General features: G+C 56.5%; 1 protein-coding gene across 1 annotated transcript; it reads right to left on the bottom strand.

The window, feature by feature from the left end:
- Positions 1-442: 442 nt before the first annotated feature.
- Fam222a (family with sequence similarity 222 member A) lies at positions 443-49,681 on the bottom strand. Its single transcript, XM_046464352.2, has 3 exons — positions 48,834-49,681; positions 23,366-23,491; positions 443-4,522 (listed from the first exon to the last, which is right to left on the bottom strand). Exons 2-3 carry the CDS (start codon positions 23,445-23,447, stop codon positions 3,273-3,275), a joined length of 1,332 nt encoding a protein of 443 aa, XP_046320308.1. The 5' UTR covers positions 23,448-23,491; positions 48,834-49,681; the 3' UTR covers positions 443-3,272.
- Positions 49,682-70,085: the final 20,404 nt, after the last annotated feature.

A 70,085-nucleotide genomic window follows, 5' to 3' on the forward strand; every position in this document is an offset into this window, starting at 1 on the left:
GGCCCTTCTCACTGTACTAATTCAGGGGCCACCTCTGCCTCTGATAGATCTAGAAATTGAGGCTCTGAGAGGTCCCCCAAGTTGTCCAGGGTTACGTGTGGTGGTGGTGGCGGGATGCCGAGGACAGTTTTGTTGCCTCCCCCCACCCCCCTGCCACTCTGGTGAGCTGGTGATGGTGGCGATTTAAAGAGAAAATAACCTGGCTGCTGTAGCCCCACCTTCCAGGGGGCGGGCTGGAGCGGGCCACGCCCCCTTGGAGCGGGCCACGCCCCTCAGAGACCCCCTGGCCGCTCAGAGGCCACGCAGCCCCGTGGGACCTCACGGGAGCTTGTGGGTCTCCGGCTTGGAGTTGAGGCCAAACGGCGCTAGTTCAAGGTCTTGCTTTTTGGAGGTCAAGCTCAGGAGCCTGAACTTGTCCTGGCTTCCTGGGGGACAGGTCTAAGACATGGATCTGAGTCCAGAAAACAGGGAGCCACCCTGGAAAAGTGGGTGCCTGCTGACTCGGGTCCCTCCACTGCCCTCTGCTCCTGGGGCCCCCTCTGCTCTGGGGCAGCTCTGATTGCCAGAGGACGAGGCCATCTCCTGGTGGCCGAGTCGGGACATGTTAGGAATAGTGACGTTAGGTGCGGGCACCCCTGGCTACTGAGGCTATGAGCCCAGGAGGGTTCCCTGGGGAGGAGGACGTTAGGGTTGACACAGAAGGGTGCGGCTCCGAAGGAGGGGCGGGCCAGGGAGCCCCTTCATCAGCCTGATAGCGGGGTGCCCGGGCCGCGGACCCATGGGCCTGGCTTCTGGAGCTGAACCGGCCACGGGCAGGGGTCGTCTGCAGAGCGCGGCAATCGAGAGCTCAGGCTGGGAACTGGACAGGCCTGTGTCCTCTGCCAGCTGCTTCTCCGTCCTTGGGCCTCAGCTGGACAAAGTGACGGTCCTTCCTCAGCCCTCAGGACCTGGCGTGTAAAGCGCGACCATGCAGCATGCCGTGCTGAGTGACCAGAGGACTAGGTGCTGTTCAGCTCTGAGCCTGGTGCCCCGGCTGTTTGCACAAGCCGTGAGCTGTGCTGGTGACAGCAACAGTGTCCTGTCCTGTAATCCCCAGGGACTGTAGAAATACCGGGCAGGACTAGACATGCTGGAACAGCACCCATGCCAGAGGGTTCAGATGGGGAGACTGAGGCACCCAGGGAGTCCATGTCGGGGCAGGTACAGACCCTGGCAGGGCCAGGAGGTTTTCCAAGATGTAAGCGGTGGGCTGCCCAGACCTTCGGATGCGAGGGACCTGGCCATGAGCTCGGCTGCGGTCTTGCCTCTGCCCTTCTCCAGGTGGGTTCTGGGTGAACCAGAGAACAAGCTGGCACTGGGCTGGCCCTGATGGTGGCCACAGGTCCTCTGTGTCCCCATGTGTAAATGGGTGGTTGTGAGATACAAATGAGTGGCTCATAAAGTCCCCTTGGCATCCGGGGCCGGTGCTAATGATGCACTATCATGCTCCTTCCCAGGTCCCCCCAGCTCTGCCTCTCGGCTGGGTGCTGGGCTGCCTCGCTGACCGGCTCCCAAGGGCCTGGGTCTCACCCGAAGCGGCTGCTTCCTCCCAACGCCTCGGTTTCCCCCTCCACGGAGGCTGGGCAGCTGCTGGAGAACCCAGGGTCTGGAGCCCAGTACCCTCCTGGGGACTGGCTCCCTGTGCTGCCAGACTTGGGGGCCTGGTCTTGGGGAGGTGGACGCTCCCTCCTCTGCATTGGACTTACCAGCTGGCCACAGGGCCCCGCACATAAGAGGGATGCCTGGCTTCAGACTGGGGGAGGTTCTGAGTTTTCCTGGCCCAGATGTTGGGCTGGTAAGCCTAGGGGAGAAGAGCCTGGGGAAGCTGAGGCAGGATGTGCAGACTTGCTGTGTGACCTTGGGCAGATCACTGCATGTCTCTGATCCTCAGCTTCTCACTCTCAGACACCTCCCCACTTGCAAGGTGGTTTTGAGGCTCCCCAAACTAGCTCCAGGCACGGCAGGTCAGCCCAGCTGGGGAGGACACAGCCCACTTCACCCCCAAGGGCAGGAAGAAAGAGCAGCACAACCCAGACTCCAAAGCAAGCATACGGCGCAGACACCATTCTGCGTTTTCCTCTTTTTTTCTTTCTCTTCATTTTTAAAACAATATAGTGCGGAGCGCACTTCTCACAGTAGAATATAATGGTCAATTTTAGTATAAAAAAAAAAACATTCTCAGAGATTCGTAAATGCACTTAGTGCTTGAACAGGCCTTGGAGAGATACAGTACCGGGCCCGAGCGCCAGGAGGGCCGAGACGACGTGTGGGACTTCAGGCCTTGGGGACTTACTGGGGACCCCTGCCTCCCTTCCCCCCATGATCGAGGGGGGCCAGGCCCTGGAGGCCAGTCTGCCAGAAAGGAGTCGGATGGGGTCTCCCAAGTACAATCAGTAGGCTGCCCCCTTGCTGGCTCCCAGGAAACTTCCCTCCAAAGAAGGTAAGTGGGGTCCCTCTGAGTGGGGTCTAAGCTTGCAGGCCCATTGCCAGCCCCCATGGTGCCTCTTCCTCAGGATGCAGAAAATTGTAATAAATATACAAATCTAAGATGCAGGTGGTGTCCTCGAAGGAGGTCCCCTGTGCAGTGTGCAGCTTGCACAACTGTGCCCAGCAGCCCTATAAGATGTATTGGAGGGAAGGGGGGTAGATGTCGGTCCAGGGTACAGAGAATGGTGTGTGTGTCCGGGGGGGGGGGGGGCTGCAATTCTATTAAGAAGAAATCTGGAGGGGGGGGAGAGAGACTGAGGGAGGAGGGACTGAGGTGGGGGTGACGGTAGGACTCTGGGGTCGGAGTGGTCTTCACCTGGATCAACTGGCAGGGGGACCCTTTGGACCCCATGACTTCCTAAAGGCCCCCCTTTGCTCCTTTTTCCGGGAGACTGTGGGAAGAGACTCTGGAGCACCCCATTTCCTCCTGCACCCCACCCTGGTGGTCTGAGCCCCTCTTCTAGAGACCCAGAAAGAACCATTCCTGCGTTGCGGTGGCTTCTCTCTCCCTGCCTCTGCCGGCCTAGGTGGAGGGAGGCATGGACATCCCCGGGCCCTCCCCGTGTCCTGGGGTAGCCGATGGGGTGGGGCCTCCGAGGTCATCCAGCCTCTCTCGGTGCGCGGCACCGAGGCTTCCCTGCGGGATCGGCGGGCGCAGGGCCGGCCCCTGACCCCGCCCCTGACCCCGCCTGCAGCCTGCGTCCCCGCCCCGTCGGGCCGTCAGTCCGCGCCTGCGCCGGGCGGCCTTATCTGTAGACGGGCAGGCGGATGTGGGCGTGCTGGTGGTCGAGCAGCCGGGGCACGGCCACCGTCTCGTAGCCCTTGCCCAGCATCTGCTCCTTGATGCAGGGCGGCCGGATGTCGTTGATGAGGTACTCCAGGGACTGCAGGCTGCTGCTCAGCACCGACGTGTTGCACACGCTCTTGCTGGGCAGGCCCGAGAGGCCGTCGGCCGCGGGCCCCGCCAGCTCGCGCGCCGTCCCGGGCCCCAGCTCAGTCACCGCCACCGCCGCGGCGGCCGCCGGGTTGTAGCAGTCGCTGGTGGGGGTCACCAGCACGCTGTTCCAGGGGGCAGCAAAGTACTGGCCCACGGCGAAGCCGGCGGGCAGCCCCTCGTAGGCCCGCCCGCCGCACGCCTCGGGGGACTTGCTGGCCGCCGCGCTGCTGCTGCTGTAGGCGCGCAGGGGCTGCGGCGGCGGGGGCGGCTTCTGGGGCCACAGCAGGTAATCCAGGCCGCCGTCGGCGTAGCCTGCGGGCTTGGTGGCCCCCGCCAGGGTCAGGGCCGGCGTGGCTCCCTGGCCCAGCTCGGCGCCCTTGCGGCAGTCGGGCAGCCCCGCGGTGGCCGAGTAGGCCATGCTGGGGAAGCTGGGCACCGGGCCGTGCTTGGCCGGGCTGGGGTGGGGGACGGCCACACCCTGACAGGCGGCGGGTGCAGCGCCGGGGGCCTGGCACTGCTGGTTGAGCTGGTAGAGGATGCTGTGGATGGAGGGCAGGTTGGAGGGCGGCAGGGGCAGCCCGCGGCCGGGCAGGGGGATCACCGAGGCCGTGGTGGCCGCTGCGGGCAGGCTGGGTGGCGGGGCAGGCGCCTCGGGGGGCTTGGGGTAGGCGAGGGGCCCCAGGGTGCTGGGGGCTGGGTAGGGCGCAATGCCCACCTGCACGGTGGCAGGCGACAGCTTGGTCCGCTTGCCTTCTGCGCTCTTGAGCACGCCCTTGGCCGGCCCGGCGGGTGCGGCCCCGCTGGAGGAGGACACGGCGGCCTTGACGATGGCCAGCAGGCCCTGGTAGCCGCTGCTGTGCGGCGGGTAGGGGCTGTAGCGCTGGCCGCTGGTGTCGTAGCCGTTGACCGTGCGGCTGAGGTGCTTGTGCTGCGGCACCCGGATGTTGGTGGGGAAGATCTTGATGGACAGCGGGCTGTTGGCCACCTTCTCAGCGTAGGCGTCCAGCTCGGCCGGGCTCGGGTAGCGGGAGGAATGCATGGAGCTGGCCACCGTCTCACCTGTGGGGACAAAGGCACAGGTGAGGCCCGGAGACTGCACCCTCCTGCTGCCCACGACAGCTACGGGCCGCCCAGCCCCCTTGCCCTGTCTGTTCACTCCTTCCAAAATTAAAGCTGTGATGTACGGAAAGTGCAGGCCTCATGGGGTTGGTGGACTGTCACAAATGGAGCACACCCAGGTGACAGGTGGCACTGCGTCCCCTAAAGTCCCCAGCCACACCCGAGTTTTCCTGAGCTCTAACAGGACAGGCTGCTCATTTCTGGTTTCCATCCATGATGAGATGGAGCCCCACACCGCACCTGGTGTCGCTGGTGTCCTAGTGCCTGTGTCACTTAACGCTGTTGGTGAGATTCATCAGGGCCGCGTCACTCCTTCACTGCTATTAGCAGTGGGTGGGCACAACTGGCTCTGCCCCAGGGGAGTGGGTCATGATGGGTGGAGCTCCCCACCCCTCTAAAGCCCCTCCGGGTCCCCAGACATCTCTGAGTGCAGCTCACAGCCTCTCTGGGGCCAAGGTAGTAGGGACAGGGGCTGCACGAGATGGAAAGACCCTGGGCTCTGGGGCTGGATGGGACTGTGTGGCCCTGGGCAAGCTGGCTGCCCAGCTGAGCCTCAGTTTCCCTGCCTGTGGAATGGGTCTGCAGGGTGACCTGGAGGAATGAGGTCACCACTCTGGACCTTGGTTTCCTCATCTGTAAGATAGCGCAATGCTATTATTAAGGCTACCTGTGAGGGGGCAGTTTTAGTGGAACCTGGTGCTGTTAATACGCCCTCCGCAGAGCAAGGGGCTCGTGCTGCCCTTCCAGGTGGCACAGGTGGGGCTGTTGCTGCAGACCCTGCCACTGCCAGCCTCCTCACTGATCCTCCCGGAGCCTCCCCTGCTTGCCAGCTCCCAGTTGATCTGAGTGAAATGCCTGCCCTGGAGGCGCGTAGGCTAAGGGAATGGACCCAGCCAGGGGGGCAGGCAGCTCTCCAGAGGGAATGGATCCCAGTGAAGGGCTGAATCCACGGTGGCAGGGGTGAGGAGGGAGGGGAGTGACATGGCAGGGCAGAGGTCCATTGGTGAGGGAGAACGTCCCGGGTGGGTACCGTAAGTAACCTAGGATGAGCACAAAGGCCAGAGAAGGCTTGCATGGGAGGAGGGACGGAGAGGTGCCAGGGAGGGGCTCTCACAGGGGGCAGCGGGTCTCTCTGCAGGGGTACACTGGTGACATCTGGAGACGTGTCTGGTTGTCACAGCAGGGGGTGGAGGTGCTGCTGGCGTCTGGTGGGTAGACACACATCCCACAATGCACAGCATAGACCCCCACACACCAGGACCCCTCCAGCTCCAAATGTCAGCGGGAGCAGGATGGAGAAGCCCTGCCTGGGGGCAGCGGGCAGCCACGGGCGGAGTCCGGCAGCAGGAAGGGAGGAGGTGGCATCACACACCGTGTGGGGGCTGGGGCCATGTCCCTGTGTCCTAACCTGGGCAGGGCAGGTGAGCCCACGGTGGGTCCCCATCCCGACCCCGCCTGGGGCAGCCCCCCCCCAAGTGGCCTCAAATAAACTCAGTGTGGAGAATGGAAATGTCACTTTGGCCAACGGGGGAATCTTTCTCCGAGATTGGATTTAAACTACATTATACAAGCAATTTCATGGACACTTAGCGCCGCTCGGAGAGTCCCTCAAAAAAGGGACCCGTTCTTCATTTGCCAGCCATAAATCAGCAGTTGCTATAATGAGCACAAAAATGTCACTTTTATGCAATTTTACAGATGAACAAAACTGGTGAAATTAGCTGTGGTAACCCGACTAGAGTCAGCAAAACCAGCTGCCGGGGAAAAAATTATATCTGTATGTATTTTCGTTCCTCTTAAAGTCTCTTCCCAAGCAAGTTTCTGCCGTTGTGGTGTGAAAACTCATTTGTCCTCACCATTATACTTCCATTTGGAGTTTATCTTGAGTATCCAATGAGCCACCAACTGTGAAAATGATTAAATCTACAAAATCTATCTAATGGATGGAATAAATTAGGTGTTTAAAACCTTAAGAAGGGGGAAGAAAGCGACGAGTGTTCCCGGCCTCCACTAATTCAAGGAAGGGGCCTCCTGCCCCCACCTGGCCAGCTGGGCTCCTGGAGGGTGGTGCGGACCCTCTGGCTCTTGTGGGAGATGACCGTGGTGCCAGTACATGGTGCCATTTGGCAGGCACATACAGATGCCAGCCTCTGTGCCCAGGGCTCTTCTTGGTGGCTCTTGTTTGGAGGACTTGGTGGCTCTTGGGGTCACAGATAGGAAACAGGTCCTGGCATTCGGGAACTGACCCCCGAGACCCACCACTGCCCAGTGATTCTGACCCCTGAATTCACACGCTCTTGTGGCACCTGGGACCCACGCCAAGCAGGGCTGGTGAACCGTGTGGCTGGAACACGTGGATGGGGGCGTGTGGCTGCCGGAGCTTGGTCACAAGAGATGTCGTGGCTGCCTCTGGCTCTGCCTGCATCACTTGCTTAGGGGGGAGCCTCTGTCACAAGCGGATGCTGGAGCAGCCTCTGGAGAAAGGGAGATGAGTGGAGGCCTCTGGTCTCCGGGTCAGAGGGCAGCGCTGGGTGACGTGCTGACCGTACCCTCCTGAGAGACGCCAAGCCACTCAAGGCAAGGGAGAGAGCAGAGGATGGCTGCTGTTTTAAGCCTCTGAGCTCTGGAGTCACCTGCCACACAGAAGAGATGACACCCAGGGTCTCCACTATACAGATGAGGCAAGGACACCAGGTTTCCCACACAGCCAGCAGAGCGGAGCTGGGACCCATGTCCTCTGTCCACTTTCTGGGTCACAGTCACCCTGCCCAACCCAGGCAGGGCCCACGGAGAGCTGGGGGACTCCTGAGCCTCACTCTTCTTCAATAGAATTAAAAGGACCAGAGTCAGCCCAGGGGCTGGCGGACGCAGGAAGGTGACCCGCTGGAAGCCCCCCAGTCAGGCAGCTGTCACTGCTGTCCAGGCCCCTGCCCTGCCCTGCCCCTCTGGCGGCCTGGAGCAGAGTCCCGCCTGGACAGACCCCAGCGGTCCCCCACACCCTCCAGACTCGGGCTCCTGTGTCGGCTTGCTGTGCACCGCTGTGTCCCCAGTGCTCCCAGGAAGAAGCAGATGCTCAAAGACACCACAGTGAAGGAATGGCGAGGCCATGACCCGGTGCACCATCCCGCCGCTCCCTGTGCCCCAGCAGCCGTCGCCCAGGCCCCGCCTGCCATCTCCTGGTCCCCCTGCATGCGGGCAGCATACTGGGCCTCGGGGACCAGCACCCATCAAAGCCGATAAAACCCCCCCGCCTGGTGGAGCTGGCATCTGGGGGTGGGGGGCAGCAATCCATCCCGCCAACAGGGACCAAGCAGGAAGGATGAGTGACGTGACTCTTGCAGAGCGGAGCCTGGCGCCTCTGACTTGGTGCGGCTGCTGGATTCCACTGAAGAGCCTAGAAGTGATGCGACTTCCACAGCCCCCTATAAAGCCCATGCGACTGGGGTGACGGCTGGAGGCAGACTAGAGGTGTGGGGACCTCGGGGCACTGTGGGGACCTGGGTGTGGACCCCATGGAGGAGCCCGGGCTGGGGAAGACCCAGGTCACAGGACCCAGCTGGTGATGGGGGAGGGGCCCCTCAGCCGGCCAGCAGCAGGGACTGGATGGGCACCAGAGTGAGCTTTCCCAGGCTCTGACGAGGTGGGGGATAGGTGGGTGGAGAGAGGAGTTGGTCTCCCTCCTTCCCTCTCCAAGGTGGAACCAGAACTTGAAGGAAACAGCCCCCGGCGTCAACAGGGGCCACCCGAGGAGCGGCAGAGCATCCCGAGGCGGAAGGGAATTTTATCTTTGCCTCTCTGTCATCACCAGTGGCCAGCTATGACCGCTATTGACTCAGGATGGGGGAGGTCCCCCTGGGTCCTGGGGGAGGGGATGCTCTTAACCTCTGCATCTGGCCCTCTTCCAAACATCCTCCTTAACCCTTGGCATCGAGCAGCCTGCTGGCCACTCCAGCTGCCCCTTCTGCCCAGGGCAGAGGAGAGGCTGTGGCAGATGGCCTTATGGCACCTGAGGGGTGGAGTGGCATGCAGGCTCCTAGTCACAGACCTGGTTCAAATCCCAGCTCAGCTACACACTTGCTGTGTGACCTCGGTCATGTGAATGCCCCTCTCTGAACCTCAGTTTTCTCTTAGTATGTAAAATGGGTCAGTGCTGCTGCTGACCTTGCAGGGGGGGGGCTTCCTGGGGAGCGTAAAGGGCTGGCCTGGCTTGGTCCCTAGGCCCATGGGCACCGTGGGTGTTGCGGGTGTTGGTTTCGCTGAAGCCGCCACCACCTTGGGCTGCCAGGCTCAGACCTCCCTCGGTGCCTCCTCCCTTTCAGGCCCCTGGAGGGCGCACTGTGACCTGGAGAGAAGGGGGACTGGGGTGTGCAGAAACCAAGGTGCCCGGCTGTGAACCAGGCCACGCCTCGTGCTGTCCCTCACCCTGACCGTCTCTGCCCACCGAGGCCCCCATTAAGGGCTTGTCAGGAAATGTAAAAGGCTGGCTGGAAGTGCTGCGAATCGTCACCGCCATTAAGTTAATGTTATGGGCCTTTTACAGGTGCGTTAAATAGACGCGGTTATTAACGAGTATATTAAGCCAATTAAAGCCAGCCCTCTGAGTGGGATTTAATGTCGCCACAGGGAGACGGGAGGGGGCCTGGCTGCATGGCTGCCTGCTGGAGGCTGGGGGGGAGGGGGTGGGTGGCGACCACCGTGGTGAGAAGCTAAGCTCCGCTGGAGACCAGTCACCAGTTCTGCCACTTGCTGTGGGTCACCTTGGGCACGGGAGCCTCCAGTCCTCATCTGCAAGAAGGGACGAAGGGGTGGCCTTGTCACAGGGGATGCCGAATCACTGTGGTGCTCGATGCCCCCTGGAGCCCCTAACAGAACTGCTCATCCAGGGCGAGGTGGGACGCCAGCCCAGCATTCCTGGCCTCACTGTCCCCTGGGGACCGAGGCACCAGCCATGGACCTGGGTCCATCCCTCCAGGGAGAGGCGTGCTCTGTCCAGCCCTCTCCACCCTTTGTTCTGGAGCTGGCCCCAAGTGACAGAGAAGCAGACTGAGGCTCAGAGGGGACAAGTCCCTAGCTCAAGGTCCCAGGGCTGGGAGTGGTGAGCCGCAGGCTCTGGAGCCACCTCCTGGATGGCTCTGTGGCCCCCCGGCTCCCACTGGCTCACAGAGTGTGACCCCGGAGCAGCGGTTCCCTGGGTGACCTCAGGTCCTTGGGTGTAGAGTGGGGCTGCCTGTCACTTTCCCACAGGAGACAATGACAGGTGTGCGTGGCACATAGTAGGTGTTCAGACCTGTTGCCTCCTCCATGAAGGCTCGCCAAGACACACGGGGTGTTATCTGGGTTAAAATGGGGGAGCGAGGATGTGTCAGGCTTCAGGACAGAAGGGGCCCCTGGGCACAGGGCCTGGCCCCAGCCCCCAGGGAGAAGCGGCCCCACATCTGCATTCCCCTTCGAGGTGACACTCCGCCCTTGGAGGTGGCAGCCTCCTGAATGCTCAATTAACGTGACACTAATTAGCTGGTGGCACCAGCAGAATCCCTAATGAGGTCGCCCGGGAGGGGGAGGGGGGCCGCCTGGCCAGGGCAGACGCAGCTGTTCTCTGGCCGCTGCTGGAGTGGCAGGGCGGCTCTTCAGCCCTTGGATGTCCCAGGGACACGGCCCGCCCCAGCCCCCTGACCTGGGTAATGGTCTGAGGGTCAGACCTGGTTAGAAACCAGCTGTTCCAGTTACCAGAAGGGGACCTCTGGGAAGTGACCACAGCCCTCTGTTCCCCTGGGGGAAGGAGAGAAGATCAAATGAGTGTGTGTGTGTGTGTGTGTGTGTGTCAGAAGGCTGGTATACAGAAGGTGCTCAGCAGAGGCCGCTGCCCAGACATGTGCCCGGACATTCAGGGATCCTGCACATACAAAGGTGGGCAGGGGTGCCCAGACACCCACTCACACCCACACACACGCCTCCTCACCCCGAGGCCCAGCCAGAGCCCTGGGGTGGCTGAGGGACCCTGTAGGGGAGCCTGGGGGTGCTCCTGTCCCCCTTGGCCTGACTTTCAGCCCTGGCCTGGGCTCAGTCTTGGAGATCCCACTCCCCCTCCCCCAGTGCTCAGGGACCGCTGCTGCCTGGTCTCTGGCCATATGACACACGGGTCTCCATCCTTGCCTGTGTTGGCCTGGCGCCTGTCTGCCCCGCCCACCTGGCCTCGGGCTGCAGCCTCCTCCGGGTCCGGTCCCCATCCTTCTCTTTCTGGGGCTCTTTCCCGGGAGACGGTCCGTGGCAGTGTTGTGGACACCTCTCTTGATGTGTGGCCTCTCTTGAGTGTTCATGTGGTTTGATGCGTCCTTTAGTTGTGGCCTCTCTCTCCTCTTGGAAGCACTCCCCACCCTGGGGATGACACTCTCCATCCTTGTCCTTCCACAAGGGGGAGGTCTGCCTTCTGGCTGTTAGAGCTGCTGTCTGACTGGGGTTTCTCCGTGTGTACGGTGCGAGGGAGGCTCCACCTTCACCTATTCCCGAAGGACAGCCAGTTGTCTCAGCACTGGGGTGGATTCCCCGTGACCTGCGGGGCCCACTTACTCCTAGATGGAGCTCACTGTGGCTGTGGGTCCTGCCCTGTCCCAGCCTTCAACCACGGCAGTAAAGCCCAACGCCCAGCCCCGTACCTTATCAAGAGTGCCACACTGGACTTTAGGTCTTTCCTTCTCAACTTCAAAGTGAGCTTTTCTTTTTTTTTTTTTTTAAATAATTTTTTTAATATTTATTTTTTAGTTATCAGCGGACACAACATCTTTGTATGTGGTGCTGAGGATCGAACCCGGGCCGCACGCATGCCAGGCAAGCGCGCTACCGCTTGAGCCACATCCCAGTCCCCAAAGTGAGCTTTTCAAGTCACACACACACACATACACACACACACACACACCTAAGATGTAGGGCAGAGGCCGGGCGCCGTGGTGCACACCTGTCATCCCAGCAGCTCAGGAGGCTGAGGCAGGAGGATTGTGAGTTCAAAGCCAGCCCCAGCAACTTAATGAGGCCCTAAGTAACTTATCAAGACCCTGTCTCTAAATAAAATCTAAAAAAGGGCTGGGGATGTGGCTCAGTGATTAAGTGCCCCTGGGTTCAATTCCTGTTACCAAAACAACAACAACATTAACAAATGTAGGGGTTAGATTGAACATTTTTCTATCTTGGATCTCTGTCCTTGAGCATGGCACACGTCTAAGTTTATTTAGGCCTTTTAAAGATAGCAGGAATAAACTTTTATTTTTCTGTACAAATGCCATTTACGTCTTCTGCCGACTTATTACAATTTTAAATGTTATACCAGGAACTTAGATGAAATGGACACATTCCTAGGCCTAAACTACCAAAACTGACTTGAGAGACAGGAAATCAGAACAGACCTAATAGCAAGAGCATGAATTAGAAATCAAAACACTACCCACCACCACGCAAAGCCCCGGCCAGGATGGGTTTGCTGGTGAATTCTATCAAGGGTTTAAAGAAGAATTATTACCAGTTCTTTATAAACTCTTCCCCCAAAGAGAAGAGGGAACACTCCTAAAGTGATCCTGGGAACCCAGCATTATTACCTTAATACCCAAACAGAAGACCCCTCTCCCCCCCCTCACAAAACTGTATATATACACAAAACCTCTCTGCATTGTGAGATAGAAAAATCCACAACGTACCAGCAAACCAGATCCAGTCACATAAAAAGAACTACACACTGTGACCAAGTGGGACTTGTCCCAGGAATGTAAGGTTGGTTCAACATCAAAAAATCAATTAAGGTAACACCAGATCCACAGAAATAAAGGGCAGCTACCCCACGGTCACTTCAGTGGAGGCAGCAAAAGCATGTCCCCCTCCACATCCTTCCAAGTCAAAGACACCGACGCCCTGGGAGAATCCCAGGGCCGACTTCATACCTAATGGTCAAAGTCTGAATGTGGCCTCCAGAATGAGGAGGGAGACGGAGACACCTGGTGTCCCACGTGTGCCGCAGGGGGCTTCCATTGCCAGGACGATTAGATGAAAAGCAAGGAAGGACCCTCCTATGAGAAGGGAAGGAGGAAGGCATCTCTATCCACAGATGCAAACACCATTCGAATACACAAGTCCCACGAGGCTGCAGGACACAAGATCACGTCACAAAGATAAACTGCATCGTCTACACACTCGCACGGAGCAATTAAAAAATGAAATTAAGGAAATGGGCTGGGGATGTAGCTCAGTCGGTAGAGTGCTTGCCTCGAATGCCCAAGGCCCCGGGTTCAATCCCCAGCACCACAAAAAAAAAAAAAAGAGAGAGAAAAGAAATCGATCCCAGGGCTGGGGCTGTGACTCAGTAGCAGAGATCTTGCCCAGCATGCACAGGGCCCTGAATTTGATCCCCAGCCCAAAAAGAAAAAAAAAAAAAAAAAGAACCAATTTCATTTACAATAGCATCAAAAATAATAAAGTACAAATAAATTTCAACAAAAGAAGGGCAAGATATCTGAAAACTTGAAACCCATATTGAAAGAAATCATTTAAATAAGTGGGAGGATGCCTTGTCGACGTGAATTGGAAGGCTTGGTGTCGGATGGCGTTCTCCCCAAATTCATCTACAGACCCAAGGCAACCCCTCTTTGAATCTCACCGGGCCTCTTAGCAGAAATTGACAAACTGATCCTAAAATTCATGGGACCCAGGACATCCAAAACAGATCTGAAGGACAAAGTCGGAGGAATCATACCTTCTAACTTTCAAACTGACTGCAGAGTCACACTCATCAAGACACAGAGACAGGAATGGAGAACATTGGAACAGAGAGCCCAGAAATAAATCGTCACCCTCACAGTGATGTATGCCAGGGTTTCCAGAAAACTCAATGGGGGGAAAATTGGTTTCTTCAAGGAAGGGTGCTGAGACAACTGTGTCCACGTGTAACAGAAGGAAGTGGGCAGCCTTCCTACACCACACACACAAATTAACCCCAAATCTATCAAAGACTAAATGGAGGAGCTAAACCTAGAAAACTCTTGGGAGAAAACACGGGGTCCACTGGGGTTCATCTTCAGGAACTTGGATTATACAAAGCCTTCTTAGATAAAACGCTAAAAACCCAAGTGACCAGTGACATTAAAGACTTTTGTCTTCAGAGGGTACCATAAAGAAAATGCACAAGATCACCCCAGAATGGGAGAGAATATTTGTGAATCAGGCGTATGATATAGGACTTGTATCTAGAAAACATGAAAACCTTCTATAACTTGATAAGAAAGAGACCTGAATTTAAAAGGGGCAACAAGTCAGGGGTGGTGGACCACACCTGTAATCTCAGCCATTCAAGAGGCTGAGACAGGAGGTTCAAAAGTTCAAGGCCAGCCTCAGCAACTTCACAAGACTTTTGTCCCTGAATAAAGAAGTAAAAAGGACTGGGGATGCAGCTCAGGGGTCAAGTGAGCGCCCCTGGGTTCAACCTCCTCAGTCATTAGGGAAATGTGAATTCAAACCACACTGAGACGCCACCTCACACCCACTAAGATGGCATAAAACAAAAAGGCAGAGGATACTGCATGTGGGTGAAGGTGTGCAGACACAGATCAAACAGGCAACAGGGCAGCCATTCTGGAGAAGACCCGGCGCCTGCTCAGAAAGTCAACTGTGACCGCGTGAGCTGGCGGTTCCACTCCTAGGTACATACACAAGAGAAATGAAGACATACATCCATAGGAAACCTGTACACAAATGTTCCCAGCATAATTCACAACAAACAACAAAAAAGTCCATCAACTGATAAATGGATAAATAAAACATGGCATAACCATATAATGGATTATTATTCATCAATAAGAAGGAAGGACATGCTGATACACACCATGATGTGGATGAACTTTGGAAATGATAAAGGAATTAGCGTAGAAGTGTCCAAAACAGACAATTTTGTAGAGACTCAAAGTAGTTCAGTGGTTGCCTGGGGCTGAGGGGGCTGGGGAGAAATGAGGAGTGACCACTTAATTAGTTCTCGGGGTTGAGAAAATGTTCCTGAATTTCAGAGTGGGGAGATTGCATGACTCGGTGGATAGAATAGAAACTCCAACTCCAGCCTGCAACCAGTTTGTGTCAATAAAGTTTTTTTGGAACACAGCCACACCCACAGTTCATTTATGGAGTCTATGCCTGTCTCCTACTGGACCCTAAAACTTTAATACATCCTACCAGAGACTAAATGCCCTGCAAGGCTGAAAGTATGTACTCTGCATGGAATGTGTGCCCACCTCTGTGGTACAGTGCGATTGTGTTCGTATGTTGGTCTCATGATCTGGCTGAAGTCTCATTCTCTTGGGTTCCCTGGGCAAATAGTTTTCTGATCCTTTTTTTTTTTTCTGGTACTGGGGACTGAACTCAGGGGCACTCAGTCACCAAGCCACATCCCCAGCCCTATTTTGTATTTTACTTAGAGACTGGGTCTCACTGAGTTGCTTAGGGCCTCGCTGTTACTGAGGCTGGCTTTGAACCGGCGATCCTCCTGCCTCAGCCTCCCAGGCTGCTGGGATGACAGGTGTGCACCACCTTGCCTGGCTGATCCTTCCATCTTTTAATTCACTTTTCCTGTCTTGCTGTGCTGGCTGGGACTCCTGCAGTGTGGACAGGCGATGACTTGGACCTCTGCTCAGGAGTACTGGTTAGTGGATGTGGCTCGACACTGTGGCAGATGAGGGAGGCTGCCTGCCCTCTCGGATGGCTTGGCTCAGAGCTTATTTTCACTTGTGAGGTCACAGGTGGGGGTTTGGCCCTCCTCCTGCAGTGGGGCGGTGTGGGGCCCTCGGGCTGCAATTGGCAGCAGCTACATCATCGAATCTGCTGCAGAGGCCAAGGTTTGTTCTGAATTTTACTGGAATTTAAATGGCCCCATGTTTTGTTAGTGAAGCAGTGGTCCTGCTGGGATGCTCAGGGGCTCTGGTTCCCTTGGGCAGTAGCTCCAGCTGGGGGCTTCGGGGGGCCTGTAGGGCAGGGGTCAGGGGAGGGTGGGCGCTGGGCATGAGCTGGCCTTGGTCTCTCACTGAGGATGAGAGATGGGTATGGGCATTGGGCTGGGCTCCCAGCCCCCAGCTCCCAGCACTGGGGCTGCTGCCCGCGGGCTGTCCTCTTCCGTGCCTGCCCTCACATCATGGCCGAGGAAACTGAGGCCCAACCACTCACCTGCCCAAGACCATGCAGGTGCCCATTCAGGCACAGCCAAAATTTGACCCCTAGACCTGTCTCGGCCTGCAAGCCAGTGCCCTGGGGGTCAACGGGAGGAAGGCAGGTGTGCGCCCCCCACCTACTGAGGAGCAACTGAGGCTGGAGGGCCACACCACTGCCTGAGTCCAGCAGAGGACAGAGGAAGCTCCCACCTACCTCCTGGGCAGCTGCCCCACCCCCAGCCCCCTTGGAGGCGGAAGAGACCAGTCCCTGGATCCCCGTCCACGGCCCCCCGTGCCTCCCTGTGGTGACTCACAGTTTGTGTATTAACACACGATGAGAAAGCCAAATATTTATCAGTGGGAAGTTCTGAAGCAGCTGAAATCAATCATTTTCTGTCCCAGGGGTGGGCAGACCCTGCCTGGGACCCCGGGCCTCTGGCCAGCTGGGAGGAGCGTAAGGCCCGAGGTAGGGGAGGGGAAGGGACTTCCCCCCTCCCTGAATTTTTCTTCTTTTTCTCCAGGTCACTTTCTTTGGTCACCTGGAATAGGCTCCTGGACACACAAATGAGGCCCCTTCAGCTCCCAGAGGTGTGACCTGCGGCCGGGTCTGGTTCACCATGCTCTGGGCATGCACGGAAGCTGGTCCTCGGGAGCTCTGTGTGGTCTGACTGCTCTGATCCCATTTTATAGGAAAAGGAGGGCGGGGTCTCAGAGTGCCCCCTTCTCCAGCTGACCTTTAGCCATTGTCACCACAGATGGGCACAGCTGGGTGGCTTGTCTGCTTCACCCTATCTGACCCTCTGATGGCCTGACCCTCTGAAGGGGGAACACAGGCCCCAGGAGGCCGACTGACTTGCCCAAGGCCTGGTAGACTTTTCTCCCTTGGGGGGAAGCGGCAGGGCTGGCTCTTCCTGCCTGCCTGGTTCTGCCCAGGGCAAAAGGTCTCCATCACCCCAGGGTCATGCCCAGAAGAAAGGGGCAGGAGCCTCCTCCGCCCAGTGTCCAGGCACTGACTGGCAGCGGAGCACTGGATTCAATTTGCGTCTCTCCCTTCCTCCCTTCCTCCCTCCCTCTTTCCTGTGCTTTTCAATTACAGGCAGAGTCTGTCTTTTCCAATCAGCGCAGAGATGAGAAAGGACCCGTGCACAGGGTGGTGACCCTTCATGCTCTCTGGTTCCAGCCTGGGAGCAGAAGGGAAGGTCCAGCCCAAGTCACAAGGCTCAGCTCCTGTCTCCAGTTCCAGAAGCAAAAGGCAAGGTGGGGAGGCCCTGACAGCTGTGTGGCAGCAACCAGAGGTGAATGCGATGACTCTTGGAGGCAGTGAGTTCCTCCTGGGAAAATTATTTTTCTTTTTGCACAGTTATTGTGCACAAAGATGTTTAGAGTACTGAGAGAAGCTGGGTGTGGTGCACATGTGTAATCCCAGCAACAAGGGAGGCTGAGGCATGAAGATCACCAGTTTGAGAGTCTGAGGCCAGCCTCAGCAATTTGGTGAGACCCTGTCTTGGAATAAAATATAGAAAAGGCTGGGGATGGAGTTCAGTGGTAGAGCACCCTGGACTCAATCTGAGAGACTAGAAATAACCTCAATGCTCATCAGCAAAGATATAGTTAAATGTCATTCTTTAAACCCTGAAGCAAAATACTGATAAACCCCTAAACCAACAAGGTGAATAAGCTCCAAACAGCAGCAGAGGTCAAGTGAGGCTGCGGGAAGAAGCAGCGGAAAGATCCTGCAGCTATAGGCTTCAAAAAAGTCAGTAGTGCACTTCCCAACAGTGAGGTGTACACCCCGAGATATAAAACCTAAACCCTTTATTGGTAGCTGCAAAAGTAGGGGTGCATTGTCTGGTGATAGACCCAAATTGGCTTAGAACAGAGGAGGGGGCTGCACAAGAAATCACACAGAGTAGCCATGTTTGTGGGAACCTATTTGTCTCTGAGGCAACTGGAGGGAAATAAAGAATGAATGAGTTTCACACATAGTCCTAAGGAGAACTCCAGGACGTGGCTCTGGCCTCTCCTCAACCCGAACCTCCTGCACGTAGCAAGGCTGGGAAAAACTCACTTCCTCCAAAGGAAAAGTAATTAATATTAGACCAGCATAGGACCTAGTCAAAACACATTTAAAAAAATGAGTTAAAAAATGAAAAGGAAATGGGGAGTTAGGCTTACTCAGAAGGGGGTCCCCAGGGAAGACAAGTGAAAGACAGCCAGTATATGCTTAACCAGAGTCTTCAACGGAATAATACAAGCCCCGGATTCACAGGCTCAAGGGGCACGGTACCATGCTCCAGAGGAAACAGACTCCAAGGTGATTAACCCGAAGAGGTATCCTAGTGAAGTAACTGGCCGTGAAAGGTACAGAAAGATCCAAATCGAGTTCAAGGAGGAAAAATCAGCTTCGACTTCTCCCTTGCAACATGTGACCACAGAAGGCAGTAGAACGAGGAAAACAAAATCCTCAAGGAAATCAAGTGACCCACAAACAACTTCTTCTTTTTACTGTTCAAGTAGAAAGACGAGAAACAGAACATTCCACATGGGCAGGAGTGGTGTTCACAGGAGGCTTCGGCTACACGGGAGGGCCCACTTGGAATGACAGGATGTAACATGGAGCCGTGGCAAGCACTGAGCTTATTTATCAAGGAGACTGAGATGGAGGCAGATGTGGGGATGTAGCCAACTGCCCACTTTCTAAGTAATGGCATCACTGACATCAAAGGGAAAGGCCGGGTCACCAGGGGGATGGTAAAGTAGATGATACCTTCATCTTTAGCAGCCAGGATCAAAAGGGATCCTTTCAAGCTGATGTCAGGTAACAGAGGTTTAAAAACACAAAGTCAAGAGGAAAATGGAGGACACTGATTTCATCATTTTGTTTGTCTCAGAGAAAGTTATTTAAAATCACGCTACCAGAGCAAAAGCACCAACCTGCCCTATGGCGAGGAGGTACATGAAACCAGATCACGAAGTGAGAGGCTTCTAAACTCAAAGTACATGATGACTGACTTAGGACCAGACATCTGTCATAGCAATAAATGTAAATGGGCTAAACTCTCCTATTAAAAGGGGGGAAAGGGCTGGGATTGTGTCTCAGCGGTAGAGCGCTCGCCCAGCACAGACGGGACCCGGGTTCGATCCTCGGCACCACATAAAAATAAAGGCATTGTGTTGTGTCCATCTACACCTAAAAAATAAAACATGTGTATAAAAAAGGGGGAAAAGGTACTTAGATTGGATCACAAAGCTGAATCCCACTCTATAGTACACAAGTCACATTTAATTCAGAAAGGCTGAGATAAAAGGATTGGCAAGGATTTCAAGAAAAATGTAATAAAACAGTAGAGGTTCCTATTTTTTTTTTTCCGCCTTTAGTACCAGGGATTGAACCCAGAGGTGCTCCACCACTGAGCTACATCCCCATCCCCCTTTTCATTTTTTATTTTGAGGCAGGGTCTCACCAAGTTGCCAATCCTGGCCCCAAACTTGCTCTCCTCCTGTCTCAGCCTACTGAGTAGCTGGGGTTAGAGGCCTACAGCACCACACCTGGCCAGGTTGCCATTTTAATGGATAATACTGAATCCAGAGCAAAAAGCATAAAATACCCTATGGATTTAAGGCCCTGATAGTTAAGCACTAAATAACACTTATCATCACTCATAAGGCCAAAGCTGCAGGTGATACAAGAACCAGACTGGAACACATTAGCAGAAGGTGTCTGATTCCTTCTTCATCCATGATGGGGGAGATTCCAAAGACCTGATAAACAGGATTACTGGGGTACATATAATTGGTAGATACCAAACTCTGAATCCCCAAAGCAGGGCCACACCTCTTTTTAAGTCCCCATTAAAAAAAAAAAAATCCATGTGATACACAAAAATTACTGTAGATTATGTCACACAGAAAACTTCCATAAAGTTCCAAACAAGCAGAAATAGATAAGATTCTTTGTTCATAATGCAAAATAAAATAAAATGCTAGAAATCAGAAACATTGAAAAGCATCTACTACCTAAACAGACGTGTGGGGCTCAAATGAGTCTTAAACCAAAATGTTGAAGTATCTAGAAAATGATGAAATTGAAAACATCACATATGAGAACCTACAGGGCACGGCCAAAGTGCTCAGAGACAGCCTTGATCTTCCTGTTTTGTTCTTTTCTGTTTATAAGTATAAAGATTTAAGTAACTTAACAAAATTTAAAAGAAAACAGAAGGAAAGTCTTAAATGAGCTAAAAGTATACATTTATGAATTAGAAACCAGAAAAAGATAATTACTAAAAAAAAAAAAAATCCTGAAGATGGATCTTTGGGGAAGGGATATGGATAATATCATTATCTAACTAACCCAATCAAGAAAAATGAGAACAAAGCACAAAATACACAATAAAGGAATTAAGATGGAGCTGGGGATGTGGCCCAGTGGTAAAGGGCTTGCCCAGTACTGAAAATAAGAAAGAACGAAAGAGAGAAGGGTAAAAATCGCCACTTGAAAGAACTGAAAAAAAAATTACTTTATTTAGTCTCATGCAAACAAATTTGAAAGCCTGAGTGGGGAATGGTGGTGCACGTCCATAATCCCAGCTACTGGGGAGGCTGAGACAGGAGGATTGCAAGCCCCAGGCCAGCCTGGGCAACTTAGTGAGACCTTGTCGCAAAATTAAAAGGGCTGGGGATGTAGTTTAGAAGTAGCATGTGCAAGGGACTGGGTTCAATCCCTAGGACTACAAAAAGACATACATGCATACCCACATACATACCTGAATAAAATGGGTAGTTTTTAAGACAAACATAATTTACCAAATTCATTCAAGAGGCAGTAGGACAACTGAAACTAACCAATTATCGCAGAAGAAATAGAAGACATCATCAAGGAGCTACCAACCCACCAGAAATAAATGCAATACTCCAGACAGTTTCATGGGGGAACCAACCAACCTTTAAAGAACAGATCATCTCATGTCTATTCAAGTTGTCCCAAAGCACAGGGAAAAGACTGCAGACAGCAGAACCCAACAAAAAATCATTTTAGAAAAATAACAATCTGTGATGAAACTGAAGCAAAAGTCTGTGTAAAATAACAAACCCAACCCAGCAAGTATTTTATAAAATAATAATAATAATAAAGGTCCCATGACCAAGTGGAGTTCAACCAGGAATGCAAGGATGGTTCAATATGAAAAACTCTAATAGTGTCCTTTGTATTAATAGTTTAAAGAAACCGCATGTTCATTTTCATAAAATGAAAAAATCATTTGGCAAAGTTCAACATATGCTTTTGATTTTAATACACCTTAACAGGACTAGATGAAGACTTACTTCATCCAATAAAATACCTGCCCAAAGTTACATTTCCTCAATGGAGACATATCTAGAACTTCAAAGTAAGAATGTCCATTACCACCATTACTTTCACTGTTCCAGGGGCAACAGCCAACTCTATGAAATAAAACAAAGAAATGAAGGGATAGAACAAAGTAGTAGGCAAATTTACCATTTGCAGTGATACCCTGAAAACCCCAGAGACGAAATTGAAAAGCCATTATAAACAATAAAAAGAATTCAGTAAAGTGGCAGAAGTTAACAGCCTTCCTAGAAACAGCCTCCACTTATGGAAGAAGAAAATGAATCAAAAAAAGCTAAACCTATGCAGAAGTGAACATAACCAGAAAATGTGCAAGATCTAAATGAGGCAAACATCAAAAGGAATTCCAAATAAAACTGAAAGGCGTAGCACATTCTTGGAGGAAAAGATGGCCTTGTAAAATGGACATTTCCTCCCAGATTCATCTGTAAGTATAATGTAATACCAGTAAAAAACAGGATTTTTGTTTTTGCTCTATAAATGGATTCCATAGTCTAGATGGGAAAATAAATACAGCAGGAGATTCGGAGGTGGGAATAACAGGGAGCAACAAGCTCCACCGTATATTATAATGTATTATAGGCCTGGGGCTCAGCGGTGGAGCACTCACCTAGCACATGTGAATCCCTGGGCCATCCTCAGCACCACATAAAATAAATAGATAATTTTAAAAACATGTATTATATGCCCACTACAACCTGGGTGAGTCTTAAAAACATCACCCTAAGTGAAAGAAGCCAGGAGCCAAAAAGACCACAGACAATCTGAGTTCAGAATTGGGAAATCTGTTGAGGAAGAGGGGGCAGGTGGGGGACAAGGGGAACTGTCCATGGGCATGGAGTTTCTTCTTGTCATGAAAATGTTCTAAAATGTTCTAAAATAGTGGTGATGGTGCACCATTCGATGCATACTAAAAACCACGGAGTTGTGACACCTCAGTATTGTGTTCATCTACAACTGAAAAAGACAATTTAAAAAAAAAGAAGCAGGGTGCAAGATGATGTGTAAAACATTCACGCACACACATGCTGGGACACAGCACATCTGGGAGGTCACGCAGGAAGTTGATGGCACTGGCCACCTCTGGCAGAGGGAAGCTCTGTCTGCACACCCTTCCTTCCTTGTGAATACTGGACAAGAAGGCCACCTCGTCTAGAGATGAGCAAGTACAAGAAAAATGTAAAGCGTCATGTGGCAACCGATTCTAGCTCCAGGAGAAGCGATAGGGCGTGGTGGGGACTGTGGCAGGCTAGAGATGAATGGCGCCTTGGAAGAGGCAGCAGCTGAGCTCTAACCAGCAGCTGCACAGGCCTGTTACCAGATCCTCTGATGTTTTTCAGGAAACACTAGAAATCCAGCTCTTTATGCAAATCTCCCTGTTTTGAATTGTTTCCAGGTACTTCAAAAATTAAAAAAAAAAAAAAAAAAAAAACCAAAACCCTGTGGAGGCTAAAAATTGTCAGAGAGTTTAGTAACCTGGTGCTCAATGGTCAAGGAGGACAGACCCCCAAAGGTCACTACGTCCAGCTCCTTAATTTGCTACATTGACAAAGCAAGACCCAGGGAAAGGACATGCTCAAGACCACACAGCCAATGAGAGAGGCCCGGGGCCGGGCTCCTGTCCAGGATGATTCTGGCTGCATTGCTGTGCTACCTTCAGTTAATGCAGGAAAATGAGAGCGAGCCACACAGACGTGCTGGGCGGTGGGTCCCAGAGCGAGGTTGGGCCTCGGTGCAGGTGCAGGGAAGAGAGTCTTCAGGGAAGGAGATTAGGCCGTGCCCCGTGGGAGTCGGCCAGACAGGGAGTGGGTGTCACCGTGGGGAGGGAGACCCCCCACAGGGGACAGCAGAGCATGGGCAAAGGCTGAGAGGCCTCAGAGAACACACAGGCTTTAAGATGGGGTTGGGTAATGGGCACAGTGGCTCATTCCTGTCATCCCAGCAGCTCGGGAGGCTGAGGCAGGAAGATCACCGGTTCAAAGCCAGCCTCAGCAACAGCGGGGCACTAAGCAACTCAGGGAGACCCTGTCTCTAAATAAAATGCAAAGTAGGGCTGGGGACGTGGCTCAGGGGTTGATCGCCCCTGAATTCAATCCCCAAAAAGATGGAGTTGGCTGGCATCAGGGGTGCAAATGACGTTCCTAGGCCAGGACCTGCTTCATGGAAGCCTGAAGAACAGAAAGCAAGCCCGTGGACTCAGAGCAGGCGAGGAAGAGGGCGCGGAGGCTGGGCGAGGACACTCACACTTGCGCAGCTCCAGGCTCCTGCTTGGGCAGGCCAGGTGTTGGCCGGGAGGGTTCTGGGTCCTCTGCAGACAGGCCAGCATGGCTGTGCCGGGGTCCTCGCCGGGTGCGCTCTGCAGCAGGGTCCCTGTGGGGAGGGAGACGAGGTGCTTGTCATTGGAGGACCACCCCACGCCCACCTCCACCACCCTCCCAGCATCCTGCAAGACGGTGGAGACCGTAAGACCGTGCAGACATCCCTTCCCCAGAGGCAAGTGAGACCAGGCCGCGCACCTGGAAGCTCTCCTGCGGCCTCACAGGCTGACACAAAGCACCCTGCCTCCTGAGTGGTGGTCTCCCTCCAGGACGAGGCAGATGTGTCTCTGCAGGTCCCCTCCTCTAGCCGGCTGCCCTGACAGCCCCAGAGATGGGGCAGATCCTTGCCCTGTGTGTCCCAAGGCAGGCTGTCCTGTCCTGGCTGGTGGTAGAACTCAGCTGCACGTGACCCTGAGTATCCGCTGACCCAGGGGAGGGACGCTCCCTCCATCTGCTCATCTTTGGAATCTACACAGGGCTGCCCAGGAAACCCCAGGGGCCTCTCACCGTCCCACTTGGTCCAAGTGTTGGTCTGGTCCCTACCTGGGGGATTCTCCCATGGCCACCGGAGTGGAGATCCCGGGATGTTAGAGGCTGGGGGGTACCTGGTGGCTCCACAGGCCCCCAAGGCTGCTCTGAGCCCAATCTCTGTCACCCTCTGCCAGAGGGCCTCACCCCAATGGGAAGGGAAGGGTCACCCTCGGCAGCCCTGCTCTGCCAGGCAGTCTTTACCCAGAAGGTGGCAGCCAGATGTGGCTGGACACTGGACACTGGAGGCGAGGCACATTCCCAGGAGTCCCTGAGGAGTGGGGTGTGGACAGGCCTGCCTGGTAGGCCACCAGGAGAGGTGGACGTTTTCCTGCCAGGCCCCGTCCTCCCTCCCTCCCTCCCTCCCTGCTGTGGAGAAGGCGGGTCCAGGTGTGAGCTCAACCTAGGACACCCCTAAGGGCCACCCAGACAGGCCATGCCTTCCCGGGCTAGGTCCCCAGCAGCTGGGCCAGGTCACCTCCACCCTCATGTTGGTTTGAAAAGAGAAGGAAAGGAGGGGAGGGGGCGCCACAGGAGAGAGGGGAGTTATTTAATACTAAACAGGTGTCTGAGCCCAAATCCCGCCGCTTTCTTCTAATAATGAAGTATTCATGAGGAGAAGCCTTTTCTCGCCACTTTCTTAAGATACTAATTTCACAACAAGCTCCTTGTTAGGGCGCAATTATTCCAATCTTGTATTTCCCCGAGACGGTGGCAGCCTCCGTCTGTCCCCGGCCTCTTGGTACGTGAAAGACAATCAGTAACCACCTTTCATTATGTTCTATTTTACTTTCAGCCAAGGTACCCTGAAAGAAATGATTTCCTCTGAAAGGGACTTTTATTCAGTTTCAAAACCAATTTTCTCCTATTACTGTCTCAAAAAAAAAGAGAGAGAAAGAGACAGAGTGGGGGGTGGCGTGGGGGAGGGGAGGGGAGCCTCCCCCCTCCCCGATCGCCATCGAGGCCCTCAGAGCCGCAGTATCCACTTCCCGGCTTTGATTTCTGGTAATTTTAAAATATGCCATTACAATCAGGCAGCAATGACACGGTTTCAAAAGGGAGTGAAGTGGGCTGATGGCGGGAGGAAAGTCCTTGACAGTGGCACGCGGCACCGCTCCCTCTGGGATCTGGGACGTGAGCAGGTGGCGGGAGCAGGCCTGGCTTGGGCCACTGCTCCTGTGTCCCTGGACACAGGCCTGGAGGACACAGCCAGGCACATGGGCACGCTCCGCCCCACCCAGAGCTGGGCTTCTGCACCCGCTTGGGGCCCTGCACAGCTCCCGGGGCCGCAATACCCTCCCGGGCACCTGCAGGCAGGAGGTCCACAGGGACGCTGGGCAGCCACCTCCCGCTCCAAGAGGTGACCACCTCTTGCCCTCCTGTTCAGGGGCTGGGGGCAGCGGGGAGAGCCTGAGAAAGCCAGCCTGCGCCCGCCCTTCTAACAAATGGGAAATGCAGACCAGAGAGGGACAATGCCCAGCCCAGGGCACCCAGAGCGGCCCGGGGGAGCCTGCCCTTCACCACGGGCTCTGCTGCCGCCCACGGTGGGCAGTGCTGGGCGGGGGAGGAAGGCGCTGGCCGTGGATCTGGGCTGGAAACTGAGTGTCCTCCATCCCAGCCCTTCAGCAACCCCAGGAGGGCTACTGCCCCTCTGTGGCTTGTTGAAGTCACTCCAGGGTCCCTCTGGTCCCCCAGGTCATTTTCTTTCTACCTGCAGCTGTTCACCAGGTGCCAGAAACTCAGTCCCTCTCCAGACCTGGCCCCAGTGCTGCAGGGACCACACCGCATGCTCAGGCTGCCTCCCCCGGGGGGCCCTTAGGGTCCCAGGGCCACACCCCAGGGGCTCTGGTTGTCTGGGGGCTGCCGCAGTGGACGTCCAGGCAGTGCAGAGAGCGATAGGGACCAGGCGACTGAGCTCAGGGGCCAGAGGGCATTTCTGGGAGGAGGCCTCAGCTGGCCTTTCCAGGGCAGTCCCAAGGGAACACCAGTGGACACCTGCATCCCGACACCTGCAAACCAGACAAGCCAGAACCTTCTCCTGAGCCTCAAACCCAGCCTGACCGTCTCCACTGGGCACGCAAGGCCCTAGGCCTGCCCACCTGTCTCCCTGGCCTCTGCTGGCCACCCCAGGCCTCCAGACAGTCACCTGTGTGGCCCCTGGGCGGGTCCTGGCTCGGCTTCGCCCCCTCTTCTGGGTCCTCCCACCACAGCCCTAATCACACCCCGTTGTAATGGCCAATTTTCACATCTGTTTCTGGCTACTGGACTGTGCGTGTCTTATTTGTTTTTCTGTCCCCTGTACCTGACAGAGAGTAACCGTTTAATAAACAGGTGTCGACTGAATGGCTCCATCAATGAATTGATTATTTGCATGTGAAGTAACTGAGGCCCAGAGAAGCCAAGTCTCCTGTACAAGGCCACACAGCAAGCCAGGGACAGGAGTGGGTGGGCGCTTAAAGCACTCATGATCTTTTTGACCCCCACCCTACCCCCCTCACTGCCTGGCACCATCCCAGCTGCAGACTGCCAGTCCCCCAGTGTCCCCACATGGATTCATTACTCCCCCAGCCTTGCTGGGGACCATCCAGAGAGCTGCTCATTTTGAAATCCTATCTGCAAATCAGACTGTTTATAAGCTCAAGGTCTTTTGTGGCTTTAATAATAAAAAGGGGGGTGAGAGGGAGGGAGGAAAAATGTCTCAAGCCTCAATGATGAGAATGCTTTGGCACCGTCCCTGACACGGGGGCTGATAAGACGCCTTATCTCGGAGACACCCGAGGAAAAGGTCCCCTCCACCAGATAACGCCCCCAGCTGTCGATATGCCCTTTCATAGCTGAGGATTTAGATAAAGGAAATGTGACAGGGGACGGGAAAGAAAGGAAGGAACTTCCCAAGTCCAAGGAGGGACGGGTCTGCAGCCTGCCTTGGCAGAACAATGAGCGAGAGAGGGATGTCTACGGGCCATCTTTATTTTTATTAAAAGAACAGGGAATTGGGGCCTTTGGTCCTGTCTTTTGTCACCTTTCTCTGCCTGTCTGGCTGCAGGGGGTGTCCAGGAGCCCCCCCAACCAGCGCGAGGGGGAAGTTCAGAAATAGCAATGTGCACCTTGGTACTAATACCAACAGCGAGCATTTCCCAAGTGTCCCCTCTGGGCCACACCCCACGTGCACTGGGGCCCTCATCTGGGTGCATCCGAATAGCAGGCTCTGCAGGGGGGTGTCTATTTTTAGCCCCATTCACAGATGAGGAAATGGGCCCAGACAGGGGAAGCAATCTGTACAAGGTCACACAGCTCTGAGGTGGCCGGGGCCAAGGTGTCAACCCTAGTGCGCTGGGCACAGCGGTACTGAGAGGAAGCCGGGCGCCCTGGCACAGGCCCGTAATCTCACCGATTCAGGAGGCTTAGGCAGGAGGGTCACAAGTTCGAAGCCAGCCTCGGCAACTTGGTGAGACCCTGTCTCAAAATAAAATGAAAGGCCTGGGGCGGTAGCTCAGCGGTGGAGCGTCCCTGGGTCAACCCCCAGCATCCCACCCCTCCCCGAAAAATCCTGAGACAGCAAGGCCCAGGCCCTGGCTCTTCCACACCCATGCACACACTCACTCACCCCTCCATTGAGGTGGCAGACACTCGCCAAGCACCTCTGGAGGCCGAGCCCGTGCCATGCATTGTGGAAGCCAAGAGTGTCCTGCCAGAAGGCCCCAGGGCAATATCCCAGGAGAACTGACCCTCCATGGCTCAATCCAGCTCCAGGTAAAAAGGGACTTTCCCTCCCAGCCTCTCCCTCCTGCCCCCTGCATTGTCCTAGGTCCACAGATCAGCGACTGGTCTCCCAGCCAGGCTGGGCTGTCCTTGGAGCAGGCAGCAGGACAAGGCTGTGGCCTTCACTTCCAGCCCTCCCCCTCCCCCCTTGTCCCCAGAGCAGCCAGGCTCCACAGCCAGGCCAAAGACCGGCTGTGGCTTGAGAGGAAGGTCGTACCAGGCCCCTCCTGGTGTCCCACAGGACTCGGAGCCCAGAGAGGAGAGCCGGCCCCAGAGGTCCTGTGTCACCAGCCGGCATGGGGGTTCCTATTGGCCGAGTGACCTTGGGGAAACCACAGCATCTGAGTCTCTGCTCCCTAACTGACCCGGGGTGGGCAGAGAGCCAGCCGACACGTGAGGACTGTCCAGCTCGCACCACGGGAGGATGTCACCACTGGGCTCTCAGACACAGCCCACAGCACGGGCGGACCCTCAGGATTCTACATGCAGTCCCCTTGTTCCTTCCTTTTTAATTTTTGATGGTACTGGAGACTGAACCCGGGGTGCTCTACCCCAGCCACATCCCGGCCCTTTTTAGTTTTTGAGACAGGGTCTCACCAAGTTGTCCAGGCTGGTCTCAAACTTGCGAAGCTCCTGCTGCAGACTCCCGAGTCACTGAGGTTACAGACGTGGGTCACCACACGTGGCTGTGGTCCCTACCTTTGAGAGGCTTAGAATTGGAAGTGAAGATGGGACAAGAAGTTGGGACAACCCAGAGGCTCGTACAAGGAGCCGGGTGGCCAGTGAGGACTTGAGTGAAAGAGAAATTTGGTTTAGGCCCAAGGGCCTCCCAACCTGCACGGGAAAGGGCAGGACCCCCACCCACCTCTATCCCCTGGCCTGGTAACCAGCTGCCCCCACACTCAGGGTAGATCCCAAAGTGCTGTGGGGAGGCCCAAGCCTAGGAGGAGCACACCTGCAGGATCTGGGTCAGCCCTGGCCACGTGACCCGAGGGAGTCACATCTCTGGTCGGGTCCCTGTATCATGAGCTGAACCAGCACAAACCTTCAGAAAGCACAGCCCTCTCTGAACAGCAAAGGGCCAGAAACCAGCCTTCCCGTGCCAAGGAAGAAAGGGTGCAGGATCCTTGCTCAAAAATGTCACTGGGCCAGGCACGGTGGTGCACACCTGTCATCCCAGAGGCTCAGGAGGCTGAGGCAGGAGGATCACCAGTTCAAAGCCAGCCTCAGCAACAGTGAGGCCCTAAGCAACTCAGTGAGACCCTGTCTCTAAATAAAATACAAAATAGGGTTGGGGTGTGGCTCAGTGGTCAAGGGTCCGAGTCCAATCCCCAGTACCCCCCCCCAAAAAAAAAAAAAGTCATTGGGAATCTCGGTGCACAGTCCCTTCCCGGCCCCACTCTGAGGTTCCCACGATGGGAAGATCACCCTCTACTTCTTTTTTGTCTTCTGGCTCCAAGCCTGCCCCTGTGTCTCTCTTCTCTGTCTGTCTTGCTCCTGGCCTGACCCCGCACCCTCTCCTTCCTCCCTCCCCTCTCTCCTCCACTAACCCTGTCTCTGCAAGGCAGCCAGAGCTGAAGCCCACCCCACCCCCACTCCCTCCTGCGGCTCCCTCCCCCATCCCTGTTCTGAGAGCCCCAGGCCTGCCAGGGGACCCTGTTAATAATTAAATGTTAATCTAAAAAGCAATTTGAGCTGCGGCTAGGCAGATCTGGTTAGAGATTACATTAGCATGGAGGAGGCCAGGGTAATTTTCTTTAACCCCTCTCCTGATCTCTCCAGCCGGGGAATCTTCAAGTCACACGGGCACTGCTGATTAAACTGCGCAGGGCTTGGCCGTGGATAAGGGGCCTGTGAAAAGTGATTATTTCCCACCGCTATTTGGGCCGCAGCACCAGAAGGGGATTTTTACTCTCTTTTAAGGTTGGTGTGGGGGAGCACTGTGCCCTTCAACCCGAAGCCTCATCTCCCCACAAGTTACTGCTGCATCCAAGCCCCCAAGCCAGGGCTCTAAGATGCAAATCTGCTCCAGGACAGAGACATCATCTTGGACCTAGCTCTCACAGCCTCACCGAGGCCTAGGTCTGGGCTGGGCACTAGAGCTAGAGGTGCTGGCAGCTCTGGGCCAGAGAGATGAGCAAACACTATGGTGACAATCCTGAATTCTGGCCGCAGCCAGGGTCCTCAGTGGGGCATCCCCAGGGGCGAGGCTCACTTACTGACCATGGCTTGTGAAATACCTCCCCCTTAAGAATCCACCTGGGCTTCCACGGAAGCCCAGGGTCCTCAGGGCTCCTAAGAACCATGTGCATGTGAGTGTGTTAGGATGGTGCCGGGGGGGGGGGGGGGGGGCGCAGATTCCTCCTCATGTAGCCTCCTGACCCTTCCTCCACCAGCTCCCAAGGCTGACCCAGTGCCTGTGCTTTGCAGGTTCCAGAAACACAGCTCCTGACGGATAGGTGGGCTCAGGAAGGATGGGACACAGGGCAGGCTCTGGGGGGTGGGCGGCTGTCCCACAGCCCTTCAGCACCACGGCCAGCTCCCAGCCACCGTGCCAAGAAGGGGTGGGTCTCAAGCACAGGGACCTCGCTCACCATGGGAACTAGCCTGGGATGTGATGGTGGCCTGACAAGCCCCTACTGTGTGCCAGGTCCTGTGCACACGCTGGGCAGTCACAGATCCTGATGGGGTAAGAGCCGTCGGAAGGCGGGAAGGAGACAGGGGCCATGATGGGACCATCAGCCCGGCCCAGGGGTGTCAAGGGGGGGACACCCCAGCTGCCTCACAAGGAGAGTGACAGCATCCAGTCCCGGGCTTTGGAGCCAGATCCCTGAGCCTTCTCCTCTGCCTAAACCCCACCTTTATCCCTGAACTCTGGTTTGGGGCACATCCCTCCATCATCTCTGAGCCTCAGTTTCTTTATCTGAAGAGGAGGCTAATTTCTGACCAGGAACTTGTACACACACGGGGCCAGGTCCTCGTGGCAAAGGGTAGCCATTTCTAGCATCACGTGGGATCATTCTCAGCTGGCGAGCAGGAAGGAGGGAGGAGGAAGAAGCGAGGCAGCGGGAGGAGCAAAGATGACAGGAGCACCCCATGGGGAGCACATGGAGGATGGACGGAAAGGAGTGGGGAGGCCCGAGACAGCTCGGGCTACAGCAGGACCCGCCCTCCAGGTGAGGGGCTGAAAGTACCTCATCCAGGTGGAGCCCCCCAACTCCAGAGACCGCCCCCCCAGCCCTCAGTGCTGGCTTAGGGCAGGGAGAGACGCAGAATAGGAATCAGGGTCTCATAGGAATGCTCGATAGCCCCTCCGGGGCTGGGGGGCAGTCGTGGCCACTGGCTACTGGCCACTGGAGTGGATGCGGGGACTCCTCATTCTCATGTAAGGAGCCTCTGCTTGCAGGTTCTAGGTGGCAGGGGAGGGGACCCAAATCTCAGCCTCCTACCCAGCTGTCATCTCCTAAGACACCCCTTTTCCGGGAGCCAGACCCCAAAGTGAGAAGTTTGAAGAGGCCGCCCCTCTCCTAGTCCTGGTCTCAGCCCTTGAATTAAAAGTGGCAGCCAAGTCTCCATCGTCACCTTCCCAAAAAGGTGGAGGACACTGGGAATCAAAACCAAATACCGTGCTGTGAGGCCACAATGGGGTCTGGGCGGGGGGGCTTGGCAGGAAAGGGCCCCCCATCCAGATTTCTGGGAGGGCATGGACCTTTCTGGGGGAGCAACATGTCAACAGAGACCAAAATAAAGGTGTAATCAGGTGAGACCAGATGTAAGGGGTCCCCAAAGACGGAGCACCTTGTGCAGAGGGCAAAGGTGAGACAGAGAAGGAGGGGCTCAGTGTCCCAGCCACCCCCCCCCCACATACCCCCGGCCCTGCACCCACAGTTCAGGGTTAAACCAGGCAGCGGGGAAGGAGGCAGGCCGGTAGTAAGAGCGATAGTGAGCGCTGATCTTTATTTTTAGTGTTCCCCACGGGCTCCGCACTCTACAGACGCCACCTAACTTAACCCACGCTCCACCTGGAGAATGACAGCTGTGCGGTACCTGGGAGGAGACGCAGGGCGGGAGCGGCCTCCAGGGCCATGGCAGGGGGCTGATGAAGGCAGGAAGGTTAGGGTTCAGACACCCAGGGGAGGGGAGACTGGGCCCTGGGGAGGAAAGGTCCAGCAGTGTCCGGAGGACAGACAGCTGACAGTGGACGGAGGCTGGGAAGGGCTAGCTCTGACTTGTAGCCCAAAGCCAAGGCCAACAGACGCTTCTGGGGCTGGGAGAAAGACGGATGCAGGCTTTGGACAGAGGCTCAAGGTCAGGGCCACGCCCTGGAGTGGTCTCCTCCAATTTTGTCTAAACCTCTGAGGGCCAAACACTCATCCCTTGAATACGGGCCAGTCTCCAGCCCTCGCCCTGGCTGTGAGCTGGCGGGAGTGTCTCTGACCCCTTCATGTGTCACCCAGCCACAGAGCATGCGGTTTACAAAGTGCCGGGGTGCAGGGCCGACTGTCTGCCGCTGCCCACCGCGGGACCATTCATCTCCGGAGTCCCATTTTTCTTCTCCGTGCCTGCCTGTGTTTGTTGTCTCTCTACAGCACACACGCACACTTGCGTTCTGGTTATCTTCAGGAATGTTTCAACCTCTGACCACCTGACAGGAGGCTGGTGCTCATGGTAAATTCCTTGTTGTGACAGGGAACAGCTTCGGGGGGGAGGGGGAGGGGACAGGTGGGAGGAGAGGGGACTTAAGTCCGGGAAACCCAGGACCACCAGGAAGCGGAGATCTTTCCAGGAAGCAATGCTTTCTGCAATGGAACCTGCTGTCCACAAGACCTGGGGGCCTCCTGGCCTCCACGCCCTTCCCCACCCTAGAGGGTCATGTGTGTCTCACATTCCTCTCCACTCAAAACTCCCTTCCTGGCATTTGTAACAATATCCTCGGAGGCCCCATGGGAACCCTGTCCCCACCCCCTACCTGCACTGTTCCCGTCTCCTTCCTAGTTCTGCTCAGCCACACTGGGTCTTCTGATTCTCTAATAGGACAACCTCAGTCCCACCCCAGGGCCTTTGCACTTACGTTTCTGTCTTGATGCCAGTGCTGGCCAATGAAAATACACAGTAGAAGGAACCCCACACAGAAATTTTCTAGCAGAAAGTTAAATCTAATAATGTATCTTATTTAACTCAATAGATCCAAATTAGTACCCCCTCAAGATGTCATCGATATTCCCAGTTATCAGTGAGACATTCTGTGTTCTTCTTTTCATACTAAATCTCTGGAATCCAGGGTGCACTGTATACCCACAGGGCACCCCAGTTCAGCCTGGCCTCCCTGCACATGCTCAGTAACCACCTGTGGCCAGTGCACAGCTGTGCTGTCCCCAACACTGCCCACTGCCCACCACCCTCTGTGCCAGCCCCATCTCCTCATTCACGCCTCATCTCAAACATCACCTCCTCCAAGAGGCCCTCCTTGACCACCCTGTGGACTGGCAGCCTCTGCCCAGCCATTACTCCGTCACCATTGTGGCTCATTCACTGTCGTTACCTTGATTATTTATTGATGAATGGCTGAGTATCTCTCCTCCACCAGAGCACAGACTGTGCTGTATCTGCAAGTGGGGCACACAGTAGGTGCTCAAGTGGGCAGGTGGTAGGGGCTGGGGTGACAGTGGAGGCAGCAGGCCTGGGGGGACCCTGTCTGCCTACCTCACCCCAAATCCCACTCTGGGCATTCAGAGGAGGAGGAGAGCGTGTGCACGTACTCACACGTACTCACACGCACACACAGCTCCCGGGTCCACCCCCCGCTTCTGAAAAGTGGGCCAGAAGATGGGCCTCCTTTGAAAATCAGCCCGGCGCAGAAAAACGGCTGTGACAGCACAAAGCCAAGATTGGATCAGCGACGGCCCGACGGCCTGGTGACGGTTACAAACGACCTGATGTGGAAGAGACAGGCTCAGATGTGTGCACACATGGCTGCTCCGCACCCAAGGCCGGGCTGCTGGGCAGGTGGCTCCGAGTCCACTTCAGAACGTGCCTGAGCCCAGGAAAGACATGGGAGCCCGCCTGTCCAGGCTGGTCACTTACCCAAGGTGAGAACAGACACTGCCCAAATGCCCAGCACCTGGCAGAATGTCCCCAACATGAAGCAAAGCTTGTCATTTCTGAATCCTACTTTCGCAATGGAAGGAAGAAGAATCCTCTTTTCCACAGCCTCACAAGGGTGGATTGGAGAGGGCCACCCGCGGTGCCCAGCTCCACAGTCACTTTTGGAAGCAGCCCCTGTCCTACTCTCAGGATGGGGGGCAACTCCCCTTCCCGGGCTCTCAGGCACCTGGCACTGAACCTTACCTTGCTGCGACTGCCACCGAAGCCCTGTTTGAGCACATTGACTCCAGGGAGGCTTCACGGCTCACCCAGGGGACCGGCATCGAGGAAGCCAGGCCACGCGGCTCACCCAGCGGATGCTCGATAAATCCCAGGGGGACAACAGAGGGAAGGGTTGGGACCTTTGTTCCCCTGGTCCCTTGTGTGGCCCAGGGCTCACAGTTCTCCCTAGTCACCTGGTCTGGCCCTTGGCCTCTCTCCAGCTTGACCTGACACCCCGCCACCACCACCTACACACACCCCCTGGGAACCCCAGGCCCTGCAGAGGCGGGGGGGGGGCGGGCTGTCAATGGTGGGCAAGAGCCTCCTCTCAGCCCCCTGGTTACCTGCCAGTGGGGCAGGGGGCAGGAGATGCTGCATATCCCAGCCCCTGGCTGTGTCTCGGAGGCTCAGGGTCCAGAAACTTCTGGAAGAGGGAAAGGGCCTCCACTTCACGAGGCCTGGGCAGGGCTGCTGGGTGCCGTGCCTCAGCACACCGGGCACTGAGCCCATTATTTGGGACACAGTCTATCCAAGGCTCCTGTCCTCTAGGGGGGAGCAGGGGCTCAGGGAGGAGAGAAAAGGGATTTGTCCCTGGCTATCTCCTGGGGTCTGGATGGGAACCTGGGTCTTTGGAACTCTAGAGCCAGGACATGGCCATGCTGAGGGTGGGCTGGGTTCCAACTGGGCACTCAACCCACAGGACAGGGGTGGCCCCTCCTGGGGTGGGCATTGGGTCACCTCTGACCACTGCCCTGCCCTGAGTGGCTGCTGGCGTGACTCTAGGCCAAATCAAGGCTGATGTCAAAGGGGCCACCCAGAGGCCACCACCATAATAGCATCCTGCTGGCTTTACTCTAGCCCCAGGAGGGACTGTCCCCCATGGTCCTTCCAGCCATGCCTCCCTCAGTGGCCAGGGTGGGGACTAGGCCAGAATGGATTGTGCAGGGCATGGTACCTGCTTGTCACTGGTCTGGGTAACAGGTGACAGCACAGGGCTGAGAAAGCTGAAGGTGTTTTCCCAGAGTCACCCAGAGCACGGGGCAGGGCTGCTGTGGACCTTTGAGCCCCAGGACCTAAACCTCTCCCCATCGCTGCAGTTATTCTCCAACCCCCAGGGACAAGGCCCCAGGTACGCTTAGGTGAGAGCAGGGAGATGGCTCCGAGGGGCACGTTCGCCAAACCCCACCGAGTCCCTGAGCATGCCGGGTTGGGGACAGAAGAGTCAGACACGTAGGGATGCACAGGCAGGAGCCCAGCATCCCCAACCCTAGGCCAGACGGAGCTTCACAGAGCCCTGAGGAGAGGGGCTGTCCCCAGGCCAGGAAAGGGTCACCTGAGCCCCTCTGAAGAGTATTCCAGTGCCTGATACAGAGCTGAAGGGCACCCAGCAGGGCACAGAGGGGAAGCCAGAGCCCAAAGCCACCTGGTAAGGGTGGGCTGGATCGAGGAGTTGACCCCACATGAGGACCATGACCATAGGAGGGCCACCTGCAGGGCAGAAGTGGGCTCCCGGGTGATTGAGAGAGGGCCACAGGACGGAGGGGCCTCCAAGGCCAGGCTGTAGCTTTGGCACATCACCCACGGACAAGGAGCCACCCAGAAGGCACAGTTGTCACAGTACAGACTCGGGCGCTGGACCGTCTAGGCTGCGCCCCAGCCAGCTCTTCTCTTTGCGGGCTGTGCAGCACAGGGTGGGCCCACTAGCCTCTCTGGGCTTCAGCGTCTCCATCTGCATAGCGGGGCTCACGGTACACCTAGCTCCAGCTCAGCGCGGAGGGACTCCAGCCTTCACCCAAGTTTGTCAAGTGGAAAAAAGGCAGCCATTGAAGGGCAGGGCACGGGCTCCGCGCAGGGCCACTCGCCTCCCGCGCACGGGCCTTGGCTCCGTCCCCAAAGCTGCAGGAAAAGAATCAGGAAACCGGTGGCCCCAGGTTCAGGGCCTATCTGGTCACTGGGCTGGCGTGGTCCAGGTGGGTGCCAGGCTTGGGGACAGGATGGCGGCGGTGCCTCCCAGCCTGGCTGGGGCGCGCGCCAGCACCAGCGTGCGTGCGCGTCTGTGTGTGTTGCTGCGGCGGCTTCTATGCAAACATGTTAATTTGTTTTCATTTTGTGTTTTTTTTCCCTCGCAGGATAATTGGGTGAGTTTGAAGTCTTGGCGAGGCTGCTGATTATAGCTATTTGGGTGGTGCCCTCGCGGGCGCGGGCCCTGCCTCCTGCCTCAGGCGGGGAAGGCGCGGCTGGGGGTGTGAGGAGGGGCTCCGGGGGTGCAAGTGGCTTCTGAGGGCTCTTTCTGGCCGGGGATGGGGAAGACGAGCCATCGGGGACCCCAGACGTGCCCCTCACCCAAGCACCACGGGAAGCCCTGCCCACACACGTCTTTCTTTGCCCTGTTGCTGCATTAAAAAAAAAAAAAAAAGTGGTTGCCAACATTAAAAAGAAAAAAACCAACAAAACTAAAATCCTACCTCAAATTCTCATTGCGAGGTCTCTTGGGGAAGAAAATTGTCAGCTTTGAAAGCACCGAGGCCGTGATTCCCAGGGACAGGTGTACCTGCCTTGGCCTTGGGCTCTCGGGCTCAGGAGCTGTGGAAGCCCAGCGGGTCCCTGGCTCTCTGAGGGTCCCTCCTCATCTGCAACCGGGCCTCAGGAGCCCCGAGAGACTGTGAAAGTGTCAGACCCCCTCTGGACACGCGGCCTGGTCACTGACCTGTTTCTCCCCCTAGGTGGGGGCCGGGGCTGCCCACATCTTTGCTGGGACTTTGTTGAAGGCCTACTGTGAGCCATGCTCTGCACAAAGACCTTGGTGTCTTAGTCTGTAGGAGCGACTACTGCACCTCACCCTCAGGGCCTGCGGAGTGCCTGGCCCCTGCCGGCACACAGTGGGCCCCGTGCTGGCACACAGTGGGCCCACAGCAGAGCAGGTGAGTGGCCGCCTGAAGCTCCTCTCAGAGCCAATCCTCCAAACAAGAGGACCACACACAAGAGCAGGAAGTGGCAGAGAGAGAGGACAGGCTTCCTGGACGGTCCCCCGGGGTTGGGGGGCCACCTTACAGAGGGCTCGGGCTTCCCCGGTCACACGGGGTGGCAGCTGGCAGCACCCCCTCCCCCACGAAGAGGCACACAAAGGGGCCTCTATTCCTGCTGTGTGCATTTGTTCCAGCCAGCGGGCCACACCACCCTCTCCTCCTCTGCTGGCTGCCCAGCCTGGCCGGAGCCTACACAAAGGCCAGTGTGTCCTTGCCGGGCCAGGCTGGCCTCAGAGGACCCTGCCCACAGAGAGCCAAAAGCTCAGAAGGGAGAGCACAGATGTGTGGCGAGGCCTCACGCCCAGGTTAGCGAGGCAGGGAAGACTCCGGGGTGCCAAGCCTAGGTGCGGCTCTGCCCCCAGCTCCACCTGGTAGCTGTGTACCCGTGGCTTGGTTTGGACCTCGGTTTCCTCATCTGTACAATGGGGACTGTGACAGCAACGTGCCCAACCTTCTGGACTGTCAGGGGGTTCAGAGAGGTGATGAGGGGCTTGGTGTGAAATTTGGAAAGGGATGGTGGGCAGGAAGCCCTGGGGACTGACCAGCCATGTCCTCAGCATCTCCTTCCTCAGTCCCACCCCAGAAGGCTGTGGGCCCAGCCTCCTAGGAAGGGAGACAGTACCCCTTTCTAGATCCCTCTATCTCCACCCTCCATCCCGGCAAGGTCCACGTCTGTTGGTGCTGACCTTGAGGTTGTGAGGTCTCTTCTGCCCCAGGCCATCTCCAGGCAGTGGGACGACAGGGGCTACTGTTTATTAAAAACCTACTGTGTGCTGGGACTTGTAGCTCTATCATCTCCTCCTAAACCCACGGCTACCCTGGGAGGATGAGGCAGGGTGGTACAATGGTTACGGACTCACGCTCCCTGTAGCTCAGAGGGACGGTTCGCCCTCAAAGAGTTTAGGCAGCAACCATGTAAGACAACTTGGTGATGCTCCCAGGCCCCCGCTGGCTTGAAATCCTGACCCCCGGGCTGTCCCCCCAGTGCACAGGGGAAAACCAAAGCCCTGTTGGTAGGTGCTTGATGTGACGGGGCAGCAACAAACCCGGAGCGATCATCCTAGGGGACATTCTAGGGGACTCGAAGCCAGGCCTGGTGGACCCGCTATTCTATGTGAAGAGCTTACCGACTCTTTCCAGCAGGTGTTTTAATTTCCAGATGTCCTAGGCTCTGGGGGCCACGCAGCCTGCAGAGCGTGTGGTAAGAGGCCCAGCCCCCCACCCCCAACTCACCTCCCTGGCTGACCCCAGGAGTCCCCGTCCTGCCACACAAAGTCCCCCTCCCTCCCTCCCACCTGCTCTGGGCCGCCAAGTGCACAGCGGAACACCAAGTCATTAAGCTTGCGCGCACCATCCGGGCGCCCGGGAACACTGTGGAGTTTCCCTTTTATGTTTATAGCAATTGTATGAAAATGTGCAACATGGCGCGCACCAGCTGACAAATGAGACGAAACAGACAGGGTTCCGGGCCGGCTTTTTTCCGGGCCTGATTGGCATTAATTGTGAGCGTTTACAAAGCACAACTCGGAGCCTGACACTTGCTTCAAGCTAACGTTTCCTTCTAATAGTTTTAATGATTACAACAGGAGCTGGTGATCACCACCGGGCGGGGAACGGGCCTGTGCTCCTCCGGGGCCAGGGACGGAGCCCCTGCCCCACTTTGCCTGCCACCTGCTGTGGGTGGGCTGTACCAAGTGCCCAAGTGGGGAACAGGGACTCCCGCCCAGGGCCTGGCTGCCGCACTCCCAAGCTGCCAGTTTATAAGGCTCATGGTGAAGCCCCCAGGCCCAGGCCCAGGCCCAGGGGAGGGGGCAGGGAAAGGAGAGAGGCGGAGCAAGTCTGGCCTGGCTCTGTGGTGACAGGGTCTTCGTTTCCTCATCTGTACGACAGGGACAGGAAGGACCCCCACGAACCCTGGCTGCTGTTTTCTTATTGTGTGACCTCGGCCGAGTCCCTCCCCAACTTTGAGCCTGACCCTCCTCACCTGTAATGTGCAGGGCAGGACCTGGTCAGCTGGAAGTCACTTAGACCAGGCTTCCGGTCCCAGCTCTGGCTTCTCCTCAGCTGCATGACCTTGAGAGAGTCCCTCACTGTCCCCGAGCTTTGGTTTTCCTCGCGGGTAGAATGGAGTTCATGACCCCGCAGACTCCAGAGAGAAAGGCAGTAGAATCCCTGAATCGCTGGCCAGCCAAGGGCCCGTGTCCCCTCCCTCGCTCATTCACTCCCTCAAGTGTTCCCACAGCCATCAAGCGTCCTCATCAGGGGCCTGGGGTGTCCCAGGGAACATAGCAAGGACCCTCACTCACAAGGCCCCCAGCCTCATGGCAGGGGGGAAGAGGATAGATACAAACGCACCCCAAGGGCAGAAATCCATCAACTCTCACCCCTGATTGACGGAGAGAGAAACTGAGGCAGAGAGAGAGAGAAATAGTCTGAAGTCACCCGGCTGGCATGTGGCACTGCGGGGGGGGGTTAAACCCAGGCCATAGCCTCAGGGGGAGGTCTGCCAAGACCAGCCCTCAGGCCCTGAGGGAAGTGCTGTCCGAGGGCCCCCCCACGGATGGCCTTTCCATCCTGGGTGGGGCTCATCTGCAGAGTCAGGCTGGGCACCAGGGTAAGAGGTACCACTGAGAAGGAGGGAGTCGGAGGCTTGGGGAGCCCCATCCTCCTGGGGTTCCATTTCCTGTGCTAGAAATGGGAGGGGAAGTGCCCCCCCAACCCCGGTCATTCATACATTTCCACCCAGTGTGCTCCCCAGGCTGAGGCCACCAGAGGCCACGGGAAGAGCACCAGCCAGGTGGCTGGGAAAGGCTGAGCCCGGCCCATGCCCAGGCCCAGAGAAGGTCTCACTTCTGGGAAGGCACTTGCTCTGTGCTTGGCTCCAGCCAGAAAAAAATATCCTGCCTTCTGGAAACCCTCAGAAAAGGCTGCCATATTTTTTTGGAGTTAGTCTGAGAGTGAGATGGGGAGGGGGGGAAAAAAGAGGGGGGCACTTTTCCCTCTTGCATATGGTGGCACAGATGGGCCCATGATCCATAAAAACTGTTTGCAATTAAACTCCCACTTTGCATGGCTGGATTTGTCAGTTATCTGAACCATGAGCTCCGCAGTGACAGAGGCGGCACGGGACAAGGCAGCGCAAGATTCCTCAGGACCAACCTGCTGGGGGGGCGGGGCTGGGGTCCTGGCATGGTGGGGTGTGGCAGCAGCCGGGCCAGCTCCCTCTCTGGGCATCCCTTGGCCTTCGCCCCAAGTCAGGTACAGCCAGGCAGTGAGGTGGGGCTTGGCAGGGCTTCCCTGCCCAGCGGGGACTTGGCCGGCGCGGGGTGCCTGGCTGTGGGGTAATGAGCGTGGAGAGAGTGCAGCTAATCACACTCGGGACCTGCCAGGGAACAGATCTGGGACCCAGGACAGGCAGGAGGGTGGGTAGGCAGCGTGCGCCATGAAAGGGGCCCACCAGGCAGAGTGCCCTGGCAGGGTCCGGGTGGAAGAGCCAGAACCTCTGGCCCAGTTGGCAGAAGCAATTGAGGGCAGTACCAGGAAGGGCGCCAAGGGCCAGAAGTGGCTCCTCCCTCACCCCTAGAAAAGTCCACCCGGCCTCCTGCGTCCCTTTGAAGGCAGGTAGGGCCATCAAGGCAGGCACTAAGAATCTCTGAGTAGCTGAATCTCCCCAGCCAAACTGATGGCCTCCGCACGGGCAGCCTTCTCCCAGGCTTCCCAGAAAGTGGACGAGGGGCCACACCCCCTGGGCTCAAAATGCCCGCTGGCCACCCCAGCCGCTGCTGCCCTGGGAGGCTTGCTTGTTTGGGTTAACAAATGCATCATTTGGATTTGGGAAATCCTGAGATGGCTCATAATTGTTCCCCGATGAAAAGAAATAAGGCCCTCATGCCCCCTTCCCCCGCCCCCTCCAAGCTGGGAAAGAAAAGTCATAAAAATAGCTTGTTATCTCACCTATTGAGGCTCCGACTGGATGTTACTGCTAATTGGGTATAACATCCTTGTCTTGTTCTCGCAGAAGCTAAATCAAGAAAGCGCCACTGCTGCGAACTAATTATATCTCCAGCCTGCAGCCTGCCGCTTGTCTCTCCCTTTATTGAGTTAAAAAATGGTCACGAACCTTCATCTTTCATCCCCCCAAGCGCTGGGCCCACGCTGCCCGCCAGGCGTGGCTAGTGAGGCGTGGACAGCCCACAGGAAGGTCTGGAAGGGTCTCGGGGAGCAGCAGAGTGCTGAGAGGGGAGCTCCTGCCAGGGTACCTGCGTGTCCCTCACCACCAGGCCTGCTGTCCACTGTCCCTGGAGAAAGGAACTCTGGTGTCTCTCCCTCCTGGCAGCTGAGTCCCTGGGGAGGCAGGTCAGGAGCATCTTAGTCGGGGGAGCATTCACTCTTTTTGAACAGACACTTTTGGGGTGCCTACCTACTGTATTCCAGGTTAACGCTCCCAGTAGGTCAGAGGCAGGTAGCCCCACGCACCCCACCCTGGGTTCAGAGATTCTCACAGATGGGACCGCATCGCTCCTCTGTTCAAAGAGCAGCTGTGGCACCTTATGGTGAGTGGGCAAAGTCCAAATGCCAAGGACAGCTGTGGATCTTTCCAAAGTCCCCTCTCGCCACATCCTGGCCACGTCAGGCCACATGCTGGTCCCTCCACAGAAACACTTGCTGCTCTGCCTCTTGGGCTCTTCCCTCCACCCAGGCCACCCTGCCCAGCTCTGTCTGCTAGAAGCCCACCAGCCCTCAGGGCGTCACAAGGACCAACACCTTGTCCAGGCTTGCCCTGTCCGCCTGCCACCCCTAGTCTGGGGACCTTGAGACAAGTTTGAAGGCCAGTTAAGCCGCTCCGCGGGTTCACAAACCTACTCTGCTTAACCGTGCTGAGCCTCGGTTTCCTCATCTCTCCATGGGCTAGAGGTGCCGACAGGCTCTGTAGACTGGGGAGTCAGAGGGCGCCCATCAAGGACCTCTCTCTCAGGAGCAGCTCAATGAATGCTAACTGCAAATAAATTCCAGACTACAGATGTTTGAAATCTGCACGTGGACAGACCTGAGTCAGAACTGGAAAATGGTAATTGACTCTCATACTTCAATGGTTTTCGTGGCTGAAGAACCTCTCATATCCTTAGAGAAGCTCCCCCAGATTCTCTTGCTATGATTACTCTGGTCCTCCAAACCACATGAAGGTGGCAGAGGGACCCGGGAGCTCAACAAGGCCAGGCAGGCGACCAGTTTCAGCTCACAGGCCCTGCTGATTGATTGGTGCTGCCTGCCCAGAGCCCTGGAGAGAACCCAAGGTCAGGGGAGGAACTCAGCGAGGGAAGAGGGCAGCAATTGATTGGCAATGTCTGTCAAGGGCACAGCAGTATAAGGGAGGTCACGCCTGCCTGGACTTGCCATCAGCTGACGTCTCCGGAAGGGCATGGCTGAGGCTGGGGTCAGGTGGGGGTGACTTATTCAAAGGCGTGCAGCTCACAAAGGAGACAGCTGGCCCAAAACAAGTCTCCCTCAGTGCCTGCTCAAGGACCCTCCCAGAATAGTACCTCTCAAGTTCAATGCCCTAAACTGGGTGCAGTGGCACACACCTGTCATTCCAGCAGCTCAGGAGGCTGAGGCAGGAGGATGGCGAGTTCAAAGCCAGCCTCAGCCAAAATGAGGAGCTAAGCAACTCAGTGAGGCCCTGACTCTAAATAAAATACAAAATAGGGCTGGGGAGGGGCTCAGTGGCCGAGTGCCCCTGATTCAATCCCGGGTTACCTGCCTCCCCCCTAAAAAAATGTTCAGTGCCCTCAGAGGAGGAAGAGAGGCCAAAGTCCTGTGGACAATGAAGGGGAGTGTGTTGACCTTGTCATGTGGCCCAGGACCTGGGTGGTAACTTCATCTTGCTGAGCCTCCGTTTCTTCCTTTACACAATAGGAATAAACACACCCATCGCAGAGTGCTAGAGGATTAAATGAGAACAAAACGCCAGGGCAGGGAGCTCGGTGGCCCACGGTACATGTCAATAGTGTCCCATGATTCTCCTAATAGGCAAGTGTTTAAAGGGAGCCCCAAAGCCAGCCATTCCAAGTGCCTCCCCCGTCGGGGAACCTGCATGGTCACCCCAGGTAGTAGTAAGCTTCCACCTCCCAATTTCTAGCCTACTTTGAGAGTCTGGGGTCCCCAAGGGCAGGGACCACATCCCTGCTGTGTCCCTGCTCCTGGCCGCACACTGTGGACTCCTCTGTGGTGGATCCGCCCCCTCCACTCTGTCTGTAGCCTCTCCCTCGGTGCATGCCACCTTTCAAAGTAACTGGGGCTCTTGTTCATCTCTGTGTCCCCAGCACCTGGCAGGGAGCCTGGCACGGAGCAGCAAACCTCTGAATGAATGCACGAATAAAAAGCAGAAATAGCCGTTCCTGGCTCCTGCCCACTTCCTCTCTGCACTGCCACGCCTCACAGCCACCCTCCCAGGTGGACCCTGGGCCCATCTGACAAACTGGGAGACTGAGGTCACACAGAGGTGGGGCCCCAAATTCAGGCCTGGGGAGGACCACCACCTCAGCCTCCTCCAGAGCCCAGCCTGGACTTTGGAGGCAGGTGTCCCTGCCCTGGCAGTGAATCCCGGGGCAGACAGCTGGTGGCTGACCTCCCCCGCCTCTCTTCCTCCAAGGGAGGCCCTCTCCCCATGCATTCTGAGTCATTAAGTTCTGTGTCATTAAGTCCCTGTCCAGGGGAGCCTGTTCACAGCCAGCTATGGCCTGGCCCCCTGACCTCCCAGGCCTTTGTCCCCTGTGCTCTCTGCACAATAGCAGGGGCTCCCAGGGCCCCAAACAGCTGCTGCAGCTGGAACAGTGACTTGCTGTGGGGCCAGGGGGATGGCCAGGGCCTCTGTCTGAGCCCATGTCACCCAGCTTGCTGAGCCCCTCCCTCCTCTCTGTCCCTCTGTCCCCAGAGCTCAAAGGAACTAGACACACAAGGTCTTCCTATCTAGAAACCCATAAGGCAACTGCAATCACCCTCTTCAACAAGCGAGGAAACCAGGGACCAGAGAGGTGAGGTAACTTGTCTGAGGACACACAGGCAGCAACAGCGTGGGAGCCCAGGTCTGAGAGCGTTCCAAGCCCCCTGCTGACTCTACAGCATCCAGCACCCAGGCATAGGGCAGCCCTTTTCCCAGCACACCTTATCCCCCTGGCCTCTGAGAGGTGTCCTCCTCCTCCTCCTCTGGACCCCATTGGCTCCTGAGCTTGGCACTCAAGACCCCCAGTTCCTCCTGGCTCATCACCCTTTTGACCTCTGCCCTTTGATAAGCTCCCCTGACTTTCCTCATCCATCCCACAGGGGCAAATCCACTCAGTCCTCAGAACCCAGAGTACCAGCCCCTCAGTGAGGAGCCCTCGACGGCCAGTCTCCCCTCCTCCCAGCCCCACACCAGTTCTGCCCAGGGTCCCAGCTGGCTGCGGGGAGGCTGTGGGCCCTCAGAGCTTTGCCACCTGACCATGGCCAGCACCTGGGTACCGTGGCCGGGCTGGACAACAGGAAGCAGGAGAGAGGCCAGGGAGCTGCCCATGCCCCCCCTTCTACCCTGACCTCATTCTGCTGGCTGTGTGACCTTGGGCAATGACATGCCTACCCTGTGCCCATTTCCTCCCTAGGAAAACGGGGATACCAACACCCTGGAAGGTACCCGACCACTGCCCTCTACCCAGGCACCATCACATTATTCCCGTCTGCTCCCCAACTAAGAGAGCAGCCCATGAGGTAGGTACCTATGGGTCAGGGCTGTGTCTTCTTGGCAGGTGACTCCGTCCCAAGGCCTCCACTTCCCCATCTCTAAAATGGCACTAACTCCGCCCACAGGAATGCCAGCTCCCCTTCAGCCTCCTGGCCTTTTGTTCGAGGCCCTCAGATGTCTCTGGCAACTGGGGAACCAATGGTCCAGGTGGAAGGAATCCATCCCCCCCCTTCTCAGCATCCCCCTCCCCCTCGGAACCCGCCTCCCCACCCCCAGCCCGGGCAGACTAAAATAGTCATTAGGCAGATTTCAAAAGATGTCAGTAGCTTATAATTATAGTCGACATCCTTCTGAGATAAAAGTGATTACCTTGGATGCAAATCACTTAGCAACCAATCAGGGCGGCGGGCGGTGCCCGCGGAGGTGACCGGCCGGCAGAGCCACGCAGCCCTCCTCCCCCGCGCCCGCACAGGCGGGGAAAGCGCACAATAGCTCTTGACACGCAAATGGGTTAACACAATAAAGGCGGCTCCGGCCGCTGCCAGGGGAGAGCCGCAATTCCCGGGCCCGCGGGAGGTAATAAAGCGGCCCTTTTGTGCGCGCCTCCTCGTTCTCACCCCCGCCCGGGCCCAGAGGAGTCACCGCCTGATTGAATTACGGTTCATGAATATGAGCTGCTAGCTCGCCTCCTGGCTGGGAGGGAAGGGAGGCAGGGGAGCCTGGGGAGGCCCCGGCTGGGCCCCAGCCCGGCCAGAACTCAGATGGGAGCCACGTGTGCGCACCACGTGGGGGCCCCCCGGGTGACTTGAGGTGCCCTGGTGCAGAGCAGGCCAGAAGGGAAGGTAGGTGCCTGCCTTGGGCTGAAGCCTACCACCTTTCACTGGGAGAGTCATGCAAGGCCCTGTTCTGAGGATAAAGCTAAGAGGAGCCATGAGGCTGTGCATTTATGGAGCGCTTGCTGCATGCTGCAGCCTGTACTAAGCCCTCAGTTGAATCCTCATCATGACCCTCCGCAGTGGGTGCTGTTAGCAGCTGCTGCTCACAGAAGAGGAAACGAACTCAGAGGCAATGCTACTCACCCAAGGTCACACAGTCAGCAAGTGCAGGGCACAGTTCCTGGGAGCCACTGCTCACCAGGGAGCCTCAGGTTTCTCTACAAGGGGTGTAAGCAAACGGGCCTGGCCCAGTTCAGGTCCTGGTCCAGAGCAACCCGGAGGCTCAGAGGACCATGGAGGCGCTTATGCGGAATTAGCCAAGTGAGAAGGATTACTGGGGACGGGATGGGAAGCCAACCTTGAGAGGAGATTGCCCAGAGGACCAAGGAGAGCTCCCTTTCTGACCCAAAGGATGTCCAGGATGACGGTCCCTGTGGAGGGAGCCTTCCCTGCTTAAACCTCCCCTGTGACCCGAGCTCCAGGACACACCTCCTGGCCACCAGGTCCCCCACTGAGCTCAGCAGGCTCAGGGCCCACAGGCATCTCGCTGCTCCCAGCCCGTCCCACTGACTGGAGCAGCCCTAGGGGTCCTTTTGGAGACTCATATGGCACCCACTCCACGGGGCCCCTCCCACTCTTGTGCTAGGTGTCCCTGCTGTCTGCATCCCTGCCTCCCCACCGGCTCCACCCACCAACAGGGTCCCTGCGATGGCTGAGGGTGGCCTCACCACCCAGGGCTGGAGAGGGCTCCGGGGGGTTAGGGAGCCAGGCCACCTACAAGGCCCAGGGCATAAGCTGCCATTCTGCCCAACACTGGCCTGCAGGTTAGGGGGAACCAGGATTGAAACCTGGGTTTTGGTGTGGACAGGGCATCCTGGTGGAGCCAGCCTCCCTCCATTACCAAGAGCTCCTAATTCTTGCACGGACCCCTTTCCAGCAAGCAGGGGAAGCTCCCCTGGACCCATGCAAGAGGGCGGGGAGGTCCTGGAGATCTGGAGCCAGGGCAATTCAGGGCCAAACCTCTGCAGCTACCTGGCTGAGCACCTGTAGACCATCCCTTTCTTGATTTGAGCCTTAGTTTCCTCATCTATCAAATGGGCCATAGCTCATAAGCCACTTCAAGGAGATCCTGGAGCAAAATGCCTGGCCCACAGGGAGACTCCGGAGAAGCCGGTACTCCCCACCCCGTTCCTCGTCTGGCACCGACTGCCAAGCCCAGGGAGCCAAGGGAAGGGAACAGAAGGAATTGCCCAATTCTGACAGCCCTTCCCTCCGCCTTGGCTGAGGAAGTGTAAATACTCGACGGAGGGCCTCCAACTGCCTGTTTGTGGATCTCTGGCGCACACTCTGAGTTTGTTTCTAAACTGGGAAGCGTCGAGAGGCAGTGCAAACAGCCCTTCTGCCCACATCTCCCCCAATCTGCTATTGCTCCTCTGTCCTCTGAAGCTTGTGTGTTTAACGACACCATTTCAGCTGGAAATACCATCTCCCTGCCAAGCCCCCCAAAGCAGTTCCGCCAGTATTTATTAGACCTGTTAATCTGGCCAGAGAGTCTGGTAGGAGAGCAGGGGAAATGCTCACTGCACAGAGACAGGGGCCTCTCTTCTAAGAATGGCCCCCCACATACCCTTCTGGGCTCTCACCCCGCCCCACACCGATGAAGCAATGACACGGTTTTCAAACCTTTTCCTAGAAATGTGGTCACAGCAGTTGCGCCCACAGCCGACGCTGGCAGTGGGTCATGGGAGGGAAGGGACACGGGAGAATCTCAGAGCCCCCAGCAGGAAGCTGGCTGGGGGTTCTCCAGGTCTTTGCAAACTACAGGGCCAGTGGGGGGGGGGAGGGGAAAACAGGTGGGTGCCCTCTGCTCATCATTGGCCCTGGCAGAGACAGATTCAGACCTTAACACTGACTTGCCCTCCGTTCACGTAATGAGCATCAATCACACTAGGCTTGTCAAAATCATCTTAAACACCAAAGGGAGCGTGGGACAGGCTGGGCCAAGCCCTTTCCCTTGGGGTTGGACAGCAGGGGATCCCCTGGCCTTGGAGCATGGCAGGCAGCGGCTCCTCTGCACCTTCCCTGGCTGGGAGCAGGCATTCACATTTTCCTGAGCGGAAGTGGCCTGTTGGAAGGCTGAGGGCCCGCATTTCTCTAGGGACCCCGAGAGCTTTAGCCTGCTGGCTAGGTATATGGTGGGGTTCAGGGAGGCCTCCTCTTCAGCATCTTGTTTGAAAGCAGAAGTTACTCTATCTGGGAGTCCCAAACCCCCAGGCACTGCCAGTCTACATGGGCAAAGTTCTAAATACCTGTCCTTGGAGGGAGGAGCATCAGCAGGGACAGCTGGCACGGTCTCCCTCCCCCACTTCATGTGGTGGCTGGGGATTTAGGTCAAAAGACTGCTAGGATGGGGGAGTCAGCCTTTACCTCTCCACTACCCAAAGGCATCTGGCCCTGCTTCCTCCAGCTTTGGGTCAAGGCAAGTCTCATTGCCATGACCACTCCAGTGACATCAGAGGCTGGGCAGTGACGTCTCCTCCCAGGGCCACTGAACACCAGGTCTCTCTGCAAGTTATTTATTGGAACACTTGCCAGAATGGTGGGAACCCTACTGTCCGTCCACAGAGGGCAAAATCTTCTATGTAGCCACCGTGGCCAGGACCTCATACCTCACTTCTGATCCTCCCTTTTAAGATCTCAGACGATGCTGTGGAGACCCTCAATGCTGTCCCAACCTGGGTGCCCCCTCATTTCCTCCAAGACGCGGGAGTTCCCCAGGAATTTTCAGACATTGGAGCCACTACCTTTGTCTGTTAGCTTTATGGGTGGAGTGACCTTTCCTCTCTGGCATCTGCACTACCTTAGTCCCGGGGGACACCAGGGGACCCCAGCCTCCACTCAAATCAGCTGACCAGTCCAAACAAGTTGTGGGTGGAAGGGAAAGGGACAGGCAAGGGGCGCAGCGCCCCCAACAATATAGGTCTCCTTTAGGTCTAGTCGGGCTGCCCTGATACCAAGAGAAGCCCCCAGCTCTAGCCCGGAATCCGGCCCCTCGCAACTCACCCGATCAGCCAGGGGGTCGTAGGGCACCCGGTCTCAGCGGCCTCTACGCTCCACTAGACAGGTTGCAGCCATGCAGAGGTGGCAGAGGCTGCCCGAGGAAGCCCCGCTCGGGAGCCGATGCTTCTCTCCGGGTGGGAAGGGACGCTGTCGGTGAGAGCTATCCAGACTCAGGAGTGCGCCGTCCGAAGTCGGGGCTGGGAGGTTCTCTGCTCAGCGAGGGTCGCTTTCGCCCGGGACCCGGGCCGCAAGGGCGCTCAGGCTGCGCATCCTCGCCGGAGTCTGTGCTCGCCGCGTCCGGCGGGAGGCGCTGCGCCTCCCCTCGGGGCCCCGCTCACCTCTGCAGCTCGCCCCGCGCTGCTCCCAGGGCGCCCTCTCCGTCCGCGCAGGGAGCCGGGCGGCCGCGGCCCCTCTCGCCAGCCCCAGCTGCAGCCTGTCTTTGTTGCTTCCTCTCGCTCGCCCGCCCGCCCGCCGCTCGCAGCCCCCGGGTTCGCCGGGGGGTGGGGGTGGGGTCGTCTCCTCCCGGGATTGCACGCACCTGCAGCGGCCCCGGTTCCTCGCCAGGCATGCACCGGCCCCCGCAGGCTGCAAAGAGCAGCGGCGAGAATGCACGGGCCCCTCCTCCTCCGGCTCCCGGCCCCGGGTGTGGGGGGAGGGGAAGCCGGGGAGCAGCGGTGGCGGGCGGCAGCGGGTGTCGGAGGCTTGGATGCAGCCTCAGGGGCCTCGGCGCCAAGGAATAGCAAGTCCAGGTGGCGCAGGGCGGAAGCGGAGACGGCCCGGGGGACTCTGCAGCTAGCGTGCGAGCTCGCGAACTGCAGCAGGGGCGGCGCGCGCCGGGTTCTCACGCGCCCATGGCCCGGGGCGCCGCGCGGGGGCTCCCGGGGCCGCAGCCTCGCGCAGCCTAGTGCGCGCGGGCGTCTCGCCTTGCTTCAGGGCCGGGTGCCGCGCGCCGCGCCCCGCAGGCGGCGGGCCCGGCTCTCCGCCTTCCCCGGCCGGCGCGCGCAGCCTCTCGGCGGAGGTGCCGGCCCGGCACTTCTGCCCGCTGCTCCGCTGTGGCCCGACTGACAGGCGCGAGCGCCGGCGGCCGCCGCAGCGTCTCGCCCCCGGCCCGCCCCCCGCATCCCAGCCCAATCAGCGGGGGCCAAGAGGCGGTTACCACGGTGACGCGGCGCAGCGTCCTCCAGGGGGCGGGGCCGAGGGGCGCCACGCGCGCTTTTCGCGGCAAAATTCAAAGGCCGGCAGGGCGGCTCTCCAACCTCCTCCCCCAAGCTGGGACAAGGCGGGACCTGCCTCTCGAGGACTGCAACTCCCGGCGTGCAGCGCGCTAACACTGGGTGGAGGGGACCCGACTAGGGGCTCAGGGCATGCTGGTACTTGTAGTCCCTTTGTCAAGGAACCTGGCATGGAAAAACTAATTACCATTTATAGAGCTCATATTTGAGGCAAGACTCTATACTAAGTACATTATCTGCATTGTTTAATTTAACCTTGGGAACAACCCTATGAGGAATGTGTTAAAAATAATCACAAAAAGTGTCAGGAGGGTAGCTCAATGGTACAGCATAGGTGTAGGTCCTGGTGGGCAAGGTCCTGGGTTCAATCCCCAGCACTGACACTAATATCAATCAGTAACAGTAACTACCACACTTACATAGCACGATACATACTTATTCCTCACAATCGTCTGAGATAGGTATTACCACGCCCATTTTACAGATGAGAAAACTGATATGGTAGGCATTGTGATCATACTCCCAACTTATAGAAGAAACTGAGGTCATGAGATGCAAAGTGTCCTTAAATTTTTTTTATCAGGGCACAATTTGGGCAGTGTTGGATTTTTGGCCTCAGAGCTGAGGTCTGTGGAGCATTAACTGCATACACAATATGCAGTGAGCTGAGCTCTTTAGCTCAGCTCTTTATAAACTATGCATCCTGGATTCTTTTCTTTTTGTACTCTTTGCTCTTTTCTTTCTTTGCATTTTTTGAGAGGGAGTTTTGCTTTGGTGCCCAGGCTGCTCTCAAGCTACATACAGGGCTCAAGCCATCCATTCTGCCTCAGCCCCTCTGGTGCCTGGGCTATGGATGTGTGCCATCACCTTGGCAGGGCCCTGGTATTCTCTTTCACTTGACAGACTAGGAAACCAAAGCACAGAGTCACGTCAACCTGAGGTCCAAATTTGGGTCTGTCAAACTCTGCAGTGGTTTTCACTTTCTAAGTGGCTGCGTAAGTCCTGACCTGGTCTGCCTGATAGCTACGCATGGCCTGTATAAAACTGACTCCCACTTACAGATGGAGAAACTGAGTCCTGGGAGGGGCAGATCTATGGGTTGCTAAGTGTCCACCACACCAGCAAGTTGGGGGCAGGGGTGACACTCGGCAGAGTACCACAGAACCCAAGTGGGATTCAAGCCCTGCCCATTCTAGCTGTCAGCTTGGACCATTTATCTTCATGGCTCCGTGTCTCCGTTTCTTGTCTGCAAAATAGGGGGGGGGGGCGATAGGATATCTTAATTCTCACCGTATAAACTTGTGATGAAGTCGAAATGAATTATTGCATGCAAAGGACACTAGAAGTGCTTAATAAATGCCAGCAGGGATCTTCCATTTTGGAGGGCCAGGGAGTGTATCCAGCAGGACGTGCTGATTACAATGGGGCCCTAGCCTACTTTCAGGACTCATCCCGCACCTGCCTAGAACCCGCCAGGGACCTCGGAGGCCGGCCCAAGTAGGCCACCCACCACCTTATCTAGGCCAGGAGCCGCCACGCATGCGGTTTCCAGCTCCTGGCCCCGTGCCCCGCTCTATTTCTCCGCGGCCGCCCCCCACCCACCCTGGCCACCCTCAGTGCGGGCAGGGGTTGGGGGCGGGGATTTACCTGGAAATGTGATCCGACCTCCAGCGGCTCCAGGTCCCGGCCACCTGCCAGAGCTGCCTTGACGTCGGGGCCCGTAGCCTGGCAACTGGCTGGGTGGACCCAGGGCGTGGACAGGTAGGGGGACCCGATTCAAGCTGCGGACAGGAGGAGGAGGAGGGACACTGTCAACCAAAACCTGGAAAGAAAAAGAGCCGGAAGGGCCTCACCCTCATCTTTCCAAAGTTTGGGATTTTTTTTTTTTTCCTGTTGTAGGTCACTATGACTTGACAGACACACTAGGTGCTGGGTGTGTGTTCCGTGCTATTTACGTAACATACTCCCGTCTCCTTTGACTCTTGCAGCAAACTTGTAAGGGACGTTAGATTATTAGTCAGAAGAAGGCCACCTGATTTGCCCAAGGTCACACAATGACAGAACTGGATCCCAAACACCAGTTCCCCGGACCTTGATTTATTGCATCCCGTGACAGCCACTAAGAGGACAAGATTCTCCTCTTTTCTAAACTTCAGTTTGCTTATCAGCCTTTCTGGGGGGTGGGTCAGTCGTTTCCAAAGGTCTCCCCAAGATTTCAAAGTGTAGACAGGGCTGACAACCAGGGATTCACAAAATCTGGAAGGACCCCCTTCTCTGAAGATTGGGGAGTCCATTTTGTGCTAATGGTGGGATTTTAGCTGGAAGGTAGCTACCTGGGTAGAGAGGTGTCTTCCAGTTGCCTCCCCCAGCCCCCAGGCAAGTGGATGCATCAGAAGAGGCTCCACCATGGGCCGACATTTATGCCCCCCAAACACACATTCACGGCCCCCCAATATACCTGCCTCCCTGAGGTTAGGGCCTCATGCCTTTGCTCTTGATTATGTCCAGTAATTCTGCATTGCTGGGCATGGTGACGCACACCTGTCATCCCAGCAGCTCAGGAGGCTGAGGCAGGAGGATCCCAAGTTCAAATCCAGCCTCAGCAAGAGTGAGGCCCTAAGCAGCTCAGTGAGACCCTGTCTCTAAATAAAATACCAAATAGGGCTGGGGATGGGGCTCGGTGGTCGAGTGCCAAAAAAAAAAAAGTACTTCTGCATTATGTGGTTGGAGACTGTTAATGTGCATCTGCCACAGTCCATGAAGCAGCCTGATCACTGACTCCAACAGGGGTCAAGAGGCCCCAGAAGGATAGGAAGGACGTCACTTGGTGCCCCAACACCAACCTTGCCAAAACATCTACCCAGGCTTCCGTGTGACTCTGGCACTTTGCACAGGGGTTCCCACCGTCTAGGAGGCGCCTCCGTCAGATTGCGACGAGGGCTCCGCTTCCTCTGGGAAGCCTTCCCTGACCACCACCTTCTTTCCTTCCAGAGGAGGAACATGAAGGAGAGGAGGGAGTGGAATAGATGGCCTGGGTCACCAGCCGTGTGACTCCCCCTCTCTGTGCCCAGTTTCCCCCATCGGTGAAGCAGGCTTGATTGCCACATAGGCACGGCTCTGGGGGGTGGTCTGGCGCCTGGCTTCCAGCCCTCCCACCTAGGGAGGCCTGGCACTGCCCAACCACGCCTGCTTATTCCTTTATCCATGTATTTCCTAAGAAACCACTTGGTGTCAGACACAGGGGATTCTACAGTGACCTGGTCCAAAAAAGAGGTCTTACGAAACTTCAGTGTCATGGGGACGTAGACAAGGAGACTAACCAGGGGTCATTCAGGGACCCAACCCAGCAGAAGACAGGTGATGTGGGGAAAGAGGTGTATCCCCGGCAGGGGACCTGCCCCTTCAAAGGCCTGGCACTCCAACTGAGGGACCCAGAGAGGTTCCCAAGAGCAGAGGGTCGGGGCTCCGAGGCTGAGCAGGGTCTCAGGAGAGCCAAGAGAGCCGGGGCTTGCTCCTGGTGGGGGACAGACCTGGCCCAGCCTCCCCCCGCCCCCGTCACCTCACCTGCCCTGGTAATCTAGGCCAGAGCCTGGAGGGAGCCGGCCCCATTGGTGCACACCACGCAGGTTGCTCAGAGATAATTTAATCAGAGCTATTAATAAGCAGGAAAGAAAGAGCTCTTTATGCTGCTCCCAGAGAAAAGGGGCACGTGTAACCTTGTCATCCACCAGCCCTGCCCCCCAGTGCCTGGAGCCCCTCTGGGGGCGGGGGCGGGCCTCCGGGGCTTGGGGACAAGAGACCAGGGGAGGAAAGGCAGTGGCGGGGGACTGAGGAGGCCCAGGCAGCCAGGGGGACGGACCCCTGCCACGGTTCCCACCCACAGCCCACCCGCACCCCCTCCAGCCACTGCAGCCTTCTCTGGGCTGTTTTGAGCTGTTGTACCATTTCCAATTCAAGGCCGGGGACAAACTGTTCCCTTCCTTCTGCTCTGGGCCCAGCAGGCCCAGCTGGGTGGCACCTCCTCAGAGAAGCCCTCCCTGATTACTCCCATCCGTGGTCTTTCCCTCAGCCATCTCCTCCTCCCTGGCCCTTGTTACCTCCCGAGCCCTTCTGGCTCGGCTCATTTTGGAGGTCTCCTTGTCTCGACTCCGTTCTGGAAGAGACTCTTGGTCATTTCTTCTCTGCAAGGTGTCCCGAACACCTTGCCCAGTTGCTGACACCTTGTAGGTTGTCGGAAAAGGTTCAGGGGGATCCAAGAGGAAGACAGGGGTGGGAACCTGGAAGTAGTGAGGGGTCCCTTCACCCTGGGAGACCCCTTCAGAGAATCCAGGAAACATTAAATGTCCCTCTTGTTTCATTGTGGGGAATCAGCGAGCCCAGAGAGGGGAAGGAACTTGTCTGAGGTCACACAGTGAGTGGGGGCCAGAGGTGGAACTTGAACCCAGAGTCTTTGGCAGGGGGCACAGAGTTCCATGTGAGCCCCATTTCAAACGCAGCTCAGGGGGGCGGTGCTGCCCTTGATTGGTGATGTCTGTCACGCATCTCGGACTAGAGATTCGAGAACCCGCAACTCAAGCGACGTATTCCTCTGTCTGTGTTTTTGAGTTTGAAAGAACCCCCAGCTGGGAGTTAGGAAGCGCGGTTCTTCCGGCCTGCGCCACCCTCTGATCATGGGACCCCCCCAGATGAGACAACTCAATTCCCTTTCCCCCCTCTGAAAATTGGGGCAGTTGCCCTCAGCCCTGCCCATCTCGAGGACCAGAATGAGCCGACGGGCAGAGCATGTCCCAAGCCTCTTGGCATCTGCAGATACAACCAGTGGCCATTATCGTAAAATATCTGGACCCACGATACCAATCACATCCCTCCACGATCCTCTGGGGACCAGGCACGGCCCCAGCTGCTGTGACCACGGGACCTATCCACCTGGCAGCAGGCCCAAGAGTGGACTCGCCGGCCGATGTCCAGGGCCTTGCTCAAAGTCACAGCTCCCAAGCGGGTGGAGCCTGGCTCTGGATCCTGGAGGGTCTCTGTGCCATGCAGTGGCTGTGCCCGAGGCCTTAGCACTCCAGGAACAGGGGCTGGAGATGGGGTGGTCCCCGCCCCACCCGATGCCCAAGGTGGGCTCTGTCCCCTGGCCAGCTGGGCCTGGTTCTCCCAGGCTCTGAGTGGCAGGGAGGCTTCCAGGGGATTAAAGCCCCCGCCCACCCCTGCCCTCCCGGGTCCCCCCAAGCCCTCCTGGAAGATCTCCTTTGGTACAAAAAGTCATTGACTTATCAAGGTTGAAACACACTCAGTGCCGGCCAATAACACAGGGAGCCGGGCCCCGGTTTCAGGCGCGGCTGGTTTTCATGGTAACGGGCCTCTCCGCACATTAAACGGTTCAGTTGTGCAAAGTTCAGGCGTTACATAAACAGGGGCTTAACAGCAGCCGGGGAAATCGATGGCTGCCTAGGCATGGCCTGAAGAGATAGCATTGATTGGGCCCTCCGTGGTCAATAGGCCTGGTCCCTACTTCCTGCCCAGCGCCCCCCCACCCCCCCCCGGGGTACCTACTGGATCCTGAGTCCTGGGCTCAGACCCAGAGTGCTGCAGGAAAGTGCCCTGCCCTTGTCCCCTTCTGGCTGGGATCCAGTAGTGACAGCATCTGCTGAACTGTTGGCAGCTGTTTTGTAAACCACGATCACTCAAAGACGCCTTAAAACACCATCAAGCCATTGTTAACGGAGAGGGCATTCCTATCGCCTTTCAAGCCATCCTTGTGGTGAGGACCAGTCCTGCTGCCCATATGGTCAGCCATCAAAACCACTGATACGTCACGGTGTGCCTGAAAGAAGTTCAATAGACCGGGATGTGAAACCAAACGCCTGTGTGACCTCGGGTTGGTCACTTCACCTCTCTGAGCCCCAGCTTCCTGTGCTGTAAAATGGCAAGAATCACAGCACCAACTTCATGGGCCAGTCGATGTGGAGGAAATGAGGGGACACGCAGAGCTGAGGGACCAACGAATTCTTTTCTAGCTTGTGTCTCTTTCACTACAGGGTCCAGCGGTCACCCTGACAGAGCAGAAAGATGCAAAGGTATTTAGTAAAAGCTTAATGTTTATTTTTTTGTTTTTGTTTTTGTTTTTTTTTTAGTGGTACCAGGGACTGAACCCAGGGTTGCTTAACCACTGAGCCACCTCACCAGCACTTTTTGACATTTTATCAACTGGCTAAGTTGATTAGGGCCTCGCTAGGTTGCTGAGGCTGGCTTTGAACTCGAGATCCTCCTGCCTCAGCCTCCCAGGCCGCTGGGATGCTTAATATGTTTTTGTTAGGCAAAGTCAAACTCCTCAGAAGAGCTGGACAGGCCCTCTCTGATTGGGCATGCAGTTAGCCCCTTGGGGATGACAGATGATTCAGGATGTTGGGACAGGGCTTACAGCCACAGTGGATATGGCAGAACGGCCACCTGGCCCCGGGGCGGAATGGGTGCTCTTGCCAATGAAGTGCAGGACAGCGTGGTTGAAGAGGTGCCTCTTTTCCACCAGCCTCCCCATCCACTCCAGGAGGAGGAGGATGGACCCTTCAAGGACAGGGCCACAAGATAGACAGAGCCTGGACCCCTGAGTCACCTGTGGGAGAAAGCTGCCCACCTGTTGACTGGGGACCCAGGCCTTGAACCGTAGCATGAGAATCGAACTCTTCTTGAGTCCAGCCCCACACGCCCGGGTCTGCTTGTTACAGCAGCTGGTATTGACAGCCCCATTCCCAGAGCTTCGCACGAGGACTCAGTGCTCCTAGCACAGACCTTTCTGAGTCACGGGATCTGGGGGAGCTGAGAGGGTGCCCTAACCTGATAAAGTGAGTACAGTTCCATATTAACGGGGGGCCCCGGGTGGGGGGTATCTAAGTGTTTGTTGGAAACATCTTTAGACTTTGCCTTCTGATTGAGCGTTTTCATGATGGCGTGTCTGGCGGATAATAGCTCTTCCTGTATTTTCAAACTCTTTCTAGGAACCTGAGGGTCCTAGAAGATGCCTCAGGGGTCATGGGTTGGTGGTTGGGCCAGGGGCAGAGGAAAAGAGAGCGCTCTGGGGTCCACCCCACCCCAGGGCCAGCCGGCTTCAGCCAAGTCAGGTTGCAGTTCATCCTTTTCATATTGGAGTTCGCAGTGCGAATTTATATGAAAAGAAAAAAAAATAAGTTTCTACAGTTCCAACAACGGTATTCCAACAGTGAAGGCTGGAAAGCTACTGGTTCAGACTTCTCATGTCACCCATGGGGAAACTGAGGCCCAGGGAGTGGAAGAGATTGATTCCAGGTCACAAGGAGCCAGTGGCTGCTGGCCTGAGGACAGTTTCTCTCTGTGGCTTCTAGAACCCCCCGTGGGGGGCTGCAGAGAGGGAGGCACTGGGTGGAGCGTCCCCAGACCCCGGTGCCTATGGAGGACAGCCCTCTGCTTGGGGGGTCTCTTGTCTGCTGGGGTCAGTGGTGTTTTGCAGGTGGGGAGTGGGGGTGTGGAGGTGCCCTGGGGACGCTGGGCGAGGACTCCCGGAGTGGGACCGTCCCCTCCCCATCCAGACCAGCCCCTCCCCCTCCTCCGAAGCTACATTAGGAAGATGGATGGGGGGTGCAGGACTGGGTCAGTCCACTCGGGAATGATGGATTTGGACCCTGATCAGAAACCCTTGAGGGTCATCCGGGGCCAAGAGCAGAGGGGAGAGGTCACGTAGCCAGAGTAGGTGCGTCGGCCAAGGACAGGGACAGGGATCAGCTCAGGCATCTGAAGCCTGGCAGTGTGGGAGGGCTGGGGTGTGCCCTGAACTCAGGGCTCCTCTAGGCTGGACCGGCCACTCAGTCCACATGGTCCTGGGGGGGAGGCGCCGCCAATTCCCAGGATAATGGGCACCATCCGGGGCTCTTACAGGGACAAGGACAGGTGGGAGATGAAGACCAGAGCCATCTAACCCCACCCCTCCCAAATAATCAGCCACATGACCTTGGCTAGACCCCACCGTCCCTTGGAGCCCCAGTCTCCCGTCTGGAAAATGAGCATGATCACAGCCCTGAGCGGATAACGTGTGCTGCATAAATGGCACAGACCTTCGCATGGAAAAATGGTGGCGCTCTTCCCAGACTTCCGATGGTAAGAGAAGAGAGGGGTGCCTTTACTCCTCTGGATCATTTTAGGTAAGACAGGAGCATGGGTTCAAATTCTGAGCCCATCATTAATTCGCTGTGTGACCTTAGGCCTGTCTCTTCCCCTCTCTGATCTTGGCTTCCTCCTCTCTAAAATAAGGTTCACCATAACTGCCTCGTTTGAGGGTCACGACGTTGCAGAGAGTTGATTTATGAGATCAGGTAGGACAGAGCCCGGCTCTCGGCTCTCAGGGAAGGTTCGTCTTTGTCATCAGGGCCATGATGGACGCCCGGTCTCTAATAGCAATAAGAACGTTGTGCTGAGAATTGGCCTCATGCTAGTGCAGGTCTTGGGGACCAAGTCCTAAACCCAACCTCTGTTGCCTGCCACCGGCAAGGGAGGGGTGGGGGAGGGGTGCCACCAATTAGCCACTCCTGACAACGGTTCACGCCATCTCCTTCTAAATGGGGAAACGGAGGCTCAGAGAAGGACCCAGACGTTCCCAAGGCCACATAGGCCATCCAAAATAGGGCCCCCGAGCCTGTGTCCCCGGTTCCTCTCTGGGCCTGGGCTGTGTCATTTAGTCCTGGGGAGAAGAGTCATTATTTCTCCATTCCATCTCCCAGCCGGCTTTCTGGAAGGGAGTTAATTGATTTAAACTTTTCCAGGATGATTCTCCCTCCTCCCCGCCTCCCCTGGGCCCTCGATCCTGGTGTGGCTTTGCTCAAGGAAATGACCAGGTGGCATCTGTGGCGGCCAGCACAGAGATCTCTAGCAGGACTTTCAGGCAGCTGCGGGGGTGGGGGGGAGGTGGGGTGATGGAAAGCGTGGGCCCTGTCCAGGGCTGAGTCTTCTGCCACCACGTTTAGTGACAATAACCCACAGCACTCTGGTGCGTAGTGCTGGTCACCATCAACGGCAGGTGCCACCCGCTCAGAGCACCCTTCGCCTCTCCACATCCACCCAATTTGCAGAAGGAGAAACTGAGGCGCAGACAGAGGGTGGCGGAGGCTGAGCCAAGGCCCTGTCCTTTGCCCCTCTGAGGAGGACCGAGGAGGAAGGGCTCGAGCCTGGCTGGCCACGCAGCCCTCGGGGCCGATTCGTCTTCTGAGCTGAACTCTCTCTCTGCGCACCCCATTTAATCAGGATGTGCCGTAATTAGCGGCAGATTTGTGCCTCCTGCCCGCCGTGTTATTTATTTCGGGTTCCAGGCGGCCATTTCCCACGCCGAGTGTTGGCTGGGCCTGGATTTCAATCAGATGGGGCCGTGGCGAGCTGTCCCCAGGGACCTCACAGCAGCGACGCCCCCTCGGAATGATGAATGAGGCAGGAAACCGCTCAGTGGTTCTGGGGGGCTGGTGCGCGTGCAGGGCGGGGGAGGGGGTGCTCTTGCACAGATCCTGTCACCGAGGACCTGCCCCCCCCCAGGGTCCCATGATAGCCTGGCATCCCCGGTGCCCTAAGAAAGATGGCAGCCCTCAGGCCAACCTCAGTCCCACTGCCAGGACCCGGAGCCAGGAGGACTTGGAGAGGACCCCCCCCCCTTGTCACTGTCTAGATGGAGCTAGAAGATGCTAGAAGAAGGGCGGAGAGAGTGAGGGTCGGGGTCTCGGTCTGATGGAGAAGGGAGCAGAAATCACAGGTCACCTTCTGGGCCTCCCCCGGCCAAGCCCTGGGTCTGTATTTGGACGAGCTCCTTCACCTCCCGGAACCGCTGTCTGCTCAGGTGTAAAACCCAGAAAGTGGCAAAAATCACCTCCTCCCCAGGTCACCGGGAATGAAAAGTCACCACGTGGAGTCCCCAACACTAGCACACAGTCAGTGCTCAATAGTTGTGCGCGACTGTTAGGATTTGGCCGTTAACTCTTCCACTAACGGGCAAGTCAGATGCAGACCACTTTACAGAAGAGGAAACTGAGGGTCAGGGAGGGCCCGTGCCCTGCCTATGGGGTGGGCCACATCATCTTTGATTTCCAAATGGGGGAACTAAGACCCTGGTCATCACGGTTCTCCTCAAGAACGACTTGCAACATGCGGAGGCCCGGTGGGCGCTCCCCGACCCCATCCTCAGGGGGACCCCTGGCAACTGGGCCCTGAGGTGCTGAGCCCACAAGAGGAGTCAGCAGAGGCATCCCCTGAGAGGCACCCAGCGCAGGCCTGGAGGGTAGAGGGCTCCTCAGGTGTCTGAGGCCACCCTCTGGCCACGGATGGACAGGTCCCGACAGGTCTGGCTTGGAGGACACCCCGGCGGTATTTCCTGAATCCTGAGATGGTCTTAACGAAGCTGGCACAGTTCCCCGGGGTCCGCTGCCAACTAGGCCAGACAGCCCTGGGGGGTCCCATTGTCTCTGCCCTAATTGGGACAAAGTCTGTGGCTGTGCCTTCCCCAGAGACCCCTGCTTCCAGGCCACCTGCCCTAAAGAGGTCAGTGGGAGAAGTGGCTGTGAGAGTTTGCTGGTGGGGTTGAGGGGCGTGCCCGGGGCTCGCTCAGCCCCCCAGGGCCCTCATTCTGCAGATGAGAACACTAAGGCTCAGTGAGGGCGAGCGAATTACCAAGAGGGGTGCAACCTGGGAGCTTTGGGAGGGTCCCCAGATAAACAGCTCACTGGGAAGATCTGGAATCAAAATGCCTTAGCTGTGTGGCCTTGAGAAAATCACTCAACCTCTCTGAGCCTCAGGGGCCCCTGGCCGTGGTAGGCCTGCTAAAGGCTAGATGGACGAATGACTCCCCTGTCACCGAATGAGTGAATGACCAGAGCAAGGAACCGGGCCCCTCGCACCCCGTCTCTCCTGGCTCCCCACCCCCATCTGTCTGCAGAGGGCCACCGGGCGGGCGGCAGCTCCTTGGCAGCAGGACATCTGGATCCCCCCTGAACACAGAGCGGCCTCTCAGCTCCGGGGCTCATTTGCTTTCCCCGATGGCCGTGTCAGAGTGGCACTGGGGAGACGCCGGCCCTGGGCTGCCTACCTTTGGCACCCACGGGAGCAGCAGGAGAGCCGGTCTGGAATGAGCCAGAAGTGGTTGGTCCCAGCCCAAGTGCGCTCACCTCCTTGGCCCCGAAGGCGGCCTAGAGTCTCCCCCACCTCCCAACCTCACGTCCATGGGGGCCAGGGGCCCTGGGAAGCTCCAGGGACCCTCCCCAGCTGCCCCCTGGCTCCTCCTACACCGGTGCTGAGCTCCTCTTGGGAATCCCCCGGGAGAAAAGCGAAAGGGATTAGAGTCATTTACTGAGCATCTACTATGTGCCAGGCACTGGGTACTCCCACACTCACTGCAAACCCCCCTCTACCCCATTTTACAGATCAGGCTCGGAAACAGCTGTTCGTGGGTGATGGCGGACCCCGCTAGGAAGGGGTGATGCCGACATTCTAACCCCAGCCGAGCCTTGGTCAGGGACCTTGCATGGGAACGGCATCAGGAAACGTTTGTTGATTGACTGGCTGACCCACAAGGTGAACAAGTGACCAGTGTTAGATGAATGGACGGCCAGCTCCAGGAGGTGTGCCAAGGCGTTGCAGGGAGTGGCTGTGGGGCTTCAAGTCCCACCCAGGCCACCCAGGCTCCTGCCTTCTGGCCTTCCTGCTCTTGGCTACCCGGGGGTTTCAGGTGGGGGACATCCGGTGACACAGAGCAGGGCTGGGGGCTAGCTAGTCCCTGGTCCTCTCTCCTGCCCCAAATGCTTGACTTATGGTTTAACTCTACAAACCCCTGGGCTTTTATGGAGGGTTATTTGTAAAGCTCTGAGCTTTGATCTGCAGCATAAGAAAGCAAACTCTTGGGTCTGGAAATGTCACAGGGATTAGGGGACTCTTTGAAGTCTCCTCCTGGTAGGCAGCCGCCCCTCAGCCCCCCTCCAACAGGCCTCTGAGCCTGGGAGCCCTGGCCAGGGCCGGGGGCCTCCTCCTTGTGGAAGTGGCCCCTGTCCAGGTGAGTGGCAGGTGGGGACCTCCTCCCCGGGCACATTCCTCTGGCCCCAGGCGCACCCCAGGCCTCTCTGGTCTCCCCTCCGTCTCTCATGATCGTGGACGGCCACAGGCTGCTGTCTTGCGTCTCCGAGCCCAGCCGTGGGGACGTCAGGGGTTTCCAGAAACTACATGATCCCTTCCTCCCACCCCTGAGGTCTCCCCTGCTGGGGGGGGACCTGAGTTTGTTCTTACCCTGAAGTCAGCTGGGGCTTGCTCACAGGGGCAGCGAGGAGATGGACCCTTATAGGTCGTCCAGAGAAATGGGGGCGCTCCGGGCTCCCTGGTCTTCCCCAGTGAGTAGACAGGGTGTCCCTGGCCAGCTGTGTCCCTTCATTCCCAGTGTCTTGACCTCTTCTCGGTGTCTTCTTCCCGGCTCGATCCGAATCTTGCAGGACCTCCAAGCAGCTCCGTAGCTGAGCTCCGGGGAGGAGGAGGAGGAGTCCCGGCTTTCCCCGGGTCTGAGCTGTGTGACCTTGGCCAAGTCCTGCCCGTCTCTGAGCATCTCTTCCCTGATTTGCCAAATGGGAACCCTGACACTCTGCCAGGGTGAACAAGGTCATTCTCAGGGGCACTCGGGTGCCTCGGCAGCCCTCCAGGGAGCCAGGGGGATGCCCCCTTCCTTTCTTAGGGCTGGAACTCAGAAAGAGGCAAAGGTGGGAACCCGGGGCGGGGGGAGAAATTGGGGGGAAGTGTTCCCCCTTGTGACCAGGGTGGTGTTCACCGAAACGTGTATGAAAACTCATCAAAAATAGGAGCTTAAAATCAGTCAATTTTGTTGAATGTAAATGATGCTTTATAAGGTTAAAAATATAAAAGTGGGAACAAAACAATCAAATAGAAAACAGTTCCTCACTGCGGGGTGTGCAGGATAAACAAGTAGACAAGGGAGCTCTCTCCGGCCTTCACTTCTGCTCCCCAGCAACAAGGACGCATCTACTCACTGACGCACCCTCACCCAACCGCTGTTTAGTGACCATCTACTACGCACCAACCCTACTCTTCACAACCACGTGTCTGTGTGCAGCTCTCTCCACACTTTTTCTGGATAAACCTTGGTTTCACTTTTCTTTCTTTCTCTCTTTTTTCTCTTTTTGGTACCAGGGATTAAACCCAGGGATGCTTCACCCCTGAGCCCCACCCCCAGCCCTATTTTTGTATTTTATTTAGAGACAGGGTCTCCCTGAGTTGCTCAGGGCCTCACTTTTGCTGAGGCTGGCTTTGAACTCGCGATCCTCCTGTCTCAGCCTCCTGAGCCGCTGGGATGACAGACGTGGGCCACTGCCCCTGTCTCCGCAAGTTCTTTTTTCCTCCCCCAATTCTTTATCGAAATTTTTAAAAGAGCTGGGGAGCCGGGCGTGGTGGCACACATCTGTCATCCTGGTGGTGTGAACCTACAATATTCACACCACAGCAATTGGAGGGCTGCCAACCAGGGCCCGGTGCATGGCTGGGTTGACGGCCTGAGCTTAGAAAGTAACGGAGGAAATGTTGACAGCAGAGATTGAACTTATAAGGCATGTCTTGGGGTCACTGCAGGTGAAGAGCACACACACACACCAAAAAAAAAAAATCAAGGAGATATTTTTTCAGTGCTCAAAGGCCATCATGCAATTCAGGGAAGACGTCGCTCACGAGGGATGAATGGGTGAAGCCCTGACGTCCCGTCCGTCCTGTCACTTTCAGTTCCTGTCAACACCGAGGTGAGAACACGGGCCAGGACTCAGGCCCGCACACTGTGCTCGTCCATCACCTCCAACCGTCCGACGGCTCCTGACACCAGAGATGGGCAAAAGCCAATGAAGGCACTGGAGGAGCACCCGCGGGCTCTGCAGGATGGATAATAAAGACCAGAGGCCCACTAGGAGTTCCGATTGGGTGCTCCACGTCCTTTACAGCAATAAGATTTGTAATAAACGTACGTTCGCACGCGCACCTATGATGCATGCCTCTCACCCCAGACGGCTGGTTCTAGGCCACTCGATCTGGGCAGTTTGGATGGAGCTGAAGGTGGGGGAACTGAGGAGCTAAGGCTGCAGGCCTGACCCAGTTTGGACACTTCTGCAGGAATCTGGATGCCAGGCCCAGAGAGGGAGACAACTTGCTCCAAGTCACACAGCCAAGAGCTGGGTTAACCCGAGGTGTTGAGGAGAGGCCCCTCCTTCTGTCCTGAGTCCTGTGCTCCAGGCTACTTGTCTTCAGAACAAAGCTGGGGGTTGTCTGGGTGTGGCAGTTTACCCAGCCCAGCCCGGACTCCAGTGACTATCCGTCAGGTTTCTAAGTACCAATTAGCGGGCCCTGAGTCATTGTGCCAGGGCAGATTCGGGGGAATTCATCAGGCTGGGGTGGAGGGACGGGGAGGATGAGGAATTGAGGAGAAGTGGCTCTGGACTGCCCTTGATCCAGACCGCTGAAGGCGCTTGGCACCAGCTTCCGTAGTGGACCTTGGGCTGGATTTCGAGTGTAGTTTGCCACCAACTCCTCCTCCTTAACCAGGCGTCCTTGGGCAGTGCACAACCTGGATAACGGCACCCTAGGACCTGCTCCCATCTTCAGATCCCTGAGCACAGCCTGGGTCCCCTGTGACACCACAGAAAGAGTTCGGGCTCCAGAATAAACCAGCCCTCGGTCCACATCCTAGCTCTGTGTGTGCCCTCCACTCCCTCCTCCAGTCTCAGATTCCTCATCTCTAGCACAGGGACCATCACAGCTCTTCCATTCCAGAGCTCCGGGACTGTGAAAGGGGGTCATGTGTGCGGCCATGTGGGCCCGTGATACGCGCTGGGGACACTTTGGGCCTTCTTTCCTGGCACCGGCCTAGATATTCAGAACCAGGTGGGGCCCTCTCCCTCCCCGCGGCAAAGCCAGGCCGGGGCCTGAGGACCACAGGCCACGGGCCAGAGCAGCCCTCAGAGCAGTGCCTCAGCTTTGGGGCCACAGAGCCCTTCAGGCCTGGATAGAACCAGGGACCCGACACCCACAAACCTGCTCACACACAACTTCGCCCGTCCTTCCTGCATCCGGCTCTGCTCTCCCACAGGGGACTGTCAGGGCACAGGACAAGCAGAGAATAAAGTGAGGGAACTGGGATCAACTCTGCTGACCCCCGAGTCCTACATCACTAAGGCCATCAGCAACCCCGAGGGGAAGTGACTGTCCCCACGTCACCCACGAGGGAGCTGAGCCTCAGGAGGCCTGGAGACTTATCCAGGGTCACACAGCTAGTGACAGACCCAGGACTTGAGTTTTTTTGTTTTTTGAAATAGGGTCTCGCTCAGTTGCTGAAGGCCTGGCTACATTGCCGAGGCTGGCCTTGAACTTGCCATCCTCCTGCCTCAGCCTCCCGGGACGCTTGTGCCTTTGAGCTGGCAGGACTTGAGAGTCTTGATTGACTGACATCAAAACTCCTCCTAGCAGATTTGACAGAGGCCTTCTCTGGTTGGCAACGGCCCTGACTGTGCCTTTCCAGAAAGACACCAGAGGCCTGGCTTCGCTGGTTGGATCCTGAGCCATGGGGAGAGGTTCCCAGGGCTGCTAAGGTCTTATCTGCTGCAACTTGCAGAGGACATCCACCCTCTGTCCTTGGATTACCGAGGCTTGGAGTCTGGATCAAGTCCGATAAAATCAGTCTTTCCCCAGAACTGCCCCCAGCGCCCAGGCTGATTGGAGCCCTGAGCAGTCAGAGGGCTGGTGTGTGAGAGAATCAGGGGGAAGGAGAATCTGTTGTCCAGAAGCTAATCCATCACTCTGGCCAAGACCGTTCCATGCCGTGTGGAATCTGGAAGGCTCCAGAGAACATCCGCTCAGGATGCATCACCCGAGGAGAATCTCTTTCTTAAAAGCTCATGGTTTTACTTCCTTTGTGCTTTGCTTTTTAACATTAAAAAAAAATGCTGCCTAGTTAAAATCATACAAGGAAAACTAACCTGTTTTCTCTTTTCCCATGGCTGCTAGGAAGCTCAGGATCAGTTTAGACATAAATGCTCTCATTTACCTTGGTAGGTTTTCTGATATCATTTGACTTCTCCGATGCTGGTAGGAAAAAATGAATACGTTCTAAAATGAATAAAGAAATAAATAGAAGGTGCTTTTTATTTTTTGGTACTGGGGATTGAACCCTGAGATTGAATCCATCTCTCCATTGAGCCACATCCCAAGACTGTATTTTTTTTAAAATTTAATTTAATTTTTTATTTTGCTACAGGGCCTTGCTAAGTTGCTAAGGCTAGCTTTGAACTTGGCAATCCTCCTGCCTCAGCCTCCAAGTTGCTGTGATTACAGGTGTGCACCAGCTGCCATGCCTGACAAAAAGATGCTTTTTAAATAATTAATTCCCCCCCCCACACACACACACCCACACCATACTGGACAGTTAACCCAGGGGCACGCCACCACTTTTTTACTTTTTGCTAATTTGCCTAGGCTAGCCTCAAACATGCGATCCTCCCTCCTCAGCCTCCCAAGTAGCTGGGATGCCAGGAGTGTGCCATAGCAGTTGGCTCTTTTAAATATCATCCAGGGGAACAGGTGGATCTTGTACGACTAAGAGCAGCAGAGAGAAGCCAGGCGGAGAGCGAAACCCTTTGGGGTGCACGGCGCTCACCCCTGCCTGAGCGCACCGGCCTTTCCCCGGCTCCCCCTGCAGAGGTGAAAGCCAGCAACCACTCTGCTCTCAGTTCCTTTTATACTTAGACCTTGTGTTTTATTTCTAATTTTAATGGTGTAATTTTAACTAGGCAGCATCTTTTTTTTTTCTTAACGTCGACTACTTCAAATCATTTTCTGGAAGCGACCCAGGCAGCTATATTAAACACGCTCTATCTTTAAACGTGCGCACACGCACTCTCACGAGGGCGGGCACAGACGTGTACACGGGCACATCTGGTCTCAAGTCACCCTGATCTTGGCTTCCTGGGATTCTGCCTTGTCTGGGTCCTGCCCTCTGTCAGCCGGGAGCCCTCTGGAGCTGGGAGCAGGGATGAAGAGGTGTGACCGTCCTGGGCTGTTGCCTCCCTCTTCCCAGGTCCCTCAAGGTGTCTGTCATTTTCCCACCGACCTGGTGGAGCCCAGCATGAGGGACGACTAAGGGGCTGCAGACCCAGGGCCTTGTGGGAAATCCAGGGGTACAGACACTTACATTCGCCGGGCCACACGCCTGTCATCCCAGCGACTCAGGAGGCCGAGGCAGGAGGATCCCAAGTTCAAGGCCAGCCTCAGTAACTTATCGAGGCCCTAAGCAACTCAGTGAGACCCTGTCTCTAAATAAAATACAAAATAGGGCTGGGGATGTGGCTCAGTGGTTAATTTAATCGACTCCCATCATTAGCACCTTGGACGATCTGACGCGTCCTGCAGTCCAGATCTCGTCTCTGACCCTGGGACCTCAAATGCCTCGCTTCCAGAAACTATTTTAAGAGGATTGTCTGTTAAACTCCCATGGAATGAGATGGCCTGCGAGCAGATTGTTTTGGGAAAAGCTGATAAACCAAGAAGGAACGAGCCAGAGTCCTTTAGAAGGTGCAGCGGAGGAGGGGATGAGCTCAAGTATGACACAAAGATCCCCAGGGAGGGCCGAGGGGAAGGAGGAGGAGGTCCGGAGGGCAGACGTGGCCTGGGCTAACCAACCGCACATCAAGATGGGTCCACTCCTATGACCAACAGACCATTCCAATGTAAGATGTCAATAACAGGGGGACTGGGTGCGGAGTGTTTGGAAACTGTACCGTTTATATAATGCTTCTGCAAATCTGAAATTAAAAAATTATTTGGAAGCCAGGCATGGGGGCACACGCCTGTGATCCCAGGTCCTTGGGAGGCTGAGGCAGGAGGATCACAAGTTGGAGGCCAGCCTCAGCAACTTAGCGAGCCCTTGTCTCAAAATAAAACATAAAATGGACGCGGGGGTGTAGCTCGGAGGGAGAGCACTAGCCTAGCATGGGTGAGGCCCTGGATTCCATCCCTAGCGCTACAGGAAAAAAAAAAGAAATTATTTTGAAGAAAGAAAGAAAAGCAAATTAGATAAACAAGTAAATAATCTTTGAAAAAAACCAAAGGTTAGGGTTTGGAGACCAGCCTGGGGGTGGCACTAGGTCCTGCTAGGGAGGAGAGATCTGAAATCAGAGAGACTGGGATCCCATACTCCATATGGCCAGTGTCTCCGTGTTTCTGAGCCTCAGTTTTCTCGATCTGTAAAATGGGCATTTAAAAACGCGCGCTGTTTCTGGGTTTGGATGAAAGGAGGCAACCTGTCTGAGGTCGTGGGCATCAACACTTGCCCTGGGGCTGGTCCATTTACAGATCATTACTGTTGGCAGAGTAAGAGGAAAACTTGGGACCCTTCAGGAAACAGGGATCTTGGCACGGAGCCTTGAAAACTCGCAGAATCTGGGTAAAACACCAGGATGAGGCCCCTCCCTTGGGGCCTTGACTCCTCTTCTGGCTCCAGAGCAGGCCTAACTAAGTAAGGGGCCTGGCAGGAGCTGGGGACCTCCCACACAGCACCCCGCTTCCTGCCCCCCCCCCGCCCCCCGCCCCGTCAGCCGGGTCTCTGGGCTAAGTCACCGCTAATTCCTCCCTGATGAAGCACCTGTGTCTGTGAGCAAATGAGCTGGCAGGTGGTGTCCTGGATAAAATAGGACCTGCTCAGCCAGGGATTTGCTCACCCGTCAGAGGCTGCCCATCCTGCTGTCTGGAGGCCTTTAGATAAAGCATAGATCCCACAGCCCACCAGGCAGGCGGGAGGGCAGGAAGCACCCCGAACTGTGAATGTCTGCCTGCTCCGTCTCCCCCGCACAGGCTCCAGGACATCTTTCTCAGGGGCTGGTGGAAAATAACCAGGTCTGGAGATGGACCAGGAGACAAGGGGAGTTCATCCGGCTTCTTCGCCAGACTTGCTGTGGAGCCTTGGACAAGTTGCTTTCCCTCTCTGGGCCTTAGTTCTGAACTGTCTCAAATGCGCCTCATGGTTCCTTTGCCCCTGGTGGGTTTGTTACAAAGAATCAGAGGAGAACTTGGATGGAAATGCAAAGTATTTATTATCATCTCACTCACTGCTACGTTGTGACTACAGGGGGCCATTGGAAGCCAGGCTGAGCAGAGCTCACGGGCCAGTAACTTCCTGTGGGCTGGAGGTTTTAGGGAATGACTTTCAAGGCTGTATCATCTATCGGCAGAAAAACAATCAAAGCATTTTCCAAGCCGGCAACATTATACATGGAAAAGGTCAAGTTCTGGGACCATAGGGGTCTTGATTTGATTTTTTTTTTTTCCTGGGAGTGGGTACCAGGGATTGAACCCAGGGGTCCTCGACCCCTGAGCCCCATCCCCAGCCCTATTTTGCATTTTATTTAGAGACAGGGTCTCACTGAGTTGCTTAGGGCCTCACTTTTGCTGAGGCTGGCTTTGAACTCGAGATCCTCCTGCCTCAGCCTCCCGAGTCACTGAGGCTACAGGCATGTGCCAGAGCTGTCACTCAGTCGCTGAAAGGACCCTGGCAGGTCACCTTTCCCCTCTGAGCCTCAGTGAAGGAGTGGGGAATGGCATTTCTGGGTGTGGCGATGGGGTATACACAAGGTGACATTCAAGGGCACCTGGCACAGGATTCACTGCCAGATAAAGGTTAGTTCCTCCCCTACAGAAGGTTCCGGGGAACCAGGTGAACCAACCGCTCACGTTTCCTAACTGTCCTCTCATCTCTTTGCTGAGCCTCCACAAAGCCACGGGGCATCTCCAGGCCTCTGGGAGTCGAATCCCACCATCGTCCCCACCCCGGGTCCCCATCGGGAGACTTCTGCAACCTGGACCTCGAAGACGACCCCTTGGGAAGCGCTCAGCCTGGGGGCTGTGGTGACTGCAGGATGAAGGCAGAGCCGGGTGCTAATACCGTGTGGCTGCTGTGACAGTCTGCTAACGCCCTTTACACGTGCCGTAATCACGT

This window comes from Marmota monax, unplaced genomic scaffold, assembly GCF_021218885.2.
Source record: "Marmota monax isolate L192 unplaced genomic scaffold, Marmota_monax_Labrador192_F-V1.1 WCK01_AAM20220418_F8-fsc00269, whole genome shotgun sequence".
Taxonomy (NCBI): Eukaryota; Metazoa; Chordata; class Mammalia; order Rodentia; family Sciuridae; genus Marmota; species Marmota monax.

Excerpts from the sequence above, each read along its gene's own strand:
- Fam222a (XM_046464352.2), bottom strand. The coding sequence starts at position 23,447 with ATGCTGGCCTGTCTGCAGAGGACCCAGAACCCTCCCGGCCAACACCTG. Across the intron at positions 4,523-23,365 it reads GAGCCTGGAGCTGCGCAAGT|GTGAGACGGTGGCCAGCTCC; the intron begins GTGAGTGTCCTC and ends TTGTCCCCACAG.